The 71028-nt window shown below is 37.0% G+C and overlaps 6 protein-coding genes and 1 long non-coding RNA gene across 10 annotated transcripts; 3 read left to right on the forward strand and 4 right to left on the reverse strand.

Annotated features, from left to right (window-relative positions):
* The first annotated feature begins 8615 nt into the window (after window positions 1-8615).
* On the forward strand, window positions 8616-13757 carry LOC110792106 (uncharacterized). Its single transcript, XR_002534296.2, has 5 exons — window positions 8616-8776; window positions 8927-8960; window positions 10255-10377; window positions 10537-10652; window positions 13552-13757. It is a non-coding gene; the product is annotated as an uncharacterized lncRNA (long non-coding RNA).
* Window positions 13758-23622: 9865 nt separating this feature from the next.
* Window positions 23623-25243, reverse strand: LOC130467810 (uncharacterized). Its single transcript, XM_056836652.1, has 2 exons — window positions 23942-25243; window positions 23623-23852 (listed from the first exon to the last, which is right to left on the reverse strand). Exons 1-2 carry the CDS (start codon window positions 24324-24326, stop codon window positions 23836-23838), a joined length of 402 nt encoding a protein of 133 aa, XP_056692630.1. The 5' UTR covers window positions 24327-25243; the 3' UTR covers window positions 23623-23835.
* A 133-nt stretch (window positions 25244-25376) lies between these two features.
* LOC110781163 (protein ILITYHIA-like) lies at window positions 25377-31073 on the reverse strand. 4 transcript variants are annotated; one of them, XM_056836653.1, is made up of 9 exons: window positions 30716-31073; window positions 30496-30582; window positions 29780-30222; window positions 29427-29483; window positions 28957-29036; window positions 28106-28316; window positions 27809-27988; window positions 27584-27716; window positions 25377-25764 (listed from the first exon to the last, which is right to left on the reverse strand). In XM_056836653.1, exons 6-9 carry the CDS (start codon window positions 28133-28135, stop codon window positions 25733-25735), a joined length of 375 nt encoding a protein of 124 aa, XP_056692631.1. In that variant the 5' UTR covers window positions 28136-28316; window positions 28957-29036; window positions 29427-29483; window positions 29780-30222; window positions 30496-30582; window positions 30716-31073; the 3' UTR covers window positions 25377-25732. The 4 variants fall into 4 exon arrangements, with proteins under 4 accessions (XP_056692631.1, XP_056692632.1, XP_056692633.1 ...); XM_056836655.1 differs by lacking the exon at window positions 30496-30582 and having other exon boundaries at window positions 25511-25764; window positions 29780-29816; window positions 29911-30222; XM_056836656.1 differs by having other exon boundaries at window positions 25511-25764; window positions 28106-28319.
* A 5171-nt stretch (window positions 31074-36244) lies between these two features.
* LOC130467324 (uncharacterized) lies at window positions 36245-39252 on the forward strand. The gene is made up of 3 exons (XM_056835800.1): window positions 36245-36377; window positions 37309-37525; window positions 38199-39252. Exons 1-3 carry the CDS (start codon window positions 36245-36247, stop codon window positions 39250-39252), a joined length of 1404 nt encoding a protein of 467 aa, XP_056691778.1.
* A 650-nt stretch (window positions 39253-39902) lies between these two features.
* On the forward strand, window positions 39903-42685 carry LOC130467325 (uncharacterized). The gene is made up of 7 exons (XM_056835801.1): window positions 39903-40402; window positions 40791-40968; window positions 41057-41179; window positions 41273-41416; window positions 41826-42038; window positions 42161-42490; window positions 42644-42685. Exons 1-7 carry the CDS (start codon window positions 39903-39905, stop codon window positions 42683-42685), a joined length of 1530 nt encoding a protein of 509 aa, XP_056691779.1.
* Window positions 42686-43403: 718 nt separating this feature from the next.
* On the reverse strand, window positions 43404-48274 carry LOC110792113 (protein FAR1-RELATED SEQUENCE 5-like). The gene is made up of 6 exons (XM_056835802.1): window positions 48094-48274; window positions 47923-48012; window positions 45309-46345; window positions 44344-44944; window positions 43998-44259; window positions 43404-43910 (listed from the first exon to the last, which is right to left on the reverse strand). The coding sequence occupies exons 1-6, from the start codon at window positions 48272-48274 to the stop codon at window positions 43520-43522; spliced, it is 2562 nt and encodes an 853-aa protein (XP_056691780.1). The 3' UTR covers window positions 43404-43519.
* Window positions 48275-48526: 252 nt separating this feature from the next.
* Window positions 48527-51212, reverse strand: LOC110792110 (S-adenosylmethionine decarboxylase proenzyme). The gene is made up of 3 exons (XM_056836658.1): window positions 50979-51212; window positions 50671-50851; window positions 48527-50498 (listed from the first exon to the last, which is right to left on the reverse strand). Exon 3 carries the CDS (start codon window positions 50378-50380, stop codon window positions 49184-49186), a length of 1197 nt encoding a protein of 398 aa, XP_056692636.1. The 5' UTR covers window positions 50381-50498; window positions 50671-50851; window positions 50979-51212; the 3' UTR covers window positions 48527-49183.
* Between the last annotated feature and the right edge of the window lie 19816 nt (window positions 51213-71028).

Here is a 71028-nt window from a genome sequence, read left to right on the forward strand (position 1 = left end):
GATCCCATGATTCCGTGGACCAACTCTCTCAGGGAGAGGTAGCTGTCTATACTGCTGCCTTTAGATTGGGTCTTAGATTTCCTTTGCATCCCTTTGTGATGGACGTCTTGGAGGGGTATTATATTGGCCTTGCTCAATTGACGCCCAACTCTTGGGCAAACATTTTTGGATTTATTGCTAAATGCGCTTTGAGCGGCATCACCCCTTCCTTTCCTGCTTTCCTTCGTCTTGTAGTTATTACCCCTTCCTCTCGTTCTCCCCATGGATGGTTCACCCTTTACAGCCGTCGGGGATATAAGACGGTGGTGGGTAAGACTTCTAGTTGGGTTTGGTGGAGGAAGAAGTGGTCTATTGTTCGAATGGAAGACCTCTCTCTTTCAAGGCGTCTTTCTAGGTGGAACCATCGGCCCCGCTATTTATCTAAAGACGACGCCTTCCCTCGCCTTTCGTCAAGGGAATGGGGACTAGTAAAGCCCTTGTTCCAGGCCGAGATGTATCGGCTGTCGTCAAAGAGCTATGCCTGGGTGCCTAATGCTTGGCTTCCCCATGTAGGCCAGTTCACCAATATAGTCTTTCTTTCGGCCGTTGGTCTTTGTTCCTATTTGAGTAGAGGTAGTTTTCCATAGACTTTCACTCAACATCGCTCTTCTTTTTCTTCTACTAACCCTTGGCTTTGTAGATTCTGCCATGGATCGACTATCCTCCGAAGATAAGGGCGTAGTGGACGTACCCGCTTGGCTGTCCGAGGTATACACTGAGGACATTCTCAAGGCCGTGGAGGCCAAGAAAAAGGACTCCTCCAAGAAGTCCGGCGAGGATGCCTCTGGTAACGTCGCCAAGGTATTTTTTTTTTTTTTTTACTATGCCTCTATATTTTTTTTCTGATTTCGATTTGGTCGTTGACTTCTTACATTTTTTTAGGAGCCCACTTCGTCAGTTACGAAGAAACGTCCTACATCTTTGACGGAGGCTCCTAAGCCAAAACGGCCATTCTTTAAGAAGATGGGTACGCCCGATGCTGCAGCAAAGCCGTCGGTACCAAAACCGTCTGCTCCCCTAGCTGGGGGAGAGGTTCTTCTTAACCAGGCGTCCATTCCTCCACCTGAGAAAAAGGAGGTCTCTCCCTTGGTGAACACCGAAGGGGATTTCGCTGCCGAAGCGGCTGCTGACGAAGTAGCAGCTGAACAGGCTGAGGCTGCTGACGCCACCACCTCGTCCAAGGAGGACAAGGGTAAAGGCAAGGAAGCTGAAGCTCCTTCTACTGGTAATGCCTCCATGCCTCCTGCAGCTTCGCCAATTGGTTAGTGTTTCTATACTTTCAATCTGCTGTGTCAAGTCGGTATTTGCATGGTGTTTGATAACTTGACGTTTGGTTCAGTTGAGATGTTCAAGCGGATGCGGCGGGCCAAGGTGGCGAGCATCCCCCCCCTTCTGACGGTTTTAGCTCAGAGGCGAAGGATAAGATCCTTTCGGACGTGTATGCGGCCATTCCTGAGGAGTATGTGAGGTCACTCCCCGGGATTGACTTGGGGTTCTTTGGATCCATTCAGTCCCTCGTCCTTGATGTGAGACACTTACTCCCGGTTCTCTTTATTTATTATTACATATACCCTTTTTTACTCTATTTCGTCTTCGACAGCTCTTCATCCGCTGTGCCGAGAGTAGGAACTACCGCTTTGATATGCATAATGAGATGTTCAAGCACAAGGACCAGATTGAGAATCATGAGCAGTATGCTGAGAAGACAGCCAGATTGATCAACTTGGACGCGGACAAGAAGATTAAGTCCGAAACGGAAGCTCTGAGGAAGGCTGAGGAGGAAGCCCAGAATTATGAAGAGAAATTGCTGGAGCATGAGGAGAGGCTGGCCGCGCTGAGAAAGGAGTACTCGTCCGTCTCGGAGCGGGTGACTAATTTCTCTTCCAAGGTGGACGTCCTTGAGGGTCAGCTCAAGGCCATGCAGGGGAAGATTGAAGCCGTGCGCAAGGAGGCTGCGAGCTCTTTCAAGTTGGGCGAGGAGTCCATCTTGGAGAGTGCCCAAAGGGCGTGGGATCAGTCTATGGATGGGAATGACTTTTCCTGGTTCAAACGCCGTATCTCCTACCAGATAGCCGTTTCGACGGCTAGGCGCCTAGGCTTAGATCCCCCTGAGTTCGTCAGTGACGGGGAGGAGGACATAGAGGAAGACGAGGTGAACTCCCCTGAAGGCCAAGACGTCCAGGACGGGAGTTCTATTACCCCTCATCCTTGAGCGGTTTTTCTTGTAGTTGGTTTGAATGACGCCGTGGGCGTATGTAATAACTTTGGTGCCTTTTGGCATTTATTTGATTTGGTTTGTTTGCGCCTTGAGCGCTATGTATAAACATTTTGTGCCTTCGTGCACTTATTTTATTTTAATTCCTTTTCAGTTCGTTACTGATTTCTTGGGAATTCTTTTTGGGTCCATTTGATGGACGGGAACCTCAGTGTTTTAGGTGATCAGCCTAATTTGAGGCGCTAATCTAGGCCACTTCTCAGGCCGTCAATCGACTAGTCTTTTTAGAAACCATCCAAGGAGGAAGTCTCATGTCTGAATGTTTGCTCTTGTTAAGTCTTCTTTCTCTCTTTTTTGGGCGCCTTCAGAAGAGAAGGCGTCATGTTGGATGTCTGAACCCTTTGTGTTTATTAGCACTGGGTATTGTTTATTTAGTAGATATTGACGCCACTATTTAGGGATTGTTTTCTCGTGAGTTTCTTCACCCCTTAGTGTTTTTTTTAACAGGGTTTAACTGAGACTTGTATTCGTCAGATAAGAAAATATTCATTTACTAAATTGCACGCTAAATTCACCGCGTCTTAGGCGGGCATTTACAGGCCGTTTTGTGGGCTCTAGTACAATAGCTAGGCCGTTTTGTAGACTCTGAGTACAATAGCTAGGCCATTTTGTAGGCTCTGAGTACAATAGTTAACCTAATGATATTCTATTTTTAGCCACTTTCCTCAATCTTGACCGTGTCTGTTTGGACGGGTTTAGTTTCTTTGGCGACTTGAGATTCATCTTCATGCTTTCGTTTGCCTCTGACTTCGGCAGGATCTTGCTTCCATGCTGCGGGTTGAGGGTCGTCAGATAACAGTCCCTAACCTGTTGTTGATCTCCATGTATGGTACCTATCACTCCATCATGGCACACAAACTTCAAAAGCATCAGATGGGTGACGACTACAGCTTTAATCTTGTTCAAGGTGGGTCGTCCCAAGATGACATTGTATGCAGTCAAGTCTTTAACAATTAGGAAGTCCACCTCTATCTTTCGTCCTTTTTCCTATCCCCAATTCGAACCGGCAGAGTGATGACGCCCACAGGGTGAATGATGCTCCCTTCGAAGCCAATGATGGGATAGTGAATTCTTTCGATGGTTTTGGGGTCATGCGCTAGGCGATTGAGGCATTCTAGACTCATTATGTCGGACGATTTATGTCGGACGAGCTTCCCGTGTCTATTAGAATGCGTTTGACCCTCATGTTAGATATCTTAAATTCGACCACAAGGGGATCATCATGCGGAGTGGCTATCCGTCCACCATCTGACTCACATATCTCTATCCGTGGGAATGGATCCATGGGTAATTTTGCTGACAGCAGTACTTGTCCTAGGCGGCGAGCATAATCCTTCTGTCCTCTCATGGTGGGTCCTCCAGCGGCCGGTCCTCCAGATATGACGGCTACAAATCCTCCGTCGCTGTGTTGTCCCTTGGTAGGTGAGGCAGGTGACTTGTTCTTTTTGTATGGTTTTTTCCAAAGCCATGAACATTCTTCTGTAAGTAGTTCTTGAGGTGTCCTTTGGAGGCTAGGCCATCTAAAGCCCTTTTCAAGCTTCTACAATTCTTAGTTTCATGTCATATGTCTTCATGGAACTGGCAATATAATTTGGGATCTCGACTCTCAGCAGGAGATTTCATGGGGAAAGGTCGATCAAGGTCGAACCTCGTCCCAACGTCTTTTAGAATGGTGAGGAGATCTGTGTTATACTCAAAATATTCCCTCTCCTGCGGACGTTCTCTCTTGTGCCCAGAAGAGTTGGTGTCATGCTCTTTTGAGAGGGCCCATGTGCCATTCACTCGTGGGGCTTTTCGGTCCACTTTATCTTTCTTTCCGGAGGAGTCTGTTGTTTCTCCAATCCTTCCTTCCTTGGACGCACTGCATGGAAAAATGCATGGAAAAATATTTCTGTTGCATGGAAAATTGCTTCAGCCTCGTCCAGGACTTCGGCCATAGTCCTTACACTCTTCTTAACCAGATCAAATTTAAAGGATCCCTTCTTTAATCCCCTGATAAACGTATCAAAGGAGACGCCATCGGGAAAGTCTGGGATCTGTCCGGCCTCTAGGTTGAAACGCTTCACGTAGCTTCTTAGGGAATCGTCTTTCCCTTGTTGGATCCGTCCCAAATGCATGCTTGTTTTCCTTTCTTCCTTGTGTGCCATGAACCTTGTAGAGAACAAAGTTTGTAGTTCGTTGAAAGAGGCAATTGACCCTGGGGGGTAGCCATTCAAACCATTTAGACGCTACTCCTTTGAGCGTGGCTGGGAAGTATTTGCACCAAGTGGCTTCATTGGTTCCTTGAACATACATGTGATGGCGGTATGCGACAAGGTGCATATCAGGATCGGTGGTCCCGTCATAGGCTTCAATTGTAGAAGTTTTTAACTTGGGTTCCTTCGGGGCGTTCATGATCTCATCGGAGAAGGGGGTACTCATGTGCCTTAATGTTAGATTGTTAAACCCTTGCTGGATATGATAAGTTGGTTCACGGCGGTTGGATAGCAGGCGGGGGCGCATGCTTACTCTGTTAGGCGTCATATGGGTCTGTCCACGTGTAGTGGGGTAAAATGGCGGGTCTTCCATCACAGGAGTGGACCCGGTGTCTGATAGTTCAGATTTAGCTTCATAATGTTCTTGACGCCTTGAGGCAGGCCGTAAGATGGCTGGTGGGCTTCCCCTAGACGATGGCCGTATGACCGGGTCCCTTCGAGGTAAGAAAGTAGGGGGGTCGCGGGCGTTTCCCGAGTGCTCAGGCACAGGGCTGACTCCCCTGCTTGCTTGTGGAAGAGAACCTTCTCCAGCCCTCCATACGTGGGATCTGAGTGGCATTCTGCTTATCCGATTGACGCCTAGGCTGAGGGGTCTCTGTGGAGCCGTCCTCTCAGCGCTGTAGATTAGCATATTTTTTCGAATTTCATCTTGCAATGTAGTGCTCATCTGTTGTAGAAAGGTCTTATTCATTTGCTGTTGGAATCCCGCTAAGATCTCGTGTGGGGAGCCTACCGATACCGGAAAATCTAGATTCTCATCTAGCACGGCGTCTCGGACGCTGGGACTTAGATGGCCGCCTGGCGGAGACGCCTCGGTCATTGGTTCTTCTTCTACAACCACCTCAACCTCCTGCACCCGTCGCGGTGTGTTTCCTGCATTTGCGATTCGATTGGCTTCTTCTATGTGTCGTTGGCTCCTTTCGAGGGGTCGTCTCTCTTCTCCTTCACCGGTGTACTCTCTGTCAGAGTGTAGTTCGGCCATGACACTGTACCTCCCCACAGACGGGGCCAAATATTGTGGGATCTTTTACGGTGTTGACGTGGCACGCGTTCCTCGGAGGTATCAAGTATGACCTGGCACGAACTTCTGGCAACCTGCAAAACAAGAATATTCCCAAAGGAATATTCCCTCCGATGCTTAAGTAAGTATAAGCTAGAGAGATAAGTAATTTGTAGAGAGAAGGCAGAGCAAAGATAGTTTTAGGTTGGTAGGAATGAATTGATTGCCTTTTACCTAGGGATCTGCACTATTTATAGTGCTAGGGTTTCTTGGAAACTGGTCCTCCATGATTGGATGTTATACAAGATCAGGACACGTGTCCTGCTAATTTTTGGGGGCTTGGTTTAGACCTGGTGGGCCTTTTAAGCGTTTGGACCTTTCTGTTTGGGAAATAGCAGAATGGGCTCCTTCCTGAGCAAGTGGGTCCCATGACCCACTGATGGGTCTTGGCCCTGCGTGTGCATGTGGGTTTGAGATTTGCCTGCTGATGGGCTTTTGGGCCTTCTTTCTAGGCTTTAATGGTACAGCCAGGTGGCGTTCTTTTAGGCCACATCACCGATAATATTTCCATTTCCGATAATATTTTCCGATACGTACCATGTTTCCGTTTCCGGCAACATCTATGACTTGGATAATATTTATATTTCCGATATGATCCATATTTCCGTTTCCGGCAATATCATCGTTTCCGGAGTATTCATTTCTTGCTTTTGACGATCTCAGCTCCCACTGAAACCAAGATCCGTCGATTCCGAATATCCATAGATGGTATTTAATGCCATTAAATACTTGATTCGTTTACGTACTATTTGTGTGACCCTACGGGTTCAGTCAAGAGTAAGTTGTGGATTAATATCATTAATTCCACTTGAACTGAAGCGGCCTCTAGCTAGGCATTCAACTCACTTGATCTCACTGAATTATTAACTTGTTAATTAATACTGAACCGCATTCATTAGACTTAACATTAAATGCATACTTGGACAAAGGGCATTATTTCCTTTAGTCTCCCACTTGTCCTTAGGGACAAGTGTGCATTTCCTAATTCCTTTCTCGCTCGATGCTTGCTCTTGAACATAAGGTAAGAGTTGTCATCCTTATTATGTCCAGAGGTGTTTCTCGGTTTCAGAGTTCAACTGATCAAATAAACATATAATCATAGCCTATGATTCATCTGAGCACGGCCATGCATTTTACAGTTTCTAGCTCTCCGAGTGGCCTTGTACAACTTTCAGCATCTCATCCCGATTTATGGGAGGACAATCCCAATCTTGCGATCTTGAGATTAGACTTCGTTTGATAGGTGATTACCTGAGCGTTGCCTTTATAGCCTCCTTTTACGGTGCGTTGGTCAACGTCAAAGTAAGCAGTTCTCAAATAAGTAATCTCAAATCACTCACGTATTGAGGATTAGTGTCTAATAATTTTAATGAAATTTACTTATGACAGATTTTCATCTCTTACAGTAAAGTTTCATAGGTCTGTCTGATACTAGTCTTCCCAAAGTAAGTATCTATGCAAATGATTATGACATTGCCATGTCCACATAGTTCAAGAAACAGAACTACTAGTCATCTTGCATTCTAGCCGTCTAACGTTTTCTATGCATCCATCTTTATAGAAAACTCCGACCAGGGACCATTTTCAACTTTTGACATTCAAGTTCACTTGATAGACATTTCTTAGTCACATGACTGGTCCTGACAGTCTATCTTGAATATTTCGTCAAATTGAAGGGACTCATCATTTAATAAACCACAAATTGAAGGAAAAATGAATTCTATTCATTTATTGTGAATGATTAACCAATAATTTTTTACAAAGTATTAAACTCTAAAACTTTAAAACATTAAACAAGGACATCAAAGCCATTCTCCAATATGCTTGATTCCCATAGTTGCAGTGTGCGAGTTGTGCTTCGCCTGCGGCAGAGGTTTAGTCAATGGATCTGAGATGTTGTCATCAGTTCCAATCTTGCTTATCTCGACTTCTTTTCTTTCAACGAATTCTCGTAGAAGGTGAAATCTACGAAGTACATGCTTTGACTCTTTGGTGGTGTCTAGGCTCCTTTGCCTGTGCAATAGCTCCGTTATTATCACAATATAGGGCTATTGGTCCTTTAATGGAGGGGACTACACCAAGTTCACCTATGAACTTCCTTAGCCATATAGCTTCCTTTGCTGCTTCATGTGCAGCATTGTACTCCGCTTCAGTTGTAGAATCCGCAATGGTGCTTTGCTTAGCACTTTTTCAGCTTACTGCACCTCCGTTGAGGCAGAAGACAAACCCAGACTGTGATCTGAAATCATCTTTGTCGGTTTGGAAACTTGCGTCCGTATAGCCTCTAACAATTAATTCATCATCTAGACCATAGACCAGGAAGTCATCTTTGTGCCTTTTCAGGTACTTCAGAATGTTCTTGGCAGCAGTCCAATGTGCCTCTCCTGGGTCTGACTGGTATCTGCTCGTAGCACTAAGTGCGTACGCAACATCCGGGCGTGTACATATCATAGCATACATTATTGAACCAATCAATGATGCATATGGAATCCCACTCATTCGTCGCTCATCAAGTGTTTTTGGGCACTTAGTCTTGCTTAGAGTCATTCCATGAGACATGGGTAGGTAGCCTCGCTTGGAGTCTGCCATCTTGAACCTTTCAAGCACCTTATTGATATAAGTGCTTTGACTAAGTCCAATCATCTTTTTAGATCTATCTCTGTAAATCTTTATGCCCAGTATGTACTGTGCTTCTCCTAAATCCTTCATCGAAAAACATTTCCCAAGCCAAATCTTGACAGAGTTCAACATAGGAATCACTAGAGGGAAAATCGTCATGTGCTTCCCTTCAAGTGCGGCTCATTTAGTAAATTGGCAGCACTTGAGAGCATGAAAAATAAAAGATAAAATACATTTTCACAAGTGCGGGCTATTTTAAAAAATTGGCAGCACTTAAACTCAAATGCGGGCTTTAAACTCGAGTGCGGGCTCATTTTACAAAAGCCGCACATAAAATTTCTAAAATATTACAAAAAAAAAAAAAAAATTCTAAAATCAGAGAAGCGCGCATTCTTTTTCTCTCTCCTCGATTCTTCGACCTCTTCCTCTTCAGCTTCGTTCTGTCGTCGCCGTTTCTTCTTCACCGCCGGAGATCGATCTCCCCCACCGCTGTTGATCTCTACCCTCTTCCAGATCAGACTAATTCAGGTTTATTCATCGAATTTTTTTTTCTGGTTATTTTTGGCGATTTTTCTCTTCAATACTCCGCCCTAATCAATTTCTTTACTCCAATTTCATGGACATTGGAGGACCTCTCATTTTTCGTCAATTATTCATTTTTATGCAAATATTTTGTAGGTAGTTTGGATCACTGGAGCCAGCCGTGGAATCGGTATGCGATCAATTTTTGTGTTTTGATTGAATTTATTGCTTCTATTGTCAATTATTAGCTGCTGTGAACTTCAGACTAGTAATTTTTTTGATATTGTTGTGAAGCTTGTTGAATTGGTGCGTATGTAGCAAAAAAATATGATGTTTAAACACTGTGATTTGGAAATTGTTTGTTGATATCCATATTCTGTTGTTTGGATTACTGGAGCCAGCCGCGGAATTTGTATGCAATCAAATTTGTGTGTTTTAATTGAATTTATCGTCAATTATTAGCTGCTATGAACTTGGGAGTAGTAAATTATTTGATATTGTGGTAGAGCTTGTTGAATTGATGTGTATGTAGCAAAAAATATGATGTTTAAACGCTGTAATGTTGAAATCGTTTGGTAATTCATATTCTGTTGGTTTCGTCACTATAGTTCAATTGATTGATCACAAACTCTTAAGTGAGTCTGTCTCATTGTATCTTAATTCCACCAACGCCGTTTAGCAGTTTAGGAACATTTTGTGATCAATTTTCCTGGTAAATTTTCGGTTAAGTGTCAGTATGTGTTTCAATAGTTAGCTTATTGCGAGACCATCTCACCATTAGTTGTTATTGGATTGATTTTTCATTGTTATATGTGGAAGTTTTCTGGTGAGGGAGAACGACAACATCTGGTTTGGGAACTGAAACACATAAGTGTCAGTATGTGTTTCAATAGTTAGCCTCATGCTCTACCTAATGCTGACCATAAGATGTACCTTATCTGTAAACTGCAGTCTTAGGTTAGTTTTTTTAAAACTGATATCTACCTCGTCCTTCAACTGGTCATTCTCTTGTGTCAGCATCTTCTCCTGCAGGAACAGTGATCACTAGATTTAGATTCATAAAACAAGCCAAAATGAAAACTATAACATGGTCAACAGAAGCATGTTTACTTTAGGGAAAAAAATAGTCCAGCTAACCCAGTTTTGGTATGAAGAGCAAATGATAAAAAGATTGGACAACAAAGTGATTGCATCTACACATATAGAGTTAGAAAGTAGAAACACATCTGAGCTAAAACTATTCTGTACTTTTGACTTTATCAACTTCGTTCAGTGTACTTGCGTAGAATTCAGTTGGGGTGTGAGTTCTAGATTTGTAGAGTTTTGTTGTTTCACACACCACAAAGTACCAACAGAGAAATTTGAAACGACCAGAAAGGTCATGCTGTTACATAATTTCTACTGCATTACTGTCAGTGTTACTGCAGGTCCTGTAAGCTATAAGGGTCTACAACCTCCTAGCATAATACAGATTTATTTGGCAGGAAAATTGAAGACAGGTCTACGTAACAAAGGAAGAAAACGACCGAACATGTCAAACTTGTTTACTTTGATTGCACTGCCTGCATTAGGTAGAGCATGAGGCAGCAGGAACAAGAAACTTTGGAGTAAGTTATCCTATTCTATCAACAGAATAAACCAGAAAAAAGGAACAATCTTGGATTATTTCCTTAGGACTTAGGTTCTAGTAGAATAAAAAGAATAAGATATCATATCATTTGTCTTCAATGTCTCTGATATTCTTCCACTAACCTCTCTCATGACAGGAACTCAGCAGTTCTCGCACAGTAAGGTTGCCTGATATGCGATTGCCTATGTTGTACACATTGTCGTGGCCTGATAGCTGCTTTAAGATAACCTGGCCACGCTTCGATCTCTGCAAGTAAGTATATTCACTCTTTTGGTAAAGCTTGAGAAATCAACATATATTTGAAACATAATGGAATGCATAGGAAATACATTTATTTGAAAAATTAGAAAATACGTTTTGAATTAACTTCTTGTTATGATTTTGATCGGGTACAATATAACATAATGGAATGCATAGGAAATACAATCTATTGTTTGACGGTTATTAAACTTTACAGAATATATCGTGTATAATTCTTTTCAAGTTGCGGTTATGATTTTGATCATGTTGGTGGTACATATTTTCTTGGTTATTTCCTTCACTTTGCAATGACTCGTGGGTTTCTTTGTTGTTACTTGTACTTGTAAGTGTTATTTATGGGCAGAAACAAGTCTAATAACACCTAAAATGATTTAGAAGTTAATGTTATTTAAGGCCTCTACTAATGAGTTTGCATCATGGGAGGGATGTTTCCTAATATCTCAGAATTCGATGCCTTTATCAAGCCAATGCTTCAATGTCATGTTACTGGAGTGTTTTGGTTGGTATTCCTTATTGTTTAAATATTGGAATTGTGAAAACACTTCATATGTTTTTGCATCACATTTAACACAATTCAGAACTCATAGTTTATACTAGTTAATGATCAAATAAGGAATTTGGTTCATTTTAAACATAAAACTACTCATTTAAGTGTATTAAACACGGAAATATTTTAAAATACTCATTTAAGTTCATTAGTTAAAAGTTGAGATCGAAATTAACCATTTTAGTCAAAATGTGATCGATAATGAACTAACAAGGCTTAAATGTGAATAACTTCACCAAAATGGGTGAGAATGAGTCTTTGAAACATAAAACTAAGTGTATCAAACATGGAAGAGTTTAAAATACTCATTTAAGTTCATTAGTTGAAAGTTGGGACCGAATAGTCATTTTAGTCAAAATGTGACCAATAATGAACTAACGAGGCATAAATGTGCATAACTTTACCAAAATGGGTGAGAATGAGTATTTTAAACATAAACCAAAGTGTATCAAACATGAAAAGACTTTAAAATATTCATTTAAGTTCATTAGTTGACCGAAATTAGCCATTTTAGTCAAAATGTGACCGATAATGAACTAACGAGGCTTAAATGTGCATAACTTTACCAAAATGGGTGGGAATGAGTCTTTCAAACATAAAACTAAGTGTATTAAACATGGAAAAACTTTAATATTCTCATTTAAGTTCATTAGTTGAAAGTTGGGACCGAAATTAGCCATTTTAGTCAAATTGTGATCGATAATGAACTAACGAGGCTTAAATGTGCATAACTTTACCAAAATGGGTGAGAATGAGTCTTTGAAACATAAAACTAAGTGTATCAAACATGAAAAAACTTTAAAATACTCATTTAAGTTCATTAGTTGAAAGTTGGGACCGAAATTAGCCATTTTAGTCAAAATGTGACCGATAATGAACTAACGAGTCTTAAATGTGCATAACTTCACCAAAATGGGTGGGAATGAGTCTTTCAAACATAAAACTAAGTGTATTAAACATGGAAAAACTTTAATATTCTCATTTAAGTTCATTAGTTGAAAGTTGGGACCGAAATTAGCCATTTTAGTCAAAATGTGACCGATAATGAACTAACGGGGCTTAAATGTTCATAAATTTACCAAAATGGGTGAGAATGTGTATTTTAAACATAAAAATAAGTGTATCAAACATGAAAAGACTTTGAAATACTCATTTAAGTTCATTAGTTGAAAGTTGAAACCGAAATTAGCCATTTTAGTCAAATTGTGACCGATAATGAACTAACGAGGCTTAAATGTGCATAACTTCACCAAAATGGGTGAGAATGAATCTTTAAAACATAAAACTAAGTGTATTAAACATGGAAAGACTTTAAAATACTCATTTAAGTTCATTAGTTGAAAGTTGGGATCGGAATTAGCCATTTTAGTCAAATTGTGACCGATAATGAACTAACGAGGCTTAAATGTGCATAACTTCACCAAAATGGGTGAGAATGAGTCTTTCAAACATAAAACCAAGTGTATTAAACATGGAAAGGCTTTAAAATACTCATTTAAGTTCATTAGTTGAAAGTTGGGACCGAAATTAGCCATTTTAGTCAAATTGTAATCGATAATGAACTAACGAGGCTTAAATGTGTATAACTTCCCCAAAATGGTGGGAATGAGTCTTTCAAACATAAAACTAAGTGTATAAAACATGAAAAGACTTTGAAATACTCATTTAAGTTCATTAGTTGAAAGTTGGGACCGAAAAAAGCCATTTTAGTCAAAATGTGTCCGATAATGAACTAACGAGTCTTAAATGTGCATAATTTCACCAAAATGGGTGAGAATGAGTATTTAAAACATAAAACTAAGTGTACTAAACATGGAAAGACTTTGAAATTCTCAATTAAGTTCATTAGTTGAAAGTTGGGACCGAAATTAGCTATTTTAATCAAAATGTGACCGATAATGAACTAACGAGGCTTAATTGTGCATAACTTCACCAAAATGGGTGAGAATGAGTCTTTGAAACATAAAATAGGTGTATTTAACATGGAAACACTTTAAACTACTCATTTAAGTTCATTAGTTGAAAGTTGGGATCGAAATTAGCCATTTTAGTCAAAATGTGACTGATAATGAACTAACGAGGCTTAATTGTGCATAACTTCACCAAAATGGGTGAGAATGAGTCTTTGAAACATAAAACTAGGTGTATTAAACATGGAAAGACTTTAAAATACTCATTTAAGTTCATTAGTTGAAAGTTGGGATCAAAATTAGCCATTTTTATTATTATACGGTTCATTATTTTCTTTGTTATGAACAAATTAAGTCTTAATTTATTGTACGATTCAATATTTATAATATAACTAATGTGTATATATATTTTTTGATGGTTGATATTTTAAAGGTATTCAATTATCCGAGGGAGCGGCCTTTCACCTTTGAGGAGATAGATGAAGTTCGAGAAATGTTGGCAAACTTCATTAGTAGTGATTGTCTTTGATATTTTCTTGTATTGAATCTTAAATTATGGATGCTAGTTTTTCATATAATTTTAATGTAAACTACTTTATATTTACAATTATATACTATTTAATTTAATTATCTATATAATTGGATAGTTTTTATATGACGTCTGGATGTTAATCAGTGGCGTGGTCCAATTGTAATATGTAGTGGGGAAATCGGTTATACAATAAATCTAGATCAAGTGTGGCTTATTTATAGGACAAGTGAGGCTCATTTATAAGACAAGTGCAGCTCATTTATATATCAATTGCGGCTCATTTTTATGCTTGTGCTGCCCATTTTTATGTCAAGTGCGGGCTCATTTTAAAATTTGGCAGCACCAAATATGTCAAGTGCGGGCTCATTTTCAAAATTGGCAGCACCAAATATGTCAAGTGCGGGCTCATTTTCTAAAATTGGCAGCACAAAATATGTCAAGTGCGGGCTCATTTTCTAAATTAGCAGCACTTGAAACAGCTGCCAATATTTTGGCAGCACTTGAAAAAACATCAAGTGCGGGCAGGCCATGTGCTGCACATGTAAAAGCCCGCACTAAACCCCTTAAAATGAGCCCGCACTTGAGGATTTTTCCTCTAGTGAATGTCATTTCCGATAAGTAATATGTCGTCGACATATAATACTAGAAAAGCAATTTTGCTCCCACTGACCTTCTTGTATACACAAGATTCGTTGCGTTCTTAATGAAACCAAAGTCACTGACTGCTTCATCAAAACGTATATTCCAGCTCCTTGATGCCTGCTTCAATCCGTAGATCGATTTCTTAAGCTTGCATACCTTTTTAGCATTCTTTGGATCCTCAAAACCCTCAGGCTGTGTCATAAACACAGTTTCTGTTAAAACGTCGTTTAAGAAAGCGGTTTTGACATCCATCTGCCATATTTCGTAATCGTAATATACAGCGATTGCTAACATTATCCGAATAGACTTTAGCATTGCAACTGGTGAAAAGGTTTCATCGTAATCCACACCGTGGACTTGCCTGTAACCTTTTGCAACCAATCTAGCTTTGAAAACTTCAAGTTTCCCATCCTTGTCCTTTTTCAGTTTGAAAACCCATTTGCTTCCTATGGCTTGGTAGCCATCTGGCAAATCGACCAAATCCCACACTTGGTTTTCTGACATGGAGTCTAATTCAGATTGCATGGCTTCATGCCATTGCTTGGAGCTAGGGCTCGTCATAGCTTGTTTGTAAGTCGCAGGTTCATCACTTTCAAGTAATAGAACGTCATAGCTCTCGTTCGTCAAAATACCTAAGTACCTTTCCGGTTGAGATCTATATCTTTGCGATCTACGCGGGGTTACATTTCTAGATTGTCCATGATTCTCACCAGATACTTCTAAAGATCTCTGAGTTTCATCCTGAATGTCATCTTGAGCATTCTCTAGAGTTTGTTGTTCGACTCGAATTTCTTCGAGGTCTACTTTTCTCCCACTTGTCATATTGGAAATGTGATTCTTTTCCAAAAAGATACCATCTTGAGCAACAAATACCTTGTTCTCAGATGTATTGTAGAAGTAATACCCCTTTGTTTCCTTTGGATAGCCCACAAGGATACATTTGTCAGATTTTGGATGAAGTTTGTCTGAAATTAATCGTTGGACGTATACTTCACATCCCCAAATCTTAAGAAAAGACACATTTGGAGGCTTTCCAAACCATAACTCATACGGAGTCTTTTCAACAGCTTTAGACGGAGCTCTATTTATAGTGAGTGCAGCTGTACTTAGTGCATGTCCCCAAAATTCTATTGGAAGTTCGGCCTGACCCATCATTGATCTAACCATATCTAGCAAGGTTCTGTTCCTCCGTTCTGACACACCGTTCCATTGTGGTGTTCAAGGAGGAGTCAATTCTGATAGAATTCCACATTCTTTCAGATGGTCATCAAATTCATAGCTCAGATATTCACCGCCTCTATCAGACCGCAGTTCCTTAATCTTCTTGCCTAATTGATTCTCTACTTCACTCTGAAATTCCTTGAATTTGTCAAAGGATTCAGACTTATGCTTCATTAGGTAGACATAACCATATCTACTGAAGTCATCAATGAAAGTGATAAAGTAGCAGAAACCACCTCTAGCATTTGTACTCATTGGTCCACATACATCTGTATGGATTAAACCCAATAGTTCAGTTGCTCTTTCTCCAACTTTAGGGAAAGGTTGCTTTGTCATTTTGCCAAGTAAACATGATTCGCACTTACCATAATCCTCTAAGTCAAATGGTTCTAGAATTCCTTCCTTTTGAAGTCTTTGCATGTGTTTCAAGTTAATATCACTAGAACACAAAAGCTCAAGTGCGGGCTCATTTTAAGGGGTTAAGTGCGAGCTTTTACATGTGCAGCACATGGCTTGCCCGCACTTGATGTTTCTCAAGTGCTGCCAAAATATTGGCAGCACTTGATACTTCAAGTGCTGCCAATTTCCAAAATGAGCCCGCACTTGACAAATTTGGTGCTGCCAATTTTGCAATATGAGCCCGCACTTGACAAAGTTTGTGCTGCCAATTTTGAAAATGAGCCCGCACTTGACAAATGTTGTGCTGCCAATTGTGGAAATTAGCCCGCACATGACATAAAAATGGGCAGCACAAGCATAAAAAAGAGCCGCACTTGATATATAAATGAGCCGCAATTGATCTAGAAATTTTTTATATAACTGATATCCCTGCTACACATATTATACAATTAGACCACGCCCACTAGTTAACCTCCATACATCACATAAAAAAAGTATCCAATTATATAGATAATTAAATTGAATAGTATATAATTATAAATATAAAAATTGATCACATTACAATCCTATGAAAAACTAGCATCCATAATCTAAGATACACAACAAGAAAATATCAAAGACAATAAATGGTAATGAACTTTGCCAACTTTTCTCGAACTTCATTTATCTACTCAATGGTAAAAGGCTTCTCCCTCGGATTGTTGAATGCCTAAAGAAGGTCGAACATCGAGAAAAAAATATGTTAGTTATATTGTAAATATTGTATGGTACATTAAAGTAAGACATAATTTGCTCACAACAACGAAATAATGAACCTTATAATAATAAAAATGGCTTATTTCTCACGAAACATTATAAAATAATGAAATAATAAACCTTATAATAGTATACATGTTATCTACACAAATGGGTGTTATTGACTTGAAACATTTCAAAGAGACTAATAGAAACATTTCAAACAACAATAATCTTACATCCATATGATGCCAGTCACCACTGATCTCATGTGGAGACCAACCTCAAATAGAGATATAGAATGCAAAAGAATTAATCACACAGAAAATGGAAATAAAGCGAATGCAGGAGTACAATGCATACGTTTTGTAAGTCCAAAGAATACCTGATTTACAAGAGAATTTGCGTCGCAATGGCTGATAGAGCACAATTGATTTGTTTGTCGTGACTCAGCGCTGTAAAGATGGAAAAAAGTGAATAAAAACACAAAGCTAGAGGAACTCCTCTCAAATAAGCAGAGAATGATTTAAAAGCTTCTGTTGAACGAAAAACACAATGCCCTCGACAATCTTTTCTAACTCAAACAAGCAAATTGCAATTATCCCATAAGTCAATTGAAGAAATAAAAAATTATGACTCCATGAACTGATACACTGTTTTCCCTGGTTGCGGAGGGTTGAAGGGGGGGGGGGTAGATGACTTATAGAAGGATACAGCTTTAGACTGACTCATAGAAGGATTAAAATGAAGTGCTTAATCATTGTTTTGAAGGAAACTAGCAGAGCACTAAACAACACTAATAGTAAAGCGAATGTAAAGAAAATCAAGACGAACAAACTTAAGAATTAGCTTTTAAATTAGTAACACCAGATCATCATAACACCAAAGAAAATAGAATGTCATTCTAAAATGTTCCAAGAAGAATGTCAGGCAATCCACCAATTTTCGATAGGAATCAGTGAAGTCAACAGACTCAACACATATTTATGTATCAGATTTACAGGAAGTGACAAAACTAACAGACAAGGAAGGAAATACGGCAGGATCTGTAAGAAAATCTTAATTATTAAAGGAAAAATTTATAACTTGGAAAGATACAGTTTAGAGCAGGTCAGGAAACTTTATAGAATTCTTAAGTTCATCGTTCATTCAAATAGTTTGTTCATCAGTACATATTGCAATAAAACTAAAGTGTTAATCTAGCTTTCAAGCTTCTGTCAACAAATATATGAGCTTACATTCATATAACGAGCAAGAAATCAAGGTTTCTAAGACCGGTCCCTGTATTTCCATAAATCCACACAATATAATTAAATCAAAGAGGCATGAAAACGAAGAACTGAAATACAATACCTAGAAATTAATCAAAAGCATATACCATTGTTTGAGTCCTCAAGGGAGGACACCTTCCTACAAGGAAAACAATCAACTCTTTGATCTTCAGTCCTCTTGTGGTCATCGTGTTATCAACTTTCAGTACTCTAAACAATAAATTATTTATCTTATTCTCATATTCAATACAACATCTTGAACAGGGCTTCTAGATATGTGATGAGGATGAATCTTGAAGCAATCATCAATTATCAAGAAACTTCTGAGCATCAAGAAGCATCACGTAACTCATAATTTTTCTCTAAACCTTCAAGTTTCTACCAAAAAAACTAAAAACATGTGGACGTCTTCCTGTTGCTGGAGTACTAGAATCACAAAAGGCCTAATATTAATCAGAATACCATTACGAGAAAATCTTTAGATTCAAGCCAATTAATCAAGGTCAACTTTGGCTTAATCCTAGCATTAACAGCTTTATTCACAGAACCAAAGAACAGAACAGCAGCACAGGATCAACATAACAACCAACAGAAAATCATAGATCAGATCAGCCAAGCATATCAGAAACAATAGTAAAAGAGAAGATAACACAGAGACTATTGTAATAGCTGCAAGGGTGGGAGAGAAACTAGGAATAGTTCATTGCATAGCATTCAAGTGGAAAAGTTCATACACCTTACTTCCCCAAACCATATAGCCCGATAAATACAACCATGCATGAAGTTTAGACAACTGTGTTTATGTATTAACGGTTCAGCAAAAACACCATATAATGTAAATAAATAAAAGCTGCAATCTGGGAAACGTGAAGAGTTAAAGCCTCCAAGAACTTCCATACAAAAGCAGGCAAGTGCGCACACACACACACAAAATTTTAGAGCATTAGCAGGAGATTCAAATCATAATGGTTACCTTAATCAGGTGAGGGCGTGGGAGAGTGGATGCACATTGGCCATAAAGCATACACGAAAGCCAACAAGAATAAGATAGCCCCAAGTGCATCTCGCTCCTTTCTTACACCTATTTAGATAATTAGTTGATCTGGAAGAAGGTAGAAGCAAATTATCTAGATTCTAGCCAGACCTTTTCTTGTTTCTTCCTAAAGAACGTGATGATGCAGAGAAGCAGAGATGAAAAACCAGCTGTTGGAACAAAGGCTCTTGTTATGTAAAATTCCACGCTCTTGACAGTATGCTTAACTGCTCCATTAAAAAAAATTAGAATAAGTCAGAAAAAAGTGCCAACTATGTAGTTAACAGCATTATTAAGTCTCTCTTTGGCTGAATCTGAATCTTTTAAACTAAAGTAGTATTCCATCTGAAACGGATACAGTATAAGCAACCACGAAAACAACTGAGGTAATTAATCACGCATGACTTATTTAATCAAAATAAGGATGCAAGTGGAGAATTAGCTAATTATTAATTTGATATTTCGGAACTGAAATATCTGAATTCATACAACTTCAAGCTAATTACATTTGCAAGCCAAAATGTATAGCTTAATCAAGAACAAACAACAACAATTCAAAGTCTGACTATAGTCTAAGGTTCATAAGTAACTGAGTTCACAATGTTGGAAGATAAGTCATATATACACTTTTATAGCAAATAAAAAAAGAAGCTTTATGAATGAAACCTAACCAGATAACAGAAAGACGAGAAACAGAAATATAAGTAGAGAAAATGATTGAACAACTAATCATGATTGATGGTAATTTCTTAATGTATTCTTCTTTTCGATCCTTACTATTAAGTTAGAAAAAGAAAATCCATTTGCATGACGTAGGGGATACAAGAACACACTCCTAAGTTATGATTGATGGTAATTTTTGAACGTATTCTTCTTTTCGATCCCTACTACTAAGTTAGAAAAAGAAAATACATTTGAATGACGTATGGGATACAAGAACACACTGCTAAGTTATGATTGATAGTAATTCTTAACGTATTTTTCTTTTCGATCCCTACTACTAAGTTAGAAAAAGAAAATCCATTTGACGACAATTTCTAACTAACCATGAATTCATGATTGATGGTAATTTCTGAACGTATTCTTCTTTTCGATCCCTACTACTAAGTTAGAAAAAGAAAAGCCATTTGCATGACGTATGGGATACAAGAACACACTGCTAATTCCTCTTGTTTTAATATTGCCAATGATCAGAGTTTTAAAAGGGCATGACCCATTTGTAGACAATAGTAAAGATGGAGCTTCTGCATGTACTGCTGTTTACAAAAGACCATATCTAGATTTTAATTAGTCGTTCAGAAACTTCCTAAGTAATACACCCAAGTCTAAGAAGCTGCGAGGTCAGCAGTCCCACAAAGGGGAAAAAATGGGAAGAAATGGTGTAGGTAAAATATCCAGAACAGAAGACAGATAAAATACAGAATGAATGGAGGGAGGTTTGAAGAGGCCGAAAAAGGTCCCAATCTATATAAGAAGCCAAAAAAAGTACTGAACAATTTAGCTTTCCCTACACAAATAAAATACATCAAAATCTATACAAACTAAACATTGAATTTAATAGAGCACCTTCAACAACATGTGGATACCTCAACTATGGTCTAAATGCATATAATGATGCAGTAAACTAACCATAGAAAGTGAAATCAAATGTGGAACATGATTGGAAACATACCAAGAAAAACAACTTCTTGTGGGCATTCACTAAAAGGAAATAACATTCATGAAATGTTACTCACAAACAGAGAGATAATGGCAGCAGAGATACTTTCTACAAACTCAAACATTCATCTTATGTAATCAGTTTCTTTCCCAACAATAGATTTTTCTGTTCTCTCTAGCATGAAATCTATAATTAACAAAATAAACTTGAAAATTATCAACCAAAAAATACATAAATTAAAGTACGGATTTTTCATGAAATACCCCCGAATTATGGCGTAATTCACCAAATGCCCCTCGACTTTTAGAAATTCACCAAATGCCCCTCACAAATGACTTAATACCCAAAATACCCTTACTAATGACGCGCCGTTAGTCCTCCGTTAGCCTAATTTTTAAATTCACCAAATACCCCTATTTTATTACTTATTTCATATAATACCCCTATTCTGAAACTTAATTCACCAAATACACATAACTTAAAATTACCCATTTTGATGCTCAGCGGCTAGTTTTTATGTTTGAAAATTAGCCGTTGCTTATTGTTTGCTTATAAAAACCCCTTTTCTGACTATTTATTGTAGTTTTTCTATTGTTTTGTTAATTTCATATCATTTTTGTCATGAGTTTTCTTTCAAAATCATCATCCACACCCATGAATCCACATATGTAAGAGTCCCAAACAATTTCTAATATTATGGGAGGAAATTTCCATCTGAGGCTCCGATACAACACTCAGTAAGTTTCAATTATGATCCAATAAGTTCAGGCCTCATCCAGTAAAGACAATGCACTTTAGCTGAGCAAAAGGCCAAAAAACCCCATTTTCAAAGGGATCTTATGTAAGTGAAGCTGAAGTAATCAATCTAAAGCTAACACCTTAATTTTCTTATTGTCCGAATGGTAAAGAAACTAAGAAATCAAGTTCAATAACACATACATTTTTATCACAACCTCGATTTCAACTTGGATTCATGATGTGAAAATCTTGAGTTTGGAGGCAAATCTTTGTGCCAAGATTCATGTTTTTTCACTGGTTCATGAGCTTTGGAACATACCTTAGTTTCATTTTTTTTTCTTGTTCCCTCAAATCCAAAAATAGACATTTGTCCATAAATCTGACCATGTCAATAGGACCTAGCTCAAAAGAAAAGTGGGAAAACCTTTATGCCTCGACTGTAAGGTTGAGAGAAAGTTAGGAGATTGAAGAAAGATGTTTGGAGGCAGTAGAGACAGGAGACAAAAGGGAGTTAACGTTAAATATGTGGCATGGAAGCAATAGAAGCCGAGGTAGCTGGAACATATGCGTTAGAATAAAATTAATAAGAGCTTTATTTTTAATCTGTTTGCATATGTTAAAGATATTTCCCATATTGAAAAATGAATACCTTCCGATTGCGTGGTAAATATAATTAATTGGTCACATAAAGAATAAGGTACAAAAGAAGTAGCTATTTTCTTGAAGAGTTGCGACGTTTTGAGGTGTTTTTAGGAGTGTTTTCTGTTTTAGTGTTGTACCGGAGCTTCAGATTGAGTGTTGTATCAGATATTCGGATGTCAAATTTTCTCCCATGATAACAAAATTTATTTGGGACTCTTACATATGTGGACTCATTGGGTGTGGATGATGATTTTGAAAGAAAACTCATGACAAAAATGATATGAAATTAACAAAATAATAGGAAAACTACAATAAACCGTCAGAAAAAGAGTATTTATAAGCAAACAATAAGCAACGGCTAATTTTCAAACACAAAAACTAGTCGTTGAGCATCAAAATGAGTAATTTTAAGTTATTGGTATTTGGTGAATTAAGTTTCTGAATAAGGGTATTTGGTGAAATAAGTATTAAAATAGGGGTATTTGGTGAATTTGAAAATTAGGTTAACGGAGGACTAACGGCGCATTATTAGTAAGGGTATTTTGGGTATTAAGTCATTTGTGAGGGGCATTTGGTGAATTTCTGAAAGTCGAGGGGCATTTGGTGAATTACGCCAAAATTCGGGGGTATTTCATGAAAAATCCGATTAAAGTATTAAGAACTACAAAGTACGGAGTATTACTTAAATAGTATGAACAGGAAGAAAAATTGAATTATTTCAGTTAGAATATGCATCCAGATAGAGAAGGTATCAACACTTACTAGAATTTTGATGTCATGGCCGCAATCGCCCAAGGAGAAAGAAGGTAACAACGAAGAAGCCCCAATTTGATATGAAAATCCGAACATTAAAGTTAGTTTTCGCGAATTTGAGATTGAAACCCTAATTTTTAATAAGAACTCTATGAACAGCGAAAAACTCTACGAACGCTAGTCTAATTACCCCACTCCAATAGGTTATCGAAAGAAGATTAAGGAAAACCATTGATAACTTGCAAAAGATGAATCGTCAGGTGTAATCAAAAGAAAAACTTACTGATTTTGTGGGAATTTCTGTTGATTTGAAGAAATTCTTGAGAAAAAAACTCAGGACTTCGAGTGAAAAGAACCCCAATTTTTTTGAGAGAATTTGATAATATGTAACGATAAGGAAAGATGGTTACCTGAGACGAGGTTTTCCAACAAAACACGAATCGCCAAAATAAAAAAACGAAAATGAGAACCAGAGAGGAGGAGCAGAGAACCCAGAAAAGGAAAGGAGAGAGAACCGGGAAAATGAAATGTTTTTGGGAAATATTTTGTGCGGCTCGTTTGTACGATGAGCCCGCACTTAAACTCAAGTGCTGCCAATTTTCTAAAATAAGCCCGCACTTGTGAAAATGTATTTATTTTTTATTTTTTTGTGCTCTCAAGTGCTGCCAATTTACTAAATGAGCCGCACTTGAAGGGAAGCACGTGGCGATTTTTCTACTAGTGTATGGCCTAATCGACAATGCCACAGATAGGTGAGATCTGAATCATCCTTTTAGGCCTTTCTGGTATTTATGTTATAAACTTGTTTGTCGTGATCTAATAAATAAAGTCCATTGACTAATCTAGCAGATCCATAAAACATCTCTTTAAAATAAAACGAACAACTATTGTCTTTTATTAAAATGGAAAATCCCTTAGCATCTAAGCAAGAAACTGAAATGATGTTTTTAGTAAGACTTGGAACATGGAAACACTCTTCCAGTTCCAAAACTAGCCCGGAGGGCAACGACAAATAGTAAGTTCCTACAGCTAATGCAGCAATCCGTGCTCCATTTCCCACTCGTAGGTCGACTTCACCCTTGCTTAACTTTCTACTTCTTCTTAGTCCCTGTGGATTGGAACATAAGTGTGAGCCACAACCTGTATCTAATACCCAAGAAGTTGAATTAGCAAGTATACAGTCTATAACGAAAATACATGAAGATGGAACGACTGTTCCGTTCCTCTGATCTTCCTTTAGCTTCAAGCAATCTCTCTTCCAATGCCCCTTCTTCTTGCAGTAGAAGCATTCGGATTCAGAAGTGGGTTGACTGACCTTCCTCTTTTCAGACTTGGCGCCAGTTTGCTTTGCCGGGCTGGCCTTCTTGCCACCTTTCTTAGAATTCCTCTTCTTTCCAGATTTCTTGAACTTGCCCCCACGCACCATAAGCACATCTTGCTTATCACTTTTGAGCGTCATTTCAGCGGTCTTCAGCATACCGTGAAGCTCAGTGAGCGTTTTATCCAGACTATTCATAATGTAGTTCAGTTTGAACTGATCATACCCGTTATGAAGAGAATGGAGGATGGTGTCTACAGCCATTTCCTAAGAGAATTGCTGATCCAGACGACTCATATTCTCAATGAGTCCAATCATTTTGAGAACATGTGGACTAACGGGCTCGCCTTTCTTAAGCTTGGTCTCAAGAATTTGCCTATGAGTCTCGAATCTTTCGACTCGAGCCAGATCTTGGAACATGTTCTTTAACTCACTGGTGATCGTGAAAGCATCTGAGTTGATGAACGTTTTCTGTAGATCTGCACTCATGGTTGCAAGCATAAGACATTTCACATCCTTGTTGGCATCAATCCAACGATTGAGGACTGCCTGAGTGACCCCGTCGCCCGCGGCTTCGGGCATCGCCTGTTCCAGGACATACTCCTTTTCTTCCTGCATAAGAACTATTTGTAAGTTCCTTTGCCAGTCAAGGAAGTTTTTCCCGTTCAACTTCTCCTTTTCGAGAATTGATCGAATGTTGAATGAATTGTTGTTTGCCATAGTTAAAACTACAATTGAAAAAGAATAAACAAATAAATAATCATTCACAATTTCTCTTAATAAACTTAAATTCTAGCATGTATGCATAACTTAATGTTCATTAAGCATTTTATTCAAGTTATGTGTTCCGGCAGGTGTGAATAAAAGGATTCCAAGACCCTAAAACCCATTGAAGAATTAAGCACATTATGTATTTAGACTCAATTCTAAAATCTTTTAGGTAAGCAAAAGCCTTTTGCTAATAGTCTAGAAACTACTCTTGGTTTATAGGTACGTCTAAGAGCTTATTAGGTAAACCTATCAATTTTGCCACGACATAAAAGGACTCCTTATTTATATCGTTGAGTTTCACCAAAACTAACATGTACTCACAATTATTTGTGTACCTTACCCCTTTAGGATCAATAACTAACACCTCGCTGAGCGTAAAACTATTACTAGATTGATGTAAAGGTTATCCAAGTAAGTGTTATTTTGGCATGGCACCTTTTAACTCAATTTTTAAAGTTTGGAACTTAAGGCTCTTACTATGTTGGTTAGATTTTAAGTGAACTAAAACCCTTAATCATGCAACATAATCAAGCCACAATCTCATGCATAATTAAGACATATTTAAGAGCAATAAATAACTTAAAAAACGCATAAGATAAATGTGATCTAGTATGACCCGACTTCATCTTGAAGCTTCAACTTCAAAGTCCGTCTTGAAAATGGTTGGAAACTTAGTCTTGAATTTCACCGTGGGAGGCGCCATTTTCTTCAAACAGGATAAGCTATAATTAAACTAATTACAACTATTTGATGGTACGCATACCATATTTGAATTGAAAAACAATTTTTTGGTGCATTAGACCAATTACATTCAAATTAATGGTACGCTGCAGGCTAATAATAAATACTTGCTGGTAAAAAACTTATCCCATTGATCATGAACCACATCAACTTCCTCACTAGCATAAGGCGCATTCCTCGGAGTATAGACCTTCAAAAACAAAAATTTTAGGAGAGCATTAGATTAAATGTCATTTTAGTCTAAATATGACCTATAACGACCCAATGAGCCTCAAAAGTGCATAAATATATTAGAATGAGTATCGAAAACTTTAAAACTAAGCATATTAATCATGTAATAAGTTTGAAATGAGTCCTTAGGTTCTTTAGTTCAAAGTGGGGAACAAAAATGTCATTTTAGTCTAAATATGACCTATAACGACCCAATGAGCCTTAAATGTGCGTAAATAGATTGGAATGAGTATTGGAAACTTAAAACTAAGCATATTAATCATGTAAAGGGTTTAAAATGAGTCTTTAGGTTCTTTAGTTCAAATTGGGAGCGAAAATGCCTCATTTTAGCCTAAATATGACCTATAACGATCATACAAGTCTCAAATGTGCATAAATCGATTGGATTGATTCTTGGAAAGTTAAAACTAATCATATTAATCAGGTAATAAGTTGGAAGTGAGTCCTTAGGTTCGTTAGTTCAAAGTTGAGAGCGAAAATGTCATTTTAGCCTAAATATGCTATAATGGCCAAACAAGTCTCAAATGTGCATAAATAGATTGGATTGAATCTAGGAAAGTTAAAGCTAATCATATAAATCATGTAGTAAGTTTGAAATGAGTTCTTAGGTTCGTTAGTTCAAAGTTGAGAGCGAAAATGTCATTTTAGCCTAAATATGACCTATAATGGCCAAACAAGTCTCAAATGTGCATAAATAGATTGGATTGAGTCTTGGAAAGTTAAAACTAATCATATGAATCATGTAATAAGTTTGAAATTAGTTCTTAGGTTCTCTAGTTCAAAGATGGAAGCGAAAATGCCTTATTTTAGCCTAAATAAGACCTATAACGACCAAACAAGTCTCAAATGTGCATAAATCGATTGGATTGAATCTTGGAAACTTAAAAATAATCATATTAATCATATACTAAGTTGGAAGTGAGTCCTTAGGTTCGTTAGTTCAAAGTTGGGAGCGAAAATGTCATTTTAGCCTAATTATGACCTATAATGGCCAAACAAGTCTCAAATGTGCATAAATAGATTGGATTGAGTCTTGGAAAGTTAAAGCTAATCATATAAACCATGTAGTAAGTTTGAAATGAGTTCTTAGGTTCATTAGTTCAAAGTTGAGAGCGAAAATGTCATTTTAGCCTAAATATCACCTACAATGGCCAAACAAGTCTCAAATGTGCATAAATAGATTGGATTGAGTCTTGGAAAGTTAAAACTAATCATATGAATTATGTAGTAAGTTTGAAATGAGTTCTTACGTTCGTTAGTTCAAAGTTAGGAGAGAAAATTTCATTTTAGTCTCGTTTAATCGTTATATGTCATATTTTGACTAAAATATTCTCACCTGCTTCTAAGTCTGGAATTTTTTTTTGAAATTAGTCACATAAAAGCCTATTCCCGTTATTCACTTGCTCAGTTACTGTTATTGGATCGATGATGTGGTCGGTGTTCGATATTGGAGCTAAATACCTATTCCCTCTAATCCTGGATGCAAATTTGTACCATGCAAAAGACAATTATAATTGAGACAGAGCATGCAAAATGTTGAGTACTAAGAATAAACTGCTGAAATTACATAATGTTGCTAAGAACATTCACAACCAAAGTTTTATTCTTTGAAAAAAAATTGGAAGGTAAATAAAAAAGTGCAGAACTTTACCAGAAGTGTGCAAATGGAAAAAGGAGCTGATACCTTACCTTCGTGCAAAACCAAAAAATGAATTCGCAAGCTTCCTGTTATTTTGGACAATATGACAGAATTGAAACAACCTTAGTAAAGTAATTACCTTTGGTCAATTGGAAAGCATGCACCGCGCACCGTTCTGCAGCAAGCTTCACTGGTGTACTTCCATCCTTCAGACGTTCTGCCAACACAGGACCAAAAATCGACACATGGGCCATAATGGTAGTAGGATTTTCCTGCCAAACAATATAATTCAATTGCTACATGAGAACATATATTAAGATCATATATCAAAAACTTTGTCCAGAAAAATATGTTAAATGCTTACCTTTGCAGCAGCCTTCAGGGCAGATAATGCCCTCCGTCTAACTTCACTGGATTCATCTTGCAGCGCAGAAACTATGGAGGACACAGTTTGAGCATGCAAGGAACTACTCGATGGATCACTTTGAATTTGATAAATCATATATCTTCCTAGTGCTTTGGTAAAACTTTCACGAACTGGGAACTATATGTGGGAAGAAAATGAAACCTTTATCAGGATTTGAGAAAAGGAAAATATTAATTAATGTATCTTGATATCACTGTGCACTCTGTGGGCATGTGGCTGTCTGTCAGGTGGTACCTTTTCCTCTTTTAACTTGTCTTTCAGCATAGATATAATGGATGGTGACCAAGATGATACACAAACTCCCGATGGGCAGTGCCGAAGAATGGATGAGACAGTGAGAGCTGAACCATGTCTGGGAGTCCAGCTGGAAGAAAAATCTAAATCTAAAAGTTCTTTGAGTAGATCTGCAAGCTCACTGTCCCAGTGAGCTTTCTTCTGGCACGCCCTGCTTCCATAAAAAACAGAATTATGATAAGATTGTGGCTTAAACAGATGACACATAACTACTAATGTAAGCTTCCTATAAAACTATAATATGCTCCTAGTTAAGAAAGGACAACCAAAAGCTCAAATCAAATGACACAAGATTGGAACTAATGGCAAGAATGGTGTCACAAACCTAATTAGATTAGGTTTACCAACAAAGCTAACCTGATACTGCTAATTTTAATGTTTAACCAGCTCTAGCTTTCAACCATGCTGCAAAACCATATATAACTAACCAAATCCCTAATGGAGTGCATTAAGTTGTCCACTACTTTTCAGTTTTCCAGCAAAAAACAAAGAGCCTAGCTTGATTCAGATGATTGAATAGAATTAAGATTTTTGTACTTAGCCTTAAAATCACGACAGGTTTTTCATTATTGACTTAAAAGCCTGGGATATCCACCCAAATCCAAGAACAACCTATGCCTTTTTTATGTAATAACCTATGCCTTAGTGTACATTTTTCAACCTCAACCTAGTCAGCTCCTCCTTTATTCTCAAGAACACAATCAATAAAAAAACATACCGGAAAAAAAAAATTAAACTGTCAGTACAATTTCCAAATACAGGTCTTGCAAAACCATAACTCAGTTGCATACCTTGAGTGAACCAACAGTTGTACTATTCGGAACCTCAATGAAAATCTCTGGTACTCTGAAGGACTTAATGCTAAGCCTCACTGCATGAAAGTGCACTATATGTAAGAAATTCTTATAGGACACAACACACAAACACGCTATGCACTCAAATTAGTTGAAAGCCGAGGTTTCATCGTAACTGTGACAAATTTCATTTGAAAATCACCACAACGCATATTAAAAGGAGAATTCGGAACCCTAACTCAGGATTTCAATTCGAAAATTACCAAACAAAATAAAAAAAAAATAGAAATAATGGAATTATGAAAGTGAAAGTGAAAGATCAAAGAAACAGGAAAAATTGACCCTCCTAATGGCGATATTCCGACAGCAACATTAGCAGGAACACCCACATTTAATTTTTTAGTTCACTTCAAGAGGTAATTTTGGTAACAAGTCTCACAAATATCAGAAGAAAAAGAGAAAAATACCTGACAGCACCACTAAGAGCAAAGGGGATCATCCACACAAGTGCAGCTGTGTTGAGACTGCAAAAAAAAGAGGACCAGCAGTCAGATGGTATAATCCCATTTGCTTAATTATCTTGGAACGTCAGCTCATATTGAATGTTTCTTATGAAGTATAACTTAAACTTGTACATATATAACTGATAGACGGCGCGGATGTTTCTAATGTTGGGTTGGGAAGAAGACCAGCTAAGAGAACATCATTTCAAATGACCACATTTCTAAACTGTAGGAAGAAATTAAAGAAGGACCAATACGATGCTTTGTTTTAATTTTATTATGTGTCAAAAAGCAAGCTACAGGCTCCAGGGACTTACCATACCATACAAGCAGGGGGAATACTGAGTCTGACGACTGTAGGTAAATCATGCAGAGCTTTAGTAGAAAAACTTGTCCAAGTTTTTTAGCACGAAGAAGAAAACTTAACATAAAGTGCTAACAATATTACATTAATCCAATAAGATACACCAGTTGCAAGGGCAGCTCCTCGGTTTCCAAGACCACATTTGAAGACCAAAGTCCAGCAAACTGGCAAATGCAGTAGTGTAGTGATCCCTGCAGTTATCATCATAGGGAAAATGATGTTCTGGGTTTGTAAGAATCTCTGAAGTGAGTAAAGAAGACCGCAAAGAGACCAGGGATCACGAATTAAGCATCGTGTCCGGCTTGAGCTGCAATTTGATCATCTTGACCAACTGCTAAAAGAAGTGATCTAGAATTTGCCCATATTATAGCCAGAAGAACGCTTGCAGCAAGTACTCTACAAGAGGAGCAAATATTTTGTAAATGAATCTTGTACTGTACAATATGAAAATCTAGCAAAGGAAACAAGTAAACAACACAAAAGCCTCAAACTTCAAAGACGTGGAAAAATATGTAATATTATAACAATCAGTTAGCCACCAAGTCTCACCAACTACCTGCATAGTATTATATTTAAACACAACAAGAACTATCCTAATACTGAAACATAATAGCAGATTTGAAGTGCTCCAAGTATCAGCTTCTAGAGTTCACTGAAAAACAGACTCACAAGGTTCTCAAGTTAATCAAATTCCCAAGGCTCTTGGGCAGAGGACCTCCAAGTTGGTTATCTTCCAATCCCCTGAATCAAATCAACCTACAATCGCAGTGCACAAGGCTCTCGATTCTTGAATTCATATTTACAAAGTATAAAACATAATTGCACAAAATAATTCAAATACAATTTAATTAGTAATTTTAATTGAAAATACAAAAATAACAAAACAGACCTAGCTTGCTCCGTCGACCACCACTGCGGGCTGTCGTCGGTCACTCACGCCGCTGATGTGGAGTGGTTCCGATGGTGCTCTGCCGCCGATACGAAAAGCCCTAACTCCCAAATCCCCAAATTCTAATTCACAATCCCTAATTTCTAACTTAATTCCAAATTAAAATCCCACAAAAACCCGAGACCTTGCTGGAGTACCACTGGCGACGGGAAAGACCCAGCGGCGACTAGCGAGAACCACCGGCGATGGGCGAGACGCAGGGAAAGCTGAGGTGAGAAGAAGGGAGTACTGAGCGCAGGATATGATTTAAGAATTTGGTCTTTGAGGTTTGAGATAGAACTAAACGTTTGGTTTGAATTAACATTGCAGCGAAAAAAATTATAACTTGTAATTGCAGGGGATTTTACCATGTACGCTGCAAAATAAAAGGGCTATTGCAGGCGGCTTTTACACTGTACGCTGCAAAAAACTCTTTTGTAGGGGGCAATTAATTTGTACGCTGCAATAACCCTTTAAAGGGTTTGACCCGCGTTGACCTACTGGTTGTTGAAGCGTATTAATACATGTACGCTGCAACAAGGGGGCTGCAACAAGGGTTTTTTCTACTAGTGGCAGACCATATTTTCTATCCTATTTGGGCCATACTAGTCACTTCATAACCTGCAAAACAGTACATATACAATATATACCATTCACCCATTCATTATCATGAATGGCCCACATAGCTGGTTAGTAAAACACGTTATGCATCACATAAATATTTGCAGCAATTAATCAAGGGAACCAATAATCTACCAATTATTCAGTCCTTATTAATTCTAATCAAGTTGTTTAACCTTAAAGGATTTGTAGACCTAATCAAGAGTTTATGACTAAAATTTCTCCCACTTAAACCAATAACTTTATATGCTTTGCTAATTTTAAACATAAAAATGTATTTCTAGTCTAACCGGAAACATACAAGTTTAATTAAAATTTAAAGCTCGTATAAAATTATAATCGAATCCATTTATTTAATTTATTTTTCAGTTGAATTAAATGAATTTAAATTAATTCAAGGTTTAATTTTAGTAAAATAATTAGTATAAATTGAAATTTATAATAATTATAATATTCAAAATTAAATCGCAAGAAAACAATTTAAATTATTAATTTCAAAATTAATTAAAATTATTTTCGAACTGAAAATTTCAAATTAAAATTCAAAACGACTCAATCGTAACACGGCGAGCACTTGGACTTCCGCCCAAGCCCCATCGAGTGCACGACCGATCGCACGCCCATGGCACATCGCAGCAGCAGCCACGCGCAAACGCAGCAAGCCACGCCACGCTTGCGCGCAGCCTGCTCGCTCGCATGCATCGCAGCAGCTACCGAAGGAGTGCTCGCTCGCTAGGCGCAAGCAAGCCCTCGTGGTGAGGCAGCGCTTGTTGGTGCGCAGAGCAGCGATCGCTGGGCGACCCAGCTCTCGCCCTCGCGCGCGCGCCTCGTCATGTGCCACGCCCATCGCCCATCGCCCTTCGCCCATAGCACACAGCACACACGCCCAGGCTCCCTTGCCTCGTGCGTGGGCCATATGCTTCGTTGCTCGCTGCATTCGTACCGCACGGGCGACGAGCTCCCTTGCTCGTCGTCGCGTGCCCGCACTATACAACACCCCTTAAGGGTAACACGTAGCTTCCATTGCTTTGTGCGAGCAACTTTTATGGGCGTTTTTCAAAAAAAAATTAAAATTTTTTTAACTCAAAATTAATGACAAATTAATTAAACATATTAATTTCATAATTTTAGGGCGAAAAATCGAAAATTTATTAATCAATTAATTTCCGATTAACATGGATTCAAATATAGGTCATAAAAATTTAAAATTTAACATAAATTAACAATTTTTATGGTGGTTTTTAATAATGGATACCTAATTAAATTATTAATTAACTATGAAAAATAAATCAATTCTAAATTATTCGAATTTCAACAAATTAATCATAATTACAAATTAGGTTGTATAATTAACAAGTCTAGGCATTCAAAATTGTTAAACATATACTGTAGGTCAATCAAAACTCAAGATTTATCAACAAGAATCGCAAATATTCAATTTAACATCTTAAATTTACAAACTTTTGCGTTCAAAAAACTAAAACCTCCGAAAAGTCATAGTTAGGCTTCAAATTTGGGAATTCTGGGTTCGGCCGAAAATGACTATTTTTGTAAAAAATTTTAGAATGCCTTTTTCATGCGGAATTGACACAAAAATCACTTGATTTGGTTGAGTAACAAAGAAACTGCCGAAAAACTGCGTACATATAATTAAATAAACGCAATTTGCAATTAATTAACAATTTCGAAAATTAATCACCCCTTTTAATTCTTTGCAAATTTGTAAAATTTAACCATGTCATGCAATTTAGATTATGAAAATAATAAGAGGCTCGTGATACCACTGTTAGGTTATGATACATATGACAAAACATAAATCATGCGCAAAACCTTAATGCCAGGAAACATATTATTTACACATAATCATTTAGCATAATTTAGATGCATACACTTTGTAGCGTGCCTTCCCTAGCTGCGCCCGAACCAAACAAGAACAAGTCTTTAGGACTCCAAGTGTCGTCCCTCCATAGATAGTCCACATCACGTCCGGATCCGCCTTAAGCTTGACCAACTAGAATCGCCCTTAAGGTTCCTAGGATTTTCGGCTAAAATGGTTGCAAGTGTTTGGCTGATTTTTTATTTCAAAATCTTAACTTTGAATACTTCAATGTTGTGTATAAATTTGTGACCCTAGGCACCTATTTATAGAGTTATGGAAAAGGACTTATAATCCTATTAGAATACTAATTTAGTTTAATTAGAATCCTGCTAGGACTCTATTAAATAAACTTTATCTATTAGGATTAGGATTTAATCATTGACGAATCCCGATAGTTTTAGGATTCGTGTAACACGCACACGAGCAGCGCACAAGCACCGCACGCCCATGCGCAAGCCTTGCGGCCCACGCACGGCGCACAGCGCTGAGGCCCATTTGCTCGCAACCCATCGCTGAGCTCGCCCGAGCCAAGGCTTGGCTGGGCCTGGCCTTGCGCTGGGCCTGGTCGAGGCTTGGCGTGTTATTGGATGCGTTGGCTTGCTGGGCGATGGCCTGGCTTCGTGCTGGGCCTTCGTCTAGCAAGCCTCGTCCGATGCTAATTCGTACGATACGCTTTCCGATTAAATTCCCGATTCCGTAATTCATTTCCGATACGAACAATATTTAATATTTTCGATTCCGGAATTAATTTCCGTTTCGAACAAATATTTAATATTTCCGTTTCCGGAATTATTTTCCGATTCCGATAATATTTCCGATTCTGACAATATTTCCGTTTCCGGCAATATTTTCGATTCCGGTAATATTTCCATTTCCGATAATATTTTCCGATACGTACCATGTTTCCGTTTCCGGCAACATCTACGACTTGGATAATATTTATATTTCCGATACGATCCATATTTCCGTTTCCGGCAATATCATCGTTTCCGGAGTATTCATTTTTTGCTTTTGACGATCTCAGCTCCCACTGAAACCAAGAGCCGTCGATTCCGAATATCTATAGATGGAGTATTTAATGCCATTAAATACTTGATCCGTTTACGTACTATTTGTGTGACCCTACGGGTTCAGTCAAGAGTAAGTTGTGGATTAATATCATTAATTCCACTTGAACTGAAGCGGCCTCTAGCTAGGCATTCAGCTCACTTGATCTCACTGAATTATTAACTTGTTAATTAATACTGAACCACATGCATTAGACTTAACATTAAATGCATACTTGGACCAAGGGCATTATTTCCTTCAGCTTGGATTGGAATGAGCAAATACAAAACTAGTACCAGAAAGACCTAAAACACGATTCAACTCAATGATATTATTATGGAGTTTGCGAGAAATCATACCCGCAGATGGATGAACCAAAGGTGAGTGAATCAGTTCATCATCAGAAAACAGAGCATCATCATCTGGGTTCAACTTTTGACCGACTTCCGGCGCGATTGCATCTTCGTCATTGGGAGAGGAACTTTCAAATTTAACCCCTAACAATGTCGTGCTAAGAGATTTCGGAGAGGCCTTCTTCTTCTTCGCCATTAATGGAGGTGGTGTGCGTTAGTAAAGCACCCTTAACGTGCGCACTCCCACGAGAGAGAAGAGGGAGAAAACCAAATGTAACCCTATAGCGAGGTGCTATTTTAGTAAGTAATTAAAAAGTGATTTTAATTTGTAAATATGCGCTTTTAAACCATAAAAATTGCTTTTTGAGGGGCTATATAAAAATATAAAGAGAAACGGTTGTACGTAGTTTTACATACAATGGAGTACACCTTCTACCAATTGATCCGGAGAAAGATCAAAGCAAAGCTAATTAGATCTATGATATATAGTTTTGTGCATGTGTCTGTGGCATATCACATTTGTCAAATCCATGACCGATTGTGTTGAGTTAGTGTGGATAGTGAGTGACTCAATGGAATGTGACAAATCCATTTCATTCGAGACTAGCAGGCCAAGGCGTCTGCCTGTGAGGCAGAGTGGGCCTGCTCAAAGGAACAACTCCAATGATCCTCCCAAAATACCTACCATGTCCAATTGTCCATGTACCCACTGAGTTCCTGTCTATTGAAAGCTTTGTTTTGAAACGTTGTCTACCTGTAGCAGATAGTATGTCACTTTTCTTGGTTCTTTAGTTCTTTACCTATATTAGCATAAAGAAATCCCCAATGTTATGGCGAATCACGTCTAGGAGGGTGCAAAAATCTCAGACGCTTTGCTCCTTACTTCCATGGTTCTAAGTTCTAACGTTAGGCGGCTTAGGCTATTAGAGTAAGAAACAATATTTTCATGTGCTATATGTTAGTATGTTATTAATCAGTTGCAAACTTACAATGAGAAAGTTTACTCTTAATCAGTTACAAACTTACAAAGAGAAAGTTCACTCTTGTGGTTTTCTTGTTTCAGTTCGTTCCCCCCATCAACTTTATTACGGAGTATTCAACTTTAATTTATAAACAAGTAAATATTTATCCGTATATTAGTGTAGCTTGTATAAGAATATGCATTCCCTATTACGGAGTATTGAACTTTAATTTATAAACAACTAAATATTAATCCGTATATTAGTGTAGCTTATATAAGAATATGCATTCCCCTTGTTATGTACTCCTATTTTAAATGTCAGACTTATGTTTTTATTCTTAACATTTACACTATAGTAAACCTGGTCCATGCTATGGACCAGGGTATTATAGTCTTTGCGTTGTTGCGTGCGAGAAGTTGTTTGTAACTGTCACGTGCTTTCCTAATTATATATATGTTTTTTTTTTTAATTTCCTTTTTCCCGGCTTTTGAACTTCTCACTCAACTTCTCTCTCTAAACTGTTTCCCAACTTCTCTCTGAATTTCTCTCTCCATTTCAAATTTAATTTCAGTGATTATTTTCATCCATTTGCATCAAATTACTCTTCCGATCTTCTTTTTTCTAAAAAATGGTGAAGAAAGCGGCACCGAAGAATCCGGCAGCGAAGAAACTTGAATTCGACAATTCCGTCGCTGAAATGGCTGTTGAAGCTCCTCGAAGGCGAGGAAGAAGGCCAAATGCTGTTTCTGAAGAAATTCCTGGTAATTCGAACTTATTTTTGTTTGATTTTGAATTATTGAAATGTTTGTGGTTTTTGCTGAAATTAGGTTTAGTGTTTTATGCAGTTACTGTTTCAAAGATATAGTTACCTTTTATTTGCTGTTTCTGAAGAAACTCCTGTTAATTCGAACTTATTTTTTGTTTGATTTTGAATTATTGAAATGTTTGTGGTTTTTGCTGAAATTAGGTTTAGTGTTTCATGCAGTTACTGTTTCAAAGATATAGTTACCTTTTATTTGCTGTTTCTGAAGAAATTTCTAGTAATTCGAACTTATTTTTTGTTTGATTTTGAATTATTGAAATGTTTGTGGTTTTTGTTTGAAGTTACTGTTTCAAAGATATAGTTACTTTTTATTTTATGTTACGAAGTTTTTAAGTGTTTTTATTAGTGACTGGTTTGTTCGTAGTTTTTTAGAGTAATTATATTTTTAAAAGGTTACTATATTTCTAAAACAGTAACTATGTTTTTAAAATAGTTACTGTCTTTTTAGAAAGTAAATTAACTTTAAAATAGTAACTATGTGTTATAATTAGTTACTATCTTTTTTAGAAAGTAAATATAACTTTAAAATAGTAAATATGTGTTATAAATAGTTACTGTGTTTTTAGAAAGTAAATAAACTTTAAAATAGGAACTATGTGTTATAAATAGTTACTATCGTTTTTAGAAAGTAAATATAACTTTAAAACAGTAACTATGTGTTATAAATAGTTACTATCTTTCTTAAATGTTATTATAAAATTAAACAGTTACTATGTCTAATAAATAGTTACTATCTGATTTAAATGGATACTCTATGTTTATGTATTTATTATATTATTTGAAAGGTTACTATATGATTTTATTGGTTACTATGTGATTGTAATGGTTACTATATAGTAATATTTTGTTTTATAATTGTTTTGTTTCAGTTGCTAAGGAATCTGTGTCTATAAAGAAGAACAAAAAGGTTGGCAGTCCGAAATCAAAAGCAATTGCGCTTGTATCTGAAAAAGAACCAATTGAAGAAGAACAACCTAATCAACTAGTTTTACAAAATTCTTCTCTGGTTGACGTTCCACAGCCTGAATCTCATCAACTTCATTCACAAGTTTTGAAAGAAGTTGGCGTTGATGGCCTGCCTATCGTGTAAGTGTTAGTTTAATTTAGTTAATTGTTCTAAATAGTTACTATATGTTCAAAATAGTTACTATGTTCTAAATAGTTACTATATTTTTTAAAATAGTTACTATATGTTGTAAACAGTTACTATATGATTCCAAAGGTTACTATATGTTGTAAACAGTTACTATATGATTCCAAAGGTTACTACATGTTTTAAATAGTTACTATATGATTCCAAAGGTTACTATATGTTTTAAATAGTTACTATATGTTTTGAAATATGTTCTAAATAGGTTCTATGTGTACTATGTTTACAATAGTTACTATATGACTCCAAAGGTTACTATATGTTTTAAACAGTTACTATATGTTCTAAATAGGTTCTATGTGTACTATGTTTACAATATTGACTATATCAAAGGTTACTATATGTTCTAAATAGTTACTTTATGTTTTAAACAGTTACTATATCTTCTAAATAATTACTATATGTTATAAATAGGTTCTATGTGTATGTGTAGTATAGTTACTATATTATTTGAAAGGTTACTATATGTTTTAAACAGTTACTATATTTTCTAAATAGTAACTATATGTTTCTAATAGTTACTACATGTTTTAAACAGTTACTATGTGTTCTAAATAGTTACTATATGATATATAAAGCTGACTTACTTTCATTATTCATTTTTTTCAGGTTTAATTTTGATACACAATGTTCAGGAGGATCATTGTGTAAATTAATTAAAGACTTCTCTCCTGATCAAAAGGCAGCTGTTCAAGAGATAGGGTTTGGAGGATTGTTAGGCCTTCAATTAAGTCGAAAAAACACTCAGATGATGTACTGGTGCATCAAGTGCTTTGATGGTGTGAGTTCTCTGTTTACAATCAGTGATTCCAAGCAATTTGAAATCACTGATTATGATGTGTACGATTTGTTTATGCTCCCCCTTTCTGAGCTGGAGGTTGAAGGGGTTAAACGTGGGCGCAATTCCACTAATCCTGATTTTGATTTGAAGATCAAGTGGAGAAAAGAGTTCGGTTTTGAAGAGGTCCATGCTCAAATTCCTATAAGGTTGCTTGAGGACAAGATTAAATTGTTGACAGATGGTGGTGATCTGTTTAAACAATTATTTGTTTTTGTTGCTTTCTCTACATTTTTTACTCCAACAGCCAATAGGACTGTAGATTTGAGATTGGCTAAGGCTTTGGAAGATCCTAAAATGATTTCCAAATACAATTGGTGTAAATACGTTCTTGACGTATTATGTGAGGAAACAGTGAAATTTAAAAATAGTTTATTGAAAGGCAAAGATCAAAAGACATTTGGAGGCTGTGTTGTGTTTTTGCAACTTGTGTATTTTCAGAGGATTAAGTTTAGGAATTCCAGTGGTATTCCTGATCAATTACCTCTTATTCAGCATTGGACATCGAAGATGGTAACCGATCGGATTCATGCTGAAAATGCCAATATGAGTGCATTATATGGTTCTGGTATATTGGAGAAGGGGAAGTATCCAATTTCCAAAAAGTTTGTTTTTGTTGATGGTCAAATAGATTTGACCCAAATCAAATCTATTTCGAAAGAAAATGAAGCAGGCAGCAGTGGGGGAAGAGCTGAACAGCCCTGTGTTGGGCGTCGAATTCCAAGTCGGCGTCCTAGGATTCTTCAGTTTGAAATCCCTAATTCTCATCCTACAGATGAAGAAATTTTCTCTAAAGCCACTGATGTAAGTTTATTTTATTATTGATATATTTGTCAATATATAGTATAGTTATTTTTTATATGCTATAGTTATCTTTTATACACTATTGTTATCATTATCTTTGGTTTAGTAAATGTAGGTATATATAATTATCTTTTATATTCTATAGTTATCTTTTATATTCTATAGTTATCTTTTATAGTTATCTTTCATACACTATGTTACCATTACTTTGTTTTAACAAATAGTAACTATATGTTTTAAACAGTTACTATATGGTATAAATAGTTACTATATGTTTTATGTACTATAGTTATCTTGTGTATACTATAGATATCTTTTATATACTATAGTTACCTTTTATTTACTATAGTTATCTTTTATTTTCTATAGTTATCTTTTATATTCTATAGTTACTTTTCATATACTATAGTTAACTTTTATACAGTTATCTTTATATACTATAGATACCTTTTCTTATAATATTTTTTGTATTTTTAGTTAAATTTTCATATTATGTTCCATATTTAAATTTATGTATTTTGTTATTAGGATTTTCATGGTCAGTGGTTGTTGATGAAGAGAGATCTGGATGTAGTTTCAGCCATCCATGCTGAAGAGTTGTTCAAATTAAAGGCTTCAATGCCTTCGCAGAACCATGGCGATGATATTTTGGAAAATTCCACTTACAAAAGATGGTTGATGAGTTGGTGGAGATTCATCAGTTGGTGAAGAATCTACCAAATGGTTGGGATGACATTTTTGGTTCAAGTAACAATCCAGTTGTTACTGCTGCCCCTCAACCTTCTGCCGTTGTTCCAACTGAGCCTGCAGTTGTTACAGCTGCTGTTGTTGATGCAACAACATCTACCGAAGCAATTATTCGAGAAGTTGATCCTGACACTCAAATAAATGCAGTTCTTGATTCTTTGAAAAGCAAAGATAAAGAAATTACGGAGGATGATGATGAAGAAATAGAAGAATATGAGCGCGTGTGGGCTGGATTTCAAAAATGCATCATTAACAACCATGCTGTATCAAGAGTGAATGTCAGTGTCTATGGCATAGAGGAAAATGTGATGTTTATGTCTCCGTTTATGATAGCATTTGAAGATTTAATGAGGCATCTTCCAGCATTTGTTCAAGAAGCTGTGGACTTTGCTGCTCTGACTGATGGAGAGGGTATTTTGACTGAGTAAGTAGAAGTTTTCTCATTTAATAATTTATAGTTACCTTTCAAATAATATAGTTACCATTCATATATTATAGTTACCTTTCATATATTATAGTTACCTTTCATATAATGTAGTTACCTTTCATATAATATAGTTACTTTTTATTATTTATAGTAACCCTTCATATAATATAGTTACCTTTCATATAATATAGTTACCTTTCTTAAAAGTGAAGTTGTTGCCCTAACTTTATAGTAACCTTTCATATAATATAGTTACTATTTGTATACTATAATATCCTTTTGTTTACTATATTTACCTTTTATATTCTATTGTTACCTTTTATTTATTATAGTAACCTTTATAATTCTTCTGACATATTTATTGTTTCTTTTTTATGTTTTTCAGTGATAAAGTTATAGAATACAATCATTTTATTGCGGTAGGAAGAGATGACATGTGGACCCTTCCTTCCACATTTGATATTCTTTTGATTCATATTGAAGCTTGGGCTTTTTTATTGAATGAAAATGAAAGGAATCCTGCTGGTTCTCCTCAGAAGCTGTTTTTAGGTGGCACATATTGTGTAAGTTATATTTTTAATAATATAAAATGTTAATTATTTTAAATTTTTTTGGCCTTTGTTTAATTTTTCTTTTAATATTGATTTGCAGAAATATGTTGCTGATTTGATTGAGAAACCAGGCAATGAAAAAATCTTGTCTGAATTGTGTGTTTGTCTTAATTATGGTGTGAAAGATGTAAATGGAGTTCAATCGTTGAAAGATTGTAATATGGTATGATTTATATTTTCTTTATATAACCATATTATCTTTTTTTTTTGTCTCCTTTCTTGTAGTTGTAATCTGTTGTTTTTCTTTTTTATATAGATTTTTGCTCCTGTTCTGATTGAAGACCCGAAGCATTATTACCTGTTTGTCATTAGTATGAAAGACAAAAGTGTCTATTTCTTTGATAATATGCTTCTGGAACCAAAAGAGATGGAACAAAGGAAGAAAGCTTATTCTGTCTTGGTAAGTTTTTTTTATAGTTACCTTTTTTGTTGTTGTAGTTACTCTATAAATGTTATAGTTACCTTTATATTAGTCTTTCTTTTTTAGAGGAACTATATTTTTGACAAGGTTACTATTTGTTTAAAACAGTAACTATGTTTTTAAAATAGTTACTATGTTTTTAATATAGTTACTATCGTTATAAAATAGTTACTATATGATTCCAAAGGTTACTATATGATTCTAATAGTTCCTATATGATTTTAATAGTTACTATATGATTTTAATGGTTACTATATGATTTTAATAGTTACTATATGATTTTAATAGTTACTATATGATTTTAATTCTTACTATATGTTGGTAATAGTTACTATATGATTTCAAAGGTTACTATATGTTGATAATACCTACTATATGTTTTGTACAGTGTTCTTCATTGGAAAAACTACTGAAAAATATGGATAACATTCATCATGAAGATATTAAAAGCTTCAAATTTATCCCGGTCGGTGGTAATTGGAAGCGAGGTGCTTATGACAAAGACTGTTGTGTCTATTTGATGATGTTAATGATGGTTTTTCATGGTGTTGAAACGGTACAAGATGGTGTTGGGATTTTTGACTTTGATCCCTTGTCAGATGTAAGTTTTTGTGTTAAAAATAATTAATGTTATTCATATTTTTATTTTCATTCTTTATAGTTATTGTTTTGTTATCATAGTTACTGTTTTTATTCTAATAGTTACTGTTCAAATATTTGCAGGAAGATTTCAGGAAGTTTCTCAGGGCTTGTATTTGTGGCACCATTGTGTTGTCAGATTTGAATTGTTACAGAGATGAATATCTGAAACGAATGGTTGCATTCAGGAAATACAGGAAACAAGATATTTTGGATGCCCTAATTAAACAAAGGGAAGAGTTGACGCAGAAATACATGAATGATGCTTCAAAAATTGAAATTGTTGCAAGAAATAGTTCAGCAAGGAAATCCAAACATGTTGAAACAGAAGATGAAGCTGAGACAGATGTCAATGTTGAAGGGAAAGGACGTGGCAAAGGCGGGAGACGCACCCGAGGAGGCAGACGCGGGAAGGCACGTGGACGAGGTACTTCACGTGGTTAATAATTATTGCTGAAAAAACAATTTAATTTTTTGTGTTTGTATGTAGTCGAATTACTACTTAGAATGTACAATTCTAAGTTTGATATAGTTATTGTTCAAATAATTTTTTGTGTTTGTATGTAGTCGAATTCTAAGTTTGATATAGTTACTCTCAATGATTTTTAATTGTTTGATATATGAGAGTAATTATAACTTTTGCAGTATTTGTGTCATATTGTTCAATTTACTTATTTTAAATATAGTTTCTATTTGAATGAAATAGTTACCTTTCTTCAAATATAGTTACTCTTATAAATTTGTAAGTCATATGATGGCATAACGAAAGTTACTATATTATCAAAATAGTGACTATATTTTATATAGAGTTACTATATGTAAAGAAGGGTGACCACTAAATGTGAAGAGTTGGTATATATAAAAAGTGAATAATTTTGTGTATAAATTCAAATAGTTACTATCTTACAGATATAGTTATCTTTAATAAGATACAATTACTCTCTTTTTTATGGTATTTTATTTTTGAGTAACATATAGTTACTATAAGTCATTTTGATTGCATAAAAAACGTTACTATATTTTTTTAGAATAGTAACTATATTGTTCTAAGAGTTACTATATTTTTTAAATAGTAACTATATTTTATAAAAAGTTACTATATTGTAAAAAAAGTAAGTATATTTTATAAAGAGTTACTATATTATCAGAATAGTAACTATATTTTATTAAGAGTTACTATATTGTCAAAATAGTAACTATATTTTATAAAGAGTTACTATATTTTCAGAATAGTAACTATATTGTATTAAGAGATACTATATTGTCAAAATAGTAACTATTTTATAACGAGTTACTATAAATAAAAATTGTGTGTTTATAAAGAGTTACTATACTGAATGTATAGTAACTATGTATTGTAAAGGAGAACTATAGTATAAACACTCAATAAATTTGTTTAAAAATGTTGAAGTAACTGTATATGATAATAAAACAAGAACATCACTAAAATAGTTGTTCTTTAGGTGTAAATAATTGAATATTGGGTGTCTTGGATCCAAATTCTTTGTGTTTCTTTTTTCCTTTCTTTGATGGCTGCTTGTAATTGTCATATTGACCCTTTATTCTCTTCTTACTCTTTCCTTTAGTATTAGCACGATCAGGATCAAGCACAATTGTTATTTCAGAATTAGTTGATTCCCCGTCTTGTGTTTCTCGTTGTGCTTCAGCTTTTGCCTTTTCTTGTTCTGCTATCTTTGCAGCTTCTTCTTTTGCCTTCCTTTCTTCTTCCTTTTTTATGATTTCATCAACTGCTTTATTATCCATTTTAAACTTCTCCTCGATAAATTTTCTGGCCTTTGCTATCTTATGCCCTTTCAAAATTAAGTTATAGTATCTGTGGTATAGAGTTTAAGTGTTAAGTAAAATATCAACTGTAATTGTAAATATATGAAAATGAACTAATGTATATTGAAAAAATTACCTTCTGATCATATGTAATCTCCAACCAGTAAAATTGTTGATTTCACCTTTCTCCCTTTTTATTGTATCAACCCTTTCCCATATCTGTTTCTTTGCATATCTAGTCCATCTTGTTGTTATGTAACGATCTGGAATTGTATTGATTGAATGTAAATGCAATATTCTTAAACAATGGAAGCACAACCATCCAGATTCTTCAAAGTTTTTGCATGTGCAAGTGACGGTTGAATCTTCCATTTTGTATTGAACTTCTTGCCTTGATCCTGTTAGATTATTTACATATAATGTAATATTATTCAAAAGAACATCTACTCTAAATATTAAATAAAGATTTATAGTTTTTTTACCTGTTATTCCTTCTATCCACACTTCAAAAAACACTGTTCTTCCTACACTTCCCTTGAACATTGTACTACTTGCCACAGAAAGCTTGAACTCTTCTTCAAAATCACGAAAAAGTGTTATCGTGTATACATTTGCTGCTTGTTTTAATATAGCACTCATACTTAGCTCTGAAGTTGGTATTCCCCTTGTACAGTCAAAGTCGTCTTTTTCTTCGGTTTTTCTCCATCGATTTATTGTAGCTTGAAAAATACTATAGAACTCTGTTAATGTTGTATTTTTATTTGCTTTAAAACCAACAGCATGGTTTGTACTTTCACTTCTTTGTGAAGAAAGTATACCGGCAGAAAAAAAATCTTTACTTAAAGCTGTACACCATTTTTCTTTAAGACCATACAATCTGTTGAACCAGTCATCTTTTTCCAGCTTAAAAGTGTTGATCATAGATTTCCAAGTTTCTTCAAAATCATTTGGTGTTATACACCCACTTAAACACTTGTAGAATGCGTTTTTGAAGTTTTTATCAGACTTCAATAAACCAAACCTACTGTTTGCATTTTTACTCAAGTGCCACAAGCATAACCTGTGTCTTGAAGAAGGAAAAACCTGAAAAACAATAATGAATATATATAGTTCCACAAAATAGTAACTATATTTTATAAAGAGTTACTATACTTTATAAAGAATTACTATATTGTCAAAATATTAACTATATTTTAATAAGAGTTTCTATATTTTCAAAATAGTAACTATATTTAATAAATAGTTACTATATTGTCAAAATAGTAACTATACTTTATAAAGTGTTACTATAATTTTAGAATAGTAACTATATTGAATTAAGAGTTACTATATTGTCAAAATAGTAACTATATTTTATAAAGAGATACTATATTGTTAAAATAGTAACTATATTTTATAAAGAGTTACTATATTGTCAAAATAGTAACTATAATATATGAAGAGGTACCTGTTCTATTCCAGCAGCAATAGCTGCATCTTGATCAGTGAAAATTGATATAGGGTGCTTTCCTCCCATAGCCTTCAGAAAAGTTTCAAACACCCAAACGAAAGATTCTGTGGTTTCATCCCCAATGAAAGCACAAGCAAACATTGTGTTTTTCCAATGGTTATTGATACCAACAAATGGAGCACATATGAGATTGTACTTATTGGTTCTGAATGTAGTATCAAAAACTAGAACATCTCCATATATTTTGTAATCTTCTCTCATTATAGAATCCCTCCAAAATAGGCACTCAACTTTTCCTTCAGCATTGAGTCTTACTCTGAAAAAGAACTCGGGATCTATTGATTGTATGTCATACAGTTTGTTCACTAGTGTTTGTGAATCCTTGCCATCAATTTGCTTCATTTTTAACTTGTAGCAGTAGTTTAGATGATCAATCATCGTATGACCTACACAGTCGTCTCCGCCAGTTTCTGTTGACATATACCTATAAGACTCCATTGGTCTTAGACCACATTCTGACATTGCCTCAATAGCTTCTTTTTTAGGTTCTGTCATTTGTCGTTCCGATCGGTGGAGATAATTACTTATTTCTCTTATCAATGGGTGATTATGTACCACTACATGCTTTTCTATTTCAAAATCTCCATTTTCATTCTTCTTTGCAAATATTTGAGCTTCACATTTTGTTCTTGTTATCATAACCCTCTTTCTCCTTTCTTTCTTTTTTGCATCTGATTGATCATCTTCATTTTTGAGTTCTTTGTTTTTAGGAGGGTCTCTTATTCCAGCAGCAGAGCAGTAGAAGTATTTTCCATTAACAATTGTGGTTCCTTCTTTATATCTATTCTTCCCTTTTCGTACACTAAAACCAATAATAGCAGCATGTTTGCAATATAGATCATAAATCTCATCGGTTGTTTTCCTTGCTTCTCCAATTAAACTGCCATCTAATTCTTTATCAATGTTTTCTTCCTGCTCATTATTTGGATTTTCAAAGATGTTGTGGTTTGTATCAATTGAATGTATTATTGAACCTGTACAAATACAAATATAGTTATCATTAAATGTGATAGTTACTCTTAATATTTATATAGTTACTCGTTATATTTTATAGTTACTATATAATTAACATAGTTACTTAGGATCTATTGATTGTTATAGTTACTCTACAGTTAATATAGTTATTCTTTATATGTTATAGTTACTATAAGTTAAATGTAGTTTATTGCTTATATAGATTATTTCGTTATGTGAAGTTACTCTATAATTAATATAGTTACCTTTCATAAATTATAGTTACTTTATTATAAATATAGTTATCATTATATGGGATAGTTATTCTTCATTTTATACAATTACTGTTTATATATTATAGTTACTCACAGTTAATATAACTCCTTTTTATATGTTATAGTTACTCTACAGTATATAGTTCTTCTTTATATGTGATAGTTACTCTTCATTTTATATAGTTACTTTTTATATGTTATAGTTACTCTATATTTAACATTGTTACTTAAGATCTATTGATTGTTATAGTTACTCTACAGTTCATATAGTTACTCTTTACATGTAATAGTTAATCTATATTTAACATGCTTACTTAGGATCTATTGATTGTTATAGTTACTCTACAGTTAATATAGTTATTCTTTATATGTTATAGTTACTATAAGTTAAATGTAGTTTATTACTTATATAGATTATTTCGTTATGTGAAGTTACTCTATAATTAATATAGTTACCTTTCATAAATTATAGTTACTTTATTATAAATATAGTTATCATTATATGGGATAGTTACTCTTCATTTTATACAGTTAATGTTTATATATTATAGTTACTATAACTCCTTTTTATATGTGATAGTTACTCTACAGTATATAGTTCTTCTTTATATGTGATAGTTACTCTTCATTTTATATAGTTACTTTTTATATGTTATAGTTACTCTATATTTAACATTGTTACTTAAGATCTATTGATTGTTATAGTTACTCTACAGTTCATATAGTTACTCTTTACATGTAATAGTTACTCTATATTTAACATACTTACTTAGGATCTATTGATTGTTATAGTTACTCTACAGTTAATACAGTTATTCTTTATATGTTATAGTTACTATAAATTAAATGTAGTTATTTCTTATTTATATTATTTCGTTATGTGAAGTTACTCTATAATTAATATAGTTACCATTCATAAATTATAGTTACTTTATTTTAAATATAGTTATCATTATATGTGATAGTTACTCTTTATTTTATATAGTTACTGTTTATATATTATAGTTACTCACACTTAATATAACTCTTGTTTATATGTGATAGTTACTCTACAGTATATAGTTCTTCTTTATATGTGATAGTTACTCTTCATTTTATATAGTTAGTCTCCATAGTTTATAGTTACTCTACAGTTACTATAAGTCCTGTCTATATGAGATAGTTACTCTACATTAAACATAGTTTCTCTTTGTATGTTATAGTTACTCTGCGTTAAATATAATTCCTCTTTCTATGTTAGTTACACTATTGCAATTATAATATGTTAACTATATCAATATAACAGTTACTATATATATATATTAAAAGATACTATATCATACCTTCTTCAATACATTGATTTGCAACCATAACTTGCTGAGATGTGCCTTCATCTTCAACATCATATACTTCTCTATGATTCTCTAAGTTTTCTAAAATAATAATAATTACTCAATGAGTATGAAAGTTACTATAATTTTTTTCGTAGTTAGTTATTAGGATTCGAATATTACCGTCATAATTATACAATTTTTCTTCTATTGCGCGATTTAAATCGATATTCAAATCGATTAAATCGTCCTCCATTGTTGAAACTCGAAGAGAGAAGCTGTTGGAGGAGAGAGAAGCTGCTGTAAGAGAGAGAAGCTCCAGGCTGCTGGAGGAGAGAGATTTCAATTTTAGGGTTTCGCGCATTCTGTTATTTTGGAACACGTGATTTCAAACGGTTCAGCGCTGCAAATTACCTAATTACCCTGGTCCATGGTAACCTTAATGGTGGACCGAGTCCATGCAAGCGGAATTGATGTTTTTATTCTTAACAATTTTAAATTTTATTTTTAAGTGCTCTATAAGTTTGTAGGTGTACTTTTTCCTCTTTTTACGTAGAGAAAACCCATAAGTTCGTAGGACGGAATAATAAACATGATTTAACAAAAAAAAATTGAATACATATAAACAAAATATCATATTCATAAATCATAATAATAATCACATTTCATAGAAATTGACTAGACTCTAGATAGAATTTAGTACAACTTACTACTAAGCCATGACCAAAACCTTTATTCTCCATCATTACTAAAATTGACTTCATAACATAAATTAAAGGATTTTTTGGTATTTACTACCTTAAAAATACACCATTTTTGTATTTACTACCTTATGAAAAATTTATTTTAAATTACTACCTTAAAGTTCCATTTTTTTTGTATTCACTACCATTTTACAGTTTTCTCATTTTAAAATTGAGATATCTCTTTCGTTTCTAACATTTCGTAAAAGTTTAAACAAATTAAATATAATTTGTAAAATTTTAAAATATTTATGAATTATCAAACGAATTTTTTTGAAATGACGTTCTCAATGAAATTCCTATAGAAAAAGGAAAATAATGAACTTTGAATCACTTTAAACGATTAAGAAACGAAAGAGATATCTGAATTTTAAAATGAGAAAACTGTAAAGTGGTAGTAAATAAAAAAAAATTAGAAGTTTAAGGTAGTAATTTAAAATAAAAATTTCATAAGGTAGTAAATACAAAAGTTGTGTATTTTAAAGGTAGTAAATACCAAAATTTCCTAAATTAAAATAAGCAGGGGATAATCAGACGGGTGGCACAAAGTTGTAACCCATGAAACTTCCACCACCGCGAGACGACATATCACCACCATAAGCCGCTGTTTCACCACCACAAGCCACCATCTCACCACTGCCTTCAGCTGATTCCAACGCCTTCCAAATAGACATAGGTGTGTGCACCTCCCTCACTGGTGTCTCCACTACATAAGTCTTGTAAACCACAAATCCACCACCTGGCAGCACCTGCCTCACAGCACTCTTACACGTGAAGCCCTCCACATCAGCACCATCGACACTAACCCACTCACGTGCCGAACCATCTCCAAAGCACGTGACAGCAACCGTGAACTCCTTCGGTTCAAAGCACCTAAGCGCCCTCTGGACTACCGGTTTGAATTGGACCGAGTCAGGGTCGAACCCCATGGCTTCATAGCTAGCGTAGCTAAACCCATCCTCGGGGGTCACGTGTATGGTCGAGTAGGCCCCACCGTCGATTCCATTCATGGAGTACCCACAAGGGTCAAAGTCAAAATCACAGATCACGTGACTGGGGATGATGTCATTAATCCCGGAGACTTTCGTCATCTCCTTGGCCAAGTGCCCCTCCTTTTTGTAAAAAACAGACGCTTTTTCCTCCTTCAACCCCGTCATGCACATCTCTAGAGTAACCACACCCGTTCGATCCTCCACATCAGCAACATCCGACGCAGAATAAACATGCCAGGAACGATTCTCGTTCGTCGGATCACCGAGAACATAGGCTTGGGACCCAGATGCCAAATTACCAAAGTACCCATTCAAGTAACTAACTTCCTCGGAGAAGCTTCTGTGTGGGGACAATTGAGCAGTTGGAAAGTTAAACGTCCCTCTCGAGTAGACCACGCCTGACACAGTGAGTCCAACCGAGTCAGCGAGTTTGAGAATCGGGTCAATGGCAAGGAGCAGCTTGGTGGTCCCACATGTCTTGAGGATGATCATGTTCGGGTAGACGAACAAACTCGACTCGGAGAGCACGTACGAGTCGAACACCGAGTTCGACAGCTTAGACACGATGGTGCATGCGGCTGCGTCGAGGATTGAGTCGATTTGGGAACGGGTTAAGGCTCGGAGTCCTAACCCGGCTGGGTCACTGAACATGGATGGGTCAGAGAATGTTATCTCGAGACGTTTCTCAAACCCCTCAAATCCGATTGCCGAAACGTTTTCTGGAGAACTGGCCATGGCTAACAATTGGAATTTAAAACTTCTTCTTGTAGACTAATTATTGCTGAATTAAAAATTAAATAACGAAATCTATGCTACTGGAGTTGCGGAAATATCAGGATGGCTTCCTCTGGCACTGCAAAACAAACAAATAAACAACCGGAAAACATAAATTAGAGACAATTCGCCGGTAATTGGTCGTATAATACAACCGGAAAACATAAATTAGCGACAATTCGCCGGTAATTATCGTGTAATACAACATGTAGTAACCCGAAACAGGGGATTGAGAAGGGAAGAAGACATACGTTGGAGTAAGCAGCAGATCGGAATTTTTGAATACCACCGTCAGGTCGAACGTCTTCAATGATGTAACCAAGAGGAGCTTCGTAATTAACCCTATTATTATTATTAGAACTACTACTGCTGGACTTCTTTTTCCCACCTTTCGACTCCATTAAAACATTCACGCTGATTTCTGTTTTCAATCTGTATCAATTCATCAAACAAAATCTCAAATCAATCATGAATAAGAATAAAAATTTCTTAATTAATCGACAGAATGCAGATTAAAAAATAACTACAAGAAAATTAACAAAGAAGATTAGAAATTTACGATTATGGCGACGGATAATTGCGATAGAATTCACGATCTTTGAAACGGAAATTGGGAATAAAATTGGGGGAAGCAAGAAAGGAGGAGAAAGGAAACGGGAATTTTGAGGAGAAAAGGTTGTTTTGTTTTGTTTTGTGTGTGAGAGAGAATAGGAGGAAAACAGGGTAATTTATAGAACCCTAATTCGAGTGATCCAGGATTTTCAGGGGAGTTTTATGCGGGGGAGGGCTTCTGGAATCTGGAGTTTTGGACTAGTAGAGTTTGAGGTGGGGTAATTGACTAGATTCTGGTTTGGGGGCCTGTTTATATATTCGTTTATGATTGATTATTACGGAGTATCTTTTTATAAGGGCCCGACTTACACTTGGGGCCCAAGTAAATGAAGTCTTTTCTTTTTCTTATTTGACGGGAAGTAAATGAAGTCATATATGGTTTAACTTATTTTAACATAGTAAAATAGAGTGAAAATTTATTTTTTACTACCTATAAAAGTTTTTTTTTTTTTTTTATCAATTAAAATTGAAAAAATATAGATGAAACCGTATAACAGTAATAGCAGTAATATTAAATTGTTAAGTTAAAATAAAACTCTTATATATATCAACTGCTATATTTTATATACTTCCTTCGATTTTAATACTCGCAACGTTTGTATATTTTACACTATTTACATATTCTATTTTGACTATTGTTGGTAAAACATAATCATGTAGGATCTTGTAGAATCTTGTTGGTAAAACATAATCATGTAAAATAAAACATAATCATGTATGATCTTGTTAGATTGGTCTCAATTTGTATTTTCAAAATATTAACTTTTTATAATTTTTGCTTAAAGTGAATTAAAGATATTAATGATCAAAGTTTTGTATTGGCATGCGGGTAAGTTATCAACGTTGCAAGTATTAAAAATCAGAGGAAGCATTAGATTAGATTAGATTTTTTTATTTTGTAGTGAATTTCGTTTTAGATTTATTTTTTAGCTATTACGAAGTAGAATGTTTAATTTTGGATGAAGTTGTATATGCATAATATTAGTAATTAATTAATAAAAATATCCACGTGGCACCTAATTATTTATTTACGTTGCATTTGACTTTTTTAATTCAAAAATAATTTCGAAATCATATTTTTCATTGGCCGAGACCATTAGGTTTCCTACATGGCACTCTAATATTGGATTAGAGTTTGATTTTGGATTGAATTTTTTTAGATGAGTGTTTAATTTTGGATGCATTTTATTTTAGATTTATTTTTTAATTATTAGAGTGTTTGATTTTGGATGGAGTTGAATATATTAGTAATTAATTAATTAAGATTTATGTGGCACCTAATTAATTATCTACATGGCACTCGATTTTTTTAATTCAAAAATAAATTAGAAATCTTATTTTTCATTGGCCGAAACCATTAGATTTCCTACCCACAACTATAATAGCTCAGTGAATATGCTTCCATTATTTATATATATTAGATATATTTATGATATTTTCTCTTCTTCAACGATTTCATGTACTTAACTTTATTTCTAATTTTACACCATTCCAAATGGAAGAGAATTGAAGAAATATTTTTTTATAAACATTTTGAAAGATATTCATGCGGGAGCTTGTTCTATTCGTCTCGGTTTATAGTTTCACAATATGAAGTTTTTATATTTTTTTGACGTACGTGTTGTGGGATCTTTTACGGTGATGACGTGTCACGCGTTACTCAGAGGTATCAAGTATGAGCTGACACGAACTTCTGGCAACCTGCAAAACATGAATATTCCCGTAGGAATATGTTAGGTTATGATACATATGACAATTCATAAATCATGCGGAAAAACCATAAAGCCAGGAAAACATATTATTTACACATAATCATTTAGCATAGTTTAGATGCATACTCTTTGTTGCGTGCCTTCCCTAGCTGCGCCCGAACCGAACAAGAACAAGTCTTTAGGACTCCAAGTGTCGTCCCTCCGTAGATAGTCCACAGCACGTCCGGATCCGCCTTAAGATTGACCAACTAGAATCGCCCTTAAGGTACTACTTATTTTCGGCTAAATGGGCAAGAGTTATGGCTGATTTTTCTGCTTAAAAATCCTAGCTTTGAATACTTGAAAACCTGTGTATAAATTTATGACCCTAGGCATATATTTATAGAACCTTGGAAAGGATTTCGAATCCTGTTAGAATACTAATTAATTAATTAGAATCCTATTAGAACTCTAAATAATTAATTTAATCTTTTAGGATTAGAATTTAATCTATGCACGAATTCTGATAGCTTTAGGATTCGTATAGCACGTACACACGCACCGCACGAGCATCGCACGCTCATGCGCAAGCCTTGCGGCCCACGCTGTGCGCACGGCGCACAGGCCCACTGCCCGCAGCCCATTTGTGCGCGCGCGCCAGCCTTGGCTGGGACTGCCCTTGCGCTGGGCCTGGTCGAGGCATTGGCGTGTTGTTGGATGCGTGTGGCTTGCTGGGCGATGGCCTGGCTTCGTGCTGGGCCATCGTCCGGCAGGCCTCGTCCGATGCTTATTCGTACGATACGCTTCCGATTAAATTCCCGGTTCCGGAATTCATTTCCGATACGAACAATATTTAACATTTCCGATTCCGGAATTAATTTCCGTTTCGAACAAATATTTAATATTTCCGTTTCCGGAATTATTTTCCGATTCCGATAATATTTCCGATTCTGACAATATTTCCGTTTCCGGCAATATTTCCGATTCCGGCAATATTTCCATTTCCGATAATATTTTCCGATACGTACCATGTTTCCGTTTCCGGCAACATCTACGACTTGGATAATATTTATATTTCCGATACGATCCATATTTCCGATTCCGGCAATATCATCGTTTCCGGAGTATTCATTTCTTTCCTGTGACGATCTCAGCTCCCACTGAAACCAAGATCCGTCGATTCCGAATATCCATAGATGGAAATTAAATACTTGATCCGTTTACGTACTATTTGTGTGACCCTACGGGTTCAGTCAAGAGTAAGCTGTGGATTAATATCATTAATTCCACTTGAACTGAAGCGGCCTCTAGCTAGGCATTCAGCTCACTTGATCTCACCGAATTATTAACTTGTTAATTAATACTGGACCGCATTTATTAGACTTAACATAGAATGCATACTTGGACCAAGGGCATTATTTCCTTCAGTCTCCCACTTGTCCTTAGGGACAAGTGTGCATTTCCTAATTCCTTTGTCGCTCGATGCTTGCTCTTGAACATAAGGTAAGAGTTGTCATCCTTATTATGTCCAGAGGTGTTCCTCGGTTTCAGAGTTCAACTGATCAAATAAACAGATAATCATAGCCTATGATTCATCCGAGCACGGCCATGCATTTCACAGTTTCTAGCTATCCGAGTGGCCTTGTACAACTTTTAAGCATCTCATCCCGATTTATGGGAGGACAATCCCAATCTTGCGATCTTGAGATTAGACTTCGTTTGATAGGTGATTACCTGAGCATTGCCTTTATAGCCTCCTTTTACGGTGCGACGGTTGGTCAACGTCAAAGCAACCAGTTCTCAAACAAGTAATCTCAAATCACTCAGGTATTGAGGATTTAGTGTCTAATAATTTTAATGAAATTTACTTATGATAGATTTTCATCTCTTACAGTAAAGTTTCATAGGTCTTGTCCGATACTAGTCTTCCCAAAGTAAGTATCTATGCAAATGATTATGACATTGCCATGTCCACATAGTTCAAGAAACATAACTACTAGTCATCTTGCATTCTAATCGTCTAACGTTTTCTATGCGTCCAATTTTATAGAAAACTCCGACTAGGGACCATTTTCAACCTTTCACATTCAAGTTCACTTGATAGACATTTCTTAGTCACAGGACTGGTCCTGACAGTCTATCTTGAATATATCGTCAAATTGAAGGGACTCATCATTTAATAAACCACAAATTAAATGGAAAAATGAATTCTTTTCATTTATTGTGAATGATTAACCAATAATGTTTTACAAAGATTTAAACTCTAAAACTTTAAAACATTAAACAGGGATATCAAAGCCATTCTCCAATATGCTTGATTCCCATAGCTGCAGTGTGCGAGTTGTGCTTCGCCTGCAGCAGAGGTTTAGTCAATGGATCTGATATGTTGTCATCAGTACCAATCTTGTTTATCTCGACTTCTTTTCTTTCAACGAACTCTCGTAGAAGGTGAAATCTACGAAGTACATGCTTGACTCTCTGGTGGTGTCTAGGCTCCTTTGCCTGTGCAATAGCTCCGTTATTATCACAATACAGGGCTATTGGTCCTTTAATGGAGGGGACTACACCAAGTTCACCGATGAACTTCCTTAGCCATATAGCTTCCTTTGCTGCTTCATGTGCAGCAATGTACTCCGCTTCAGTTGTAGAATCCGCAATGGTGCTTTGCTTAGCACTTTTCCAGCTTACTGCACCCCCGTTGAGGCAGAAGACAAACCCAGACTGTGATCTGAAATCATCTTTGTCGGTTTGGAAACTTGCGTCCGTATAGCCTTTAACAATTAATTCATCATCTCCACCATAGACCAGGAAGTCATCTTTGTGCCTTTTCAGGTACTTCAGAATATTCTTGGCAGCAGTCCAATGCGCCTCTCCTGGGTCTGACTGGTATCTGCTCGTAGCACTGAGTGCGTACGCAACATCCGGGCGTGTACATATCATAGCATACATTATTGAATCAATCAATGATGCATATGGAATCCCATTCATTCATCTACGCTCATCAAGTGTTTTTGGGCACCGAGTCTTGCTTAGAGTTATTCCATGAGACATGGGTAGGTAGCCTCGCTTGGAGTCCGCCATCTTGAACCTATCAAGCACCTTATTGATATAAGTTCTTTGACTAAGTCCAATCATCCTTTTAGATCTATCTCTGTAAATCTTGATGCCCAATATGTACTGTGCTTCTCCTAGATCTTTCATCGAAAAACATTTCCCAAGCCAAATCTTGACAGAGTTCAACACAGGAATGTCATTTCCGATAAGTAATATGTCGTCGACATATAATACTAGAAAAGAAATTTTGCTCCCACTGACCTTCTTGTATACACAAGATTCGTTGCGTTCTTAATGAAACCAAAGTCACTGACTGCTTCATCAAAACGTATATTCCAGCTCCTTGATGCCTGCTTCAATCCGTAGATCGATTTCTTAAGCTTGCATACCTTTTTAGCATTCTTTGGATCCTCAAAATCCTCAGGCTGTGTCATAAACACAGTTTCTGTTAAAACGCCGTTTAAGAAAGCGGTTTTGACATCCATCTGCCATATTTCGTAATCGTAATATACAGCGATTGCTAACATTATCCGAATAGACTTTAGCATTGCAACTGGTGAAAAGGTTTCATCGTAATCCACACCGTGGACTTGCCTGTAACCTTTTGCAACCAATCTAGCTTTGAAAACTTCAAGTTTCCCATCCTTGTCCTTTTTCAGTTTGAAAACCCATTTGCTTCCAATGGTTTGGTAGCCATCTGGCAAATCGACCAAATCCCATACTTGGTTTTCAGACATGGAGTCTAATTCAGATTGCATGGCTTCTTGCCATTGCTTGGAGCTAGGGCTCGTCATAGCTTGTTTGTAAGTCGCAGGTTCATCACTTTCAAGTAATAGAACGTCATAGCTCTCGTTCGTCAAAATACCTAAGTACCTTTCTGGTTGAGATCTATATCTTTGCGATCTACGCGGGGTAACACTTCTAGATTGACCATGATTCTCACCAGATTCTTCTAAAGATCTCTGAGTTTCATCCTGAATGTCATCTTGAGCATTCTCTAGAGTTTTTTGTTCGACTCGAATTTCTTCGAGGTCTACTTTTCTCCCACTTGTCATTTTGGAAATGTGATCTTTCTCCAAAAAGACACCATCTCGAGCAACAAACACCTTGTTCTCAGATGTATTGTAGAAGTAATACCCCTTTGTTTCCTTTGGATAGCCCACGAGGATACATTTGTCAGATTTTGGATGAAGTTTGTCTGAAATTAATCGTTTGACGTATACTTCGCATCCCCAAATCTTAAGAAAAGACACATTTGGAGGCTTTCCAAACCATAATTCATATGGAGTCTTTTCGACAGCTTTAGACGGAGCTCTATTTATAGTGAGTGCAGCTGTATTTAGTGCATGTCCCCAAAATTCTAATGGAAGTTTGGCCTGACCCATCATTGACCTGACCATGTCTAGCAAGGTTCTGTTCCTCCGTTCCGACACACCGTTCCATTGTGGTGTTCCAGGAGGAGTCAATTCTGATAGAATTCCACATTCTTTCAGATGGTCATCAAATTCATAGCTTAGATATTCATCGCCTCTGTCAGACCGCAGTGCCTTAATCTTCTTGCCTAATTGATTCTCTACTTCACTCTGAAATTCCTTGAATTTGTCAAAGGATTCAGACTTATGCTTCATTAGGTAGACATAACCATATCTACTGAAGTCATCAGTGAAAGTGATAAAGTAGCTGAAACCACCTCTAGCATTTGTACTCATTGGTCCACATACATCTGTATGGATTAAACCCAATAGTTCATTTGCTCTTTCTCCAACTTTAGAGAAAGGTTGCTTTGTCATTTTGCCAAGTAAACATGATTCGCATTTACCATAATCCTCTAAGTCAAATGGTTCTAGAATTCCTTCCTTTTGAAGTCTTTCTAAGCGTTTCAAGTTTATATGGCCTAATCGACAATGCCACAGATAGGTGAGATCTGAATCATCCTTTTTGGCCTTTTTGGTATTTATGTTATATACTTGTTTGTCGTGATCTAATAAATAAAGTCCATTGACTAATCTAGCAGATCCATAAAACATCTCTTTAAAATAAAACGAACAACTATTGTCTTTTATTAAAAAGGAAAATCCCTTAGCATCTAAGCAAGAAACCGAAATGATGTTTTTAGTAAGACTTGGAACATGGAAACACTCTTCCAGTTCCAAAACTAGCCCGGAGGGCAACGACAAATAATAAGTTCCTACAGCTAATGCAGCAATCCGTGCTCCATTTCCCACTCGTAGGTCGACTTCACCCTTGCTTAACTTTCTACTTCTTCTTAGTCCCCGTGGATTGGAACATAAGTGTGAGCCACAACCTGTATCTAATACCCAAGAAGTTGAATTAGCAAGTATACAGTCTATAACGAAAATACCTGAAGATGGAACGACTGTTCCGTTCTTCTGATCTTCCTTTAGCTTTGGACATTCTCTTTTGTAATGGCCTATTCCATCACAATAAAGACAGCTTGATGTGGACTTGTCCTGCTTTGATTTAGCATCGCCCTTGGACTTTCCACTTTTCTTGAATGGTCTCCTTCTAGCCTTGAGTAAATCTTTGGCTTCACAGTCCAGTATTATTTCAGCCTTTCTGACAAGGTGAACAAATTCTGCAACTGTTTCTTCTCTTGGTTCACTTAGGTATAGTTTCTTGAAGCGACCAAACCCACTGTGTAGTGAATTGAGCAAGATAGAGACTGCCATCCTTTCGCTTATTGGTGTTCCTAGTAGACTTAGGCGATCAAAGTATGAACGCATAAGATCCACATGGAACCTCAGTGGGACGCCTACCCTCTGTTTAGTGCGAAGGAGCTGAACATGTGTTTCTTGGACTTCCATCCTATAACACCTGTTGGGAGAACTAATCTTTAGACCAGACATTGATTCAATCAACTCATGGACGTTCAGGTCCTGTCCTCCGTGCTTCCACGACAGATATCCCTCAGATTCTTGATGAGCGTAAAAGGTTCATAGGCTACAAACCTTCTAGCCCAATCATCAGGGATATTGTTCAGCATGAGACTCATAACCCTTTTGAGATCCGCATCCCAGGCGTAAAATCTCTCAGGGGTCATGTCTCTGGCATAGTAGCTTGGCATGGGATGTGATAGTACATACTCAAGTCCATTGAGTTTGACTATTTCAACTAGCTTAGCTTCCCATTCAAGAAAATTTGCCAGGTTCAGCTTGACCATAAGCTCAGAACCCATGATGATGTTTTGATTGTTGTTTGCCATATTTAAAACTACAATTGAAAAGAATAAACAAATAAATAACCATTCACAGTTTCTCTTAATAAACTTAAATTCTAGCATACATGCATAATTCAATGTTCATTAAGCATTTTATTCAAGTTATGTGTTCCGGCAGGTGTGAATAAAATGATTCCAAGATCCTAAAATCATTGAAGAACTAAGCACAGTTTGTCGACTTAATCCTAAAACATCTTAGGTAAGCAAAAGCCTTTTGCTAATAGTCTAGAAACTATTCTTGGTTGATAGGTACGTCTAAGAACTTATTAGGTAAACCTATCGATTTTGCCACGACATAAAAGGACTCCTTACTTATATCGTTGAGTTTCACCAAAACTAACATGTACTCACAATTATTTGTGTACCTTGCCCCTTTAGGACCAATAAGTAACACCTCGCTGAGCGAAAACTATTACTAGATTGATGTAAAGGATATCCAAGCAAGTGTATATTTTGGCATGGCACCTTTTAACTCAATTTTTAAGTTTGGAACTTAAGGCTCTTACTATGTTGGTTAGATTTTAAGTGAACTAAAATCCTTAATCATGCAACATAATCAAGATTTTGATCTCATGCATTTTAAGACATATTTAAAAGCAATAAATAACTTAAAACATGCATAAGATAAATGTGATCTAGTATGGCCCGACTTCATCTTGAAGCTTTAACTTCAAAGTCCGTCTTGAAAATCTCCGTGGGAGGCACCATTTTCTTCAAATAGGATAAGCTATAATTAAAACTAATTACAACTTATTTGATGGTACGCAGACCATATTTGAATTGAAAAACAACTTTGGTACTTTAGACCAATTACATTCAAATTAATGGTACGCAGACCATATTTTCTATCCTATTTGGGCCATACTAGTCACTTCATAACCTGCAAAACAGTACATATACAATATATACCATTCACCCATTCATTATCATGAATGGCCCACATAGCTGGTTAGTAAAACACATTATGCATCACATAAACATTTGCATCAATTAATCAAGGGCACCAATAATCTACAAATTATTCAGTCCTTATTAATTTTAATCAAGTTGTTTTAATCTTAAGGATTTGTAGACCTAATCAAGAGTTTATGACTAAAAAGGGCTCCCACTTAAACCAATAAATTCATATGCTTTACTAATTTTAAACATAAAAATGTATTTCTAGTCTAACCGGAAACATACAAATTTAATTAAAATTTAAAGCTCATATAAATTTATAATTGAATCCATAAAGTTTAATTTAATTTCAGTCGTATTTAAATTAATTCATGATTTTAATTTTAGTAAAATAATTAGAATAAATAAAATTTATTATAATTACAATATTCAAAATTAAAATCCAAGAAAATAATTAAAATTATTAATTTTAAAATTAATTAAAATTACGTAAACTGAAAATTTCAAATTAAAATTTCAAAACGATCTAATCGCAAAGCAACAACCTCACGCATCGCACGCCCATGGGCCACACGCACACAGCCATCGCTGGCCATGTGCGCGCAGCCCATGCGCTGTGTCGCATTGCTGCTGCTCAACATCGCAAGGCATCACGCATGGTGCTCGCTGCGCGCGCCAGCGCTCGACGCACGAGCATGCTGCCGCAGCCCATCGCTGGGCGCAGCACTCGTCGCACGTCGCAACACGCACTCGCACGCCATCGCTGGGCGCAGCGCTCGTCGCACGCGCAACAAGCGCTCGCACGCCATCGCTGGGCGCAGCGCTCGTCGCATGCACAACAAGCACTCGCACGCCATCGCTGGGCGCAGCGCTCGTCGCACGCACAACAGCGCTCGCTGCGCGCGAGCGATCGATGCTTGGCGCAGCACTCGTGGCACGCGAGCTTGCGCTCGCTGCGCGCGAGGCTCCGCACGCTTGCGCGAGGCAGTGCGCGCTGTGGCGCAGCTCGCTTGCTGCCCACACGCGACTGCTCGTGCCTTGCTCTCGCCCTCGCCCAGTCGCCCATTGCACACAGCCCACGACACAAGGCAGGGCTGCTGCCTTGTGCTCGTGCACCATGGCCTTGCTCATTGCATTCGTACCGCATGGGCGACGAGCTCCCTTGCTCGTCGTCACATGCCCGCACTATACAACACCCCTTAAGGGTAACACGTAGCGTCCATTGCTTTGTGCGTGCAAGTTATATGAGCGAATCGCATAAAAATTTAAAATTTATATTCAAAATTAATGACAAATTAATAATTAATATTAATTTCATAATTTTAGGGCGAAAAATCGAAAATTTATTATTCAATTGATTTCCGATTAACATGGATTCAAGTCTAGGTCATAAAAATTTAAAATTTAACATAAATTTACAATTTTTATGGTGGTTTTTAATCATAGGTATCTAATTAAATTATAACTAATTATGAAAATCAAATTAATTCCAAATTATTCCAATTTTCAACAAATTAATCATAATTACAAATTAGATTGCATAATTAACAAGGCTAGGCTTTCAAACTTGTTAAACATATACAGTAGGTCAATCAAAAATTCAAGATTTATCAACAAGAATCGCAAATATTTAATTTAACATCTTAAATTTACGAAATTTTGCATTCGAAAAACTAAAACCTCCGAAAAGTCATAGTTAGGCTTCGAATTTGAGAATTCTGGGTTCGGCCGAAAAAATTTTTTTTTGTCAAAATTTTAGAATGCCTTTTACATGCGGAATTGACACAAAAATCACTCGATTTGGATGAGTAACGAAGAAACTGCCGAAAAACTGCGTACGTATAATTAAATAAACGCAATTTGCAATTAATTAACAATTACGAAAATTAATCACCCCTTTTAATTCTTGCAAATTTGTAATATTTAACCATGTTCATGCAATTTAGATTATGAAAATAATAAGAGGCTCTGATACCACTGTTAGGTTATGATACATATGACAATTCATAAATCATGCGGAAAAACCATAAAGCCAGGAAAACATATTATTTACACATAATCATTTAGCATAGTTTAGATGCATACTCTTTGTTGCGTGCCTTCCCTAGCTGCGCCAGAACCGAACAAGAACAAGTCTTTAGGACTCCAAGTGTCGTCCCTCCGTAGATAGTCCACAACACGTCCGGATCCGCCTTAAGATTGACCAACTAGAATCGCCCTTAAGGTACTACTTATTTTCGGCTAAATGGGCAAGAGTTATGGCTGATTTTTCTGCTTAAAAATCCTAGCTTTGAATACTTGAAAACTTGTGTATAAATTTATGACCCTAGGCATATATTTATAGAACCTTGGAAAGGATTTCGAATCCTGTTAGAATACTAATTAATTAATTAGAATCCTATTAGAACTCTAAATAATTAATTTAATCTTTTAGGATTAGGATTTAATCTATGCACGAATTCTGATAGCTTTAGGATTCGTATAGCACGTACACACGCACCGCACGAGCATCGCACGCTCATGCGCAAGCCTTGCGGCCCACGCTGTGCGCACGACGCACAGGCCAACTGCCCGCAACCCATTTGTGTGCGCGCGCCAGCCTTGGCTGGGACTGCCCTTGCGCTGGGCCTGGTCGAGGCATTGGCGTGTTGTTGGATGCGTGTGGCTTGCTGGGCGATGGCCTGGCTTCGTGCTGGGCCCTCGTCCGGCAGGCCTCGTCCGATGCTTATTCGTACGATACGCTTCCGATTAAATTCCCGGTTCCGGAATTCATTTCCGATACGAACAATATTTAACATTTCCGATTCCGGAATTAATTTCCGTTTCGAACAAATATTTAATATTTCCGTTTCCGGAATTATTTTCCGATTCCGAAAATATTTCCGATTCTGACAATATTTCCGTTTCCGGCAATATTTCCGATTCCGGCAATATTTCCATTTCCGATAATATTTTCCGATACGTACCATGTTTCCGTTTCCGCAACATCTACGACTTGGATAATATTTATATTTTCGATACGATCCATATTTCCGATTCCGGCAATATCATCGTTTCCGGAGTATTCATTTCTTGCCTGTGACGATCTCAGCTCCCACTGAAACCAAGATCCGTCGATTCCGAATATCCATAGATGGAGTATTTAATGCCATTAAATACTTGATCCGTTTACGTACTATTTGTGTGACCCTACGGGTCCAGTCAAGAGTAAGCTGTGGATTAATATCATTAATTCCACTTGAACTGAAGCGGCCTCTAGCTAGGCATTCAGCTCACTTGATCTCACTGAATTATTAACTTGTTAATTAATACTGAACCGCATTTATTAGACTTAACATAGAATGCATACTTGGACCAAGGGCATTATTTCCTTCAGAATATTCCCTCCGATGCTTAAGTAAGTATAAGCTAGAGAGAGAAGTAATTCGTAGAGAGAAGGTAGAGCAAAGATAGTTTTAGGTTCGTGGAAAGGAATTGATTGCCCCGTTTACCTAGAGATCTGCACTATTTATAGTGCTAGGGTTTCTTGGGAATTGGTGCTACATTGATTGGATGTTTGTGTAGGATCAGGACACGTGTCCTGCTGAGGATTTGGTTTGAACTTGGTGGGTTTTTAGGCGTTTGGGTTTCTTGAAAGCCTCAGATATGGGCTCCTCCTGGGCAGGTGGGTCCCAGGATCTTCCGATGGGCCTTTTAGGTCTTCTTTTGGGCCTTCATGGTTCAGCCTAGGTGGCGTTTGTTTTAGACCACATCATTTGCCACTCAAGAAGGATGCCCCTTGCTCATGTGGGGTAGGCTGCTTGTCCTGAGGGAGTGCCACGTGTGGTGGCTTTTTAGAGCTTGGTTTCTTCTTTAAAACCTTCAAAAATTCTCTCATTTTCCTTTTGTTACCTCAGAGCAATTTTTCTAGAGAGAGAAAGCGAATTTGGTTTGCCAAAGATCTGCCTGTGCTTGCGTTGAGTGTTCTTGGATTCTTGTTCAGTGTTCTTGAGGCTTTAGACGATTTGCCTAGACTTCTTATCAGATCGATCATTTTGGTAAGTTCTTTATAAAAAATTCTTGTTTTTCTGCATGCTTGTGGGTCTTCTTCTCTTGTCGTTTATAGTATCTTGGGGAGGCGTCCTGTTGGTTTTCGACGCTCTTTTCTTTCTTTTTGCTAAAGTCAGACGTTTTGTTCCTTATGCAGGATGGCATGGCTCGAATTAGGCAAACAGCCAACGTGGGTGCATGGGCAGCACCACGAGAGAGGGACAACAGGGTTCCTTTTTCAAACCCGTCTCGGGGAGATAGGAGTGGAGTCAGCTCCTCTCGTGATTCAGGAGACGGAGCCGTAAGGGAGGCTCATTCTTCTAGGCGAAGGAAAAGCGTGGCTTGCCGTCCTCGCGTTCCGCGCGAGGATTTTGAAGATGACTCCTCTAGCTCTTCTGACGAGAAGTTTGCAAAAAATCTTCCTCCTATGGTCCGGGGGAGAGAAGATGTCGATTTGTTTCCTTCTGACATCTTTCCCATCATGAAATGGCTGAGGTATCTGAGGGAGCAAGGACACGATTTTGAGCGTTTTCTGCTTCTGCCCCCAGGCTTTAGTCTTACGAGCCCTCGGCCCCATAATTCGGTGGACCAACTCTCTCAAGGAGAGGTCGTTGTCTACACGGCTGCCTTTAGATTGGGCCTTAGGTTTCCTTTGCATCCCTTTGTGATGGACGTCCTGGAAGGATATGATATTGTCCTTGCTCAGCTGACCCCTAACTCTTGGGCAAACATTTTCGGGTTTATTTCCAAGTGTGCTTTAAACGGCATCACTCCTTCTTTTCCTGCTTTCCTCCGACTTGTAGTGATTGCCCCTTCCTCTCGCTCTCCCCAGGGATGGTTCACCATTTACAGCCGTCGGGGATATAAGACGATAGTGGGTAAGACCTCTAGCTGGATTTGGTGGAGGAAGAAGTGGTATGTTGTTCGAATGGAGGACCTCTCCCTTTCAAGGCGTCTTTCTAGGTGGAACCATCGACCCCGCTATTTATCTAGGGATGACGCCTTCCCCCGCCTTTCGTCAAGGGATTGGGGACTCATAAAACCCTTATTTCAGGCCGAGATGTATCGGCTGTCTTCAAAGAGCCATGCATGGGTGCCTAACGCTTGGCTTCCCCATGTGGGCCAGTTCACCAACATAGTTTTCCTTTCGGCCGTCGGTCTTTGTCCCTATTTGAGTAGAGGTAGTTTCCCATAGATTTTCATTCGACACCTTTGTTCTTTTTCTTCTACTAACTCCCTTGGTTCTGTAGATTCTGCCATGGATCGTTTATCCTCCGAGGACAAGGGCGTAGTGGACGTACCCACTTGATTGTCTGAAGTGTATACTGAGGACATTCTCAAGGCCGTGGAGGCCAAGAAGAAGGACTCCTCCAAGAAGTCCGACGAGGGTGCCTCTGGTGACATTGCCAAGGTATATATTTTTTGCCTTTCATATTCTTTTGTATTCCTTTCAGATCTAGACTTGGTCGTTTTACTTGTTGCATTTTTCAGGAGCCCACTTCGTCGGCTACGAAGAAGCGTCCTGCGTCTTCGACGGCGGCTCCCAAGCCAAAACGGCCAAACCATCTGCTCGATCCTCTAGCCGGGGAAGAGGTTCCCCTTTCCCAGGTGTCTATCCCTCTGCCTGAGCACAAGGAAGTCTCTCCCCAGGTGGACACCGAAGGAGATTTTGCGGCCCAGGCGGCTGCTGACGAAGTAGCGGCCGACCAGGCTGATGCCGCTGGAGCTACCACTTCGTCCAAGGAGGGCAAGGGTAAGGGCAAAGACTGACGCTCCTTCTGCTGGTGACGCCTCCATGCCTCCTTCTGCTCCGTCGAGTGGTTAGTGTTTCTATTCTTTTAATCTGTCATGACAACTTGGTATTGTATGGTATTTAATATCTTTGACATTGATTTAGTTGATATGTTCGAACGGATGCGGAGTGCTGAGGTGGCGAACATCCCCCAGTCAGACGGTTTTAGCTCAGAGGCAAAGGATAAGATCCTTTCGGACGTCTATGCGGCCATTCCTGAGGAGTATGTGAGGTCGCTTCCCTGGATTGACTTGGGGTACTTTGGGTCCATTCAGTCCCTCGTACTCGATGTGAGATACTCATTCATGGTCTTCTTTTCTCTTTTTTTTTTTTTTTTTTTTTTTTTTTTAAAACTCTATTTTGGTCTCGGCAACTCTTCATCCGCTGTGCCGAGAGTAGGCACTACCGCTTTGATATGCATACAGAGATGCTCAAGCATAAGGACCAGATTGGGAATCATGTGAAGTATGCTGAGAGGACAGCTACATTGATCAACGTGGACGCGGACAAGAAGATTAAGTCCGAGATGGACGCTCTGAAAAAGGCTGAGGAGGACGCCCAAAATTATGAAAAGAAATTTCTAGAGCATGAGGAGAGGTTGGCCGTGCTGAGGAAGGAGTATTCCTCCGTCTCGGAGCGGGTGACCAACTTCTCCTCCAAAGTGGACGCCTTGGAGGGTCAGCTTAAGGCTACGCAGGGCGAGATTGAAGCCGTTCGCAGAGAGGCGGCGAGCTCTTTCAAGTTAGGAGAAGAGTCCATTTTGGAGAATGCTCGAAGGGCGTGGGATCAGTCTATGGATGGGAAGGACTTTTCCTGGTTTAAACGTCGTATCTCTTACCAGATGGCCGTCTCGACGGCTAGACGCCTTGGCCTGGATCCCCCTGAATTTGTTAGCGAGGGGGAGGACGAGGACATGGAGGAAGAAGAAGTGAACTCCCCAGAAGGCCAAGACGTTCAGGACGGGAGTTCCACCGCCCCTCATCCTTAAGTAGCTTTTTGTGCAATTGGTTTGACTGGCGCTATGGGCGCTTGTAATAACTTTGGTGCCTTTTTGGCATTTATTTGTTTTTGGTTTGTTTGCGCCATGAGCGCATGTATAAACATTTTGTGCCTTCGTGCACTTGTTTTATTTTAATTCCATTTCAGTTCGTTACTGAATTCATAGGAACTCTTTTTATGGGTCCATTTGATGGATGGGAACCTCAGTGTTTTAGGTGATCAGCCTAATTTGAGGCGCTAATCTAGGCCACTTCTCAGGCCGTCAACCAATTAGTCTTTTTTAGACGCCTTCCAAGGACGAGGCGTCATGTTGAATGTTTGCTCTTGTTGAGTCTTTCTTTGCGTTTTTGTTAGTACATGGTACTTTTAGGGCCGTCGTTTGTTTAGTAAATATTGACGCCACCGTTTGGAGTTTTTTTTTTGTGGGGTTCTCCACCCCTTAGTGTTTTAAGGGGTTTTGCTGAGACTTGTATTTGTCAGATAAGAAAACATTCATTTTCCTAAGTTACAAACTAAACTCACCGCGTCGTAGGCGGGCATTTACAGGCCGTTTTGTAGGCTCTAGTACAATAGTTAGGCCGTTTTGCAGGCTCAAGTTACATGAGTTATCCTAATGACATTCTATTTTCAGCCAGTTTCCTCTATCTTAACAGTTTCTGTTTTGGCTGGTTTACTCTCCTTGGCGGCTGGCAGTTCGTCTTCGTGCTTTCTTTTGCCTCTGGCTTCGGCGGAATCTTGCTTCCATGCTGACGGGTTGAGGGTGGTGAGGTAACAGTCTCTAGCTTGTTGTTGGTCTCCATGTATGTGAAGGAAATAATGCCCTTGGTCCAAGTATGCATATAATATTAAGTCTAATAAATGCGGTTCAGTATTAATTAACAAGTTAATAATTCAGTGAGATCAAGTGAGCTGAATGCCTAGCTAGAGGCCGCTTCAGTTCAAGTGGAATTAATGATATTAATCCACAGCTTACTCTTGACTGAACCCGTAGGGTCACACAAAAAGTACGTAAACGGATCAAGTATTTAATGACATTAAATACTCCATCTATGGATATTCGGAATCGACGGATCTTGGTTTCAGTGGGAGCTGAGATCGTCACAAGCAAGAAATGAATACTCCGGAAACGATGATATTGCCGAAAACGGAAATATGGATCGTATCGGAAATATAATTATTATCCAAGTCGTAGATGTTGCCGGAAACGGAAACATGGTACGTATCGAAAAATATTATCGGAAATGGAAATATTACCGGAATCGGAAATATTGCCGGAAACGGAAATATTGTCAGAATCGGAAATATTATCGGAATCGGAAAATAATTCCGGAAACGGAAATATTAAATATTTGTTCGAAACGGAAATTAAATTCCGGAATCGGAAATATTAAATATTGTTCGAATCGGAAATAAATTCCGGAATCGGGAATTTAATCGGAAGCGTATCGTACGAATTAGCATCGGACGAGGCCTGCTAGACGAAGGCCCAGCACGAAGCCAGGCCATCGCTCAGCAAGCCAGCGCGCCACAACGCACCAGCCAAGGCTACGCTAGGCCCACCGCAAGGCAGGCCCAGCGCGCGCCAAGGCTGCGGCAGCGTGTGGGCCTCGTGGCAATGGGCTGCGAGTGCCAGCGGGCTGCGCGCGCGCGCGTGGCGCCCCTCGTGGGCTGCTGTGCGTGCGTGTGTGTGTTTGTGTTCATACACGAATCCTAAAGCTATCAGGATTCGATATATGTTAAATTCCTAATCCTAAAAGGATAAATTAATTAATAAGAGTTCTACTAGGATTCTAGTTTAATTAATTCGTATCCTAGTAGGATTCCAGTTCCTTTTCCATACCTCTATAAATAGGTGCCTAGGGCCATAATTTATAGACACAATTGAAGTATTCTAAAGGTAAGTTTTTGAAGAAAAATCAGCCATACACTTGCACCTAATAGCCGAAATTCCTAAGCTACCTTAAGGGCGATTCTAGTTGGTCAAGCTTAAGGCGGATCCGGACGTGCTGTGGACTATCTACGGAGGGACGACACTTGGAGTCCTAAAGACTTGTTCTTGTTCGGTTCGGGCACAGCTAGGGAGGGCACGCAACAAAGTGTATGCATCTAAACTATGCTAAATGATTATGTGTAAATAATATGCTTTCCTGGTTTTATGGTTTTTCCGCATGATTTATGTTTTGTCATATGAATCATAACCAATCAGTGGTATCACGAGCCTCTTATTATTTTCATAATCTAAATTGCATAAACATGGTTAAATATTACAAATTTCCAAGGAATTAAAAGGGGTGATTAATTTTCGTAATTGTTAATTAATTGCAAATTGCGTTTATTTAATTATATGTACGCAGTTTTTCGGCAGAATGTTCGTTACTCAACCAAATCGAGTGATTTTTGTGTCAATTCCGCATGTAAAAGGCATTCTAAAATTTTGACAAAAATAGTCTCTACCGCCGAAACCCAGAATTCCCAAATTCGAAGCCTAACTATGACTTTTCGGAGGTTTTAGTTTTTCGAACGCAAAAGTTTGTAAATTTAAGATGTTAAATTAAATATTTGCGATTCTTGTTGATAAATCTTGAATTTTTGATTGACCTAGTGTATATGTTTAACAAGTTTGAATGCCTAGCCTTGTTAATTATGCAATCTAATTTGTAATTATGATTAATTTGTTGAAATTCGAATAATTTAGAATTGATTTGATTTTCATAATTAATTAATAATTTAACTAGATACCTATGATTAAAAACCACCATAAAAATTGTTAATTTGTGTTAAATTTTAAATTTTTATGACCTAGATTTGAATCCATGTTAATCGGAAATTAATTGATTAATAAATTTTCGATTTTTCGCCCTAAAATTATGAAATTAATATGTTTTATTAATTTGTCATTAATTTTTAATTAAAAATTTTAAATTTTTATGCAATTCGCTCATAAAACTTGCACGCACAAAGCAATGGACGCTACGTGTTACCCTTAAGGGGTGTTGTATAGTGCGGGCATGCGACGACGAGCAAGGGAGCTCGTCGCCCATGCGGTACGAATGCAGCGAGCAAGGCGAGTGGCGCGCGAGCACAAGGCAGCAGCCCTGCATTGTGTCGAGTGTTGTGCGCATGTGGGCGATGGGCGAAGAGCGACGGCATGGCACGAGGAGAGGCGCGCGCACGCGAGGGCGAGAGCTGGTCGCCCAGCGATCGCTGCTCTGCGCACCAACACGCGTGGCCTCGAGCGTTTGCTTGCGCGAGCGAGCGAGCACCATCGTAGCTGCTGCGATGCTATGGGCAGGCAGGCTGCGCGCAAGCGTGGCTTGGCTTGCTGCGTTTGCGCGTGGCTGCTGCTGCGATATGCCATGGGCCGAGCGATTGGTCGTGCACTCGACGGGGCTTGGGCGCAAGCCCAAGTGCTCGTCATGTTACGATTGGCGAATTTTAAATTTTAATTTGAGATTTTCAGTTCATGTAATTTTAATTAATTTTAAAATTAATAATTTAAATTGTTTTCTTGGATTTTAATTTTGAATATTATAATTATTATAAATTTTATTTATACTAATTATTTTACTAAAATTAAAAACCTTGAATTAATTTGAATTCGACTGAAAATAAATTAAATAAGTGGATTCAATCATAAATATATATGAGCTTTAAATTTTAATTAAAATTGTATGTTTCCGGTTAGATCGACTAGAAATACATTTTTATGTTTAAAATTAGTAAAGCATATGAATTTATTGGTTTAAGTGGGAGCCCTTTTTAGTCATAAACTCTTGATTAGGTCTACAAATCCTTTAAGGTTAAACAACTTGATTAGAATTAATAAGGACTGAATAATTGGTAGATTATTGTTGCCCTTGGTTAATTGCTGCAAATGTTTATGTGATGCATACAATGTGTTTTAACTAACCAATTATGTGGGCCATTCATGATAATGAATGGATGAATGGTATATATTGTATATGTACTGTTTTGCAGGTTATGAAGTGACTAGTATAGCCCAAATAGGATAGAAAATATGGTCTGCGTACCATTAATTTGAATGTAATTGGTCTAATGCACCAAATTTGTTTTTCAATTTAAATATGGTGTGCGTACCATCAAATAGTTGTAATTAGTTTAATTATAGCTTATCCTATTTGGAGAAAATGGCGCCTCCCACGGTGAAATTAAAGACGAAGTTTCCATTTCCGAGACGGACTTTGAAGTTGAAGCTTCAAGATGAAGTCGGGCCATACTAGATCACATTTATCTTATGCATGCTTTAAGTTATTTATTGCTTTAAATATGTGTTAAT

Source organism: Spinacia oleracea, chromosome 2 (assembly GCF_020520425.1).
Source record: "Spinacia oleracea cultivar Varoflay chromosome 2, BTI_SOV_V1, whole genome shotgun sequence".
Lineage (NCBI taxonomy): Eukaryota > Viridiplantae > Streptophyta > Magnoliopsida > Caryophyllales > Amaranthaceae > Spinacia > Spinacia oleracea.

What these genes read in the sequence shown, in the direction of transcription:
- LOC130467810 (XM_056836652.1), bottom strand. Translation starts at nt 24,326, where the DNA reads ATGGCTGTAGACACCATCCTCCATTCTCTTCATAACGGGTATGATCAG.
- LOC130467325 (XM_056835801.1), top strand. Translation starts at nt 39,903, where the DNA reads ATGGTTGATGAGTTGGTGGAGATTCATCAGTTGGTGAAGAATCTACCA. An exon ending in TTTTAGGTGGCACATATTGT is followed by an intron (nt 40,969 to 41,056) that starts GTAAGTTATATT and finishes ATTGATTTGCAG; the next exon opens with AAATATGTTGCTGATTTGAT. An exon ending in ACTTTGATCCCTTGTCAGAT is followed by an intron (nt 42,039 to 42,160) that starts GTAAGTTTTTGT and finishes AAATATTTGCAG; the next exon opens with GAAGATTTCAGGAAGTTTCT.
- LOC110792110 (XM_056836658.1), bottom strand. Translation starts at nt 50,380, where the DNA reads ATGGCCAGTTCTCCAGAAAACGTTTCGGCAATCGGATTTGAGGGGTTT.
- LOC110781163 (XM_056836654.1), bottom strand. Translation starts at nt 28,135, where the DNA reads ATGCTGAAAGACAAGTTAAAAGAGGAAAAG. An exon ending in ACAAGTTAAAAGAGGAAAAG is followed by an intron (nt 27,989 to 28,105) that starts GTACCACCTGAC and finishes TCCCACATATAG; the next exon opens with TTCCCAGTTCGTGAAAGTTT. An exon ending in CCCTGAAGGCTGCTGCAAAG is followed by an intron (nt 27,717 to 27,808) that starts GTAAGCATTTAA and finishes ATTGTTTGGCAG; the next exon opens with GAAAATCCTACTACCATTAT.
- LOC110792113 (XM_056835802.1), bottom strand. Translation starts at nt 48,274, where the DNA reads ATGCGCGAAACCCTAAAATTGAAATCTCTCTCCTCCAGCAGCCTGGAG. An exon ending in AAATCAATGTATTGAAGAAG is followed by an intron (nt 46,346 to 47,922) that starts GTATGATATAGT and finishes GTATTTGTACAG; the next exon opens with GTTCAATAATACATTCAATT. An exon ending in GTGGATAGAAGGAATAACAG is followed by an intron (nt 44,260 to 44,343) that starts GTAAAAAAACTA and finishes ATAATCTAACAG; the next exon opens with GATCAAGGCAAGAAGTTCAA.
- LOC130467324 (XM_056835800.1), top strand. Translation starts at nt 36,245, where the DNA reads ATGGTGAAGAAAGCGGCACCGAAGAATCCGGCAGCGAAGAAACTTGAA. An exon ending in TGTTTCTGAAGAAATTCCTG is followed by an intron (nt 36,378 to 37,308) that starts GTAATTCGAACT and finishes GTTTTGTTTCAG; the next exon opens with TTGCTAAGGAATCTGTGTCT. An exon ending in GTTGATGGCCTGCCTATCGT is followed by an intron (nt 37,526 to 38,198) that starts GTAAGTGTTAGT and finishes CATTTTTTTCAG; the next exon opens with GTTTAATTTTGATACACAAT.